The 70,798-nt window shown below is 38.8% G+C and overlaps 4 protein-coding genes and 1 long non-coding RNA gene across 14 annotated transcripts; 4 read left to right on the top strand and 1 right to left on the bottom strand.

Moving 5' to 3' along the window:
* Positions 1 to 10,462: 10,462 nt before the first annotated feature.
* LOC135675189 (endo-1,4-beta-xylanase 2-like) lies at positions 10,463 to 27,123 on the top strand. Of its 4 annotated transcripts, XM_065185475.1 has the most exons (13): positions 10,658 to 10,714; positions 10,793 to 10,858; positions 11,311 to 11,589; positions 12,127 to 12,491; positions 12,584 to 12,725; positions 17,314 to 17,675; positions 17,747 to 17,888; positions 18,676 to 19,025; positions 19,149 to 19,326; positions 23,315 to 23,679; positions 23,770 to 23,929; positions 25,075 to 25,608; positions 25,749 to 27,123. In XM_065185475.1, the coding sequence occupies exons 4-13, from the start codon at positions 12,166 to 12,168 to the stop codon at positions 26,862 to 26,864; spliced, it is 3,675 nt and encodes a 1,224-aa protein (XP_065041547.1). In that variant the 5' UTR covers positions 10,658 to 10,714; positions 10,793 to 10,858; positions 11,311 to 11,589; positions 12,127 to 12,165; the 3' UTR covers positions 26,865 to 27,123. The 4 variants fall into 4 exon arrangements, with proteins under 4 accessions (XP_065041542.1, XP_065041537.1, XP_065041551.1 ...); XM_065185470.1 differs by lacking the exon at positions 11,311 to 11,589 and having other exon boundaries at positions 10,463 to 10,714; positions 10,796 to 10,858; XM_065185465.1 differs by lacking the exon at positions 11,311 to 11,589 and having other exon boundaries at positions 10,463 to 10,714.
* A 1,469-nt stretch (positions 27,124 to 28,592) lies between these two features.
* On the bottom strand, positions 28,593 to 31,544 carry LOC103996715 (uncharacterized). Its single transcript, XM_009417688.3, has 3 exons — positions 31,369 to 31,544; positions 30,951 to 31,291; positions 28,593 to 29,124 (listed from the first exon to the last, which is right to left on the bottom strand). The coding sequence occupies exons 1-3, from the start codon at positions 31,507 to 31,509 to the stop codon at positions 28,953 to 28,955; spliced, it is 654 nt and encodes a 217-aa protein (XP_009415963.2). The 5' UTR covers positions 31,510 to 31,544; the 3' UTR covers positions 28,593 to 28,952.
* A 60-nt stretch (positions 31,545 to 31,604) lies between these two features.
* Positions 31,605 to 36,886, top strand: LOC135675171 (uncharacterized). 5 transcript variants are annotated; one of them, XR_010513829.1, is made up of 5 exons: positions 31,605 to 32,092; positions 32,576 to 32,743; positions 33,826 to 33,999; positions 35,253 to 35,753; positions 35,855 to 36,886. It is a non-coding gene; the product is annotated as an uncharacterized LOC135675171 (long non-coding RNA). The 5 variants fall into 5 exon arrangements; XR_010513828.1 differs by having other exon boundaries at positions 31,612 to 32,092; positions 35,253 to 35,694; positions 35,850 to 36,885; XR_010513826.1 differs by having other exon boundaries at positions 31,617 to 32,092; positions 35,253 to 35,694; positions 35,855 to 36,884.
* Positions 36,887 to 38,699: 1,813 nt separating this feature from the next.
* Positions 38,700 to 43,253, top strand: LOC135585402 (protein WVD2-like 4). 2 transcript variants are annotated; one of them, XM_065185431.1, is made up of 9 exons: positions 38,700 to 38,965; positions 39,302 to 39,560; positions 39,650 to 39,854; positions 39,932 to 39,990; positions 40,098 to 40,150; positions 40,945 to 41,026; positions 41,102 to 41,173; positions 41,280 to 41,390; positions 41,848 to 42,454. In XM_065185431.1, the coding sequence occupies exons 2-9, from the start codon at positions 39,318 to 39,320 to the stop codon at positions 41,872 to 41,874; spliced, it is 852 nt and encodes a 283-aa protein (XP_065041503.1). In that variant the 5' UTR covers positions 38,700 to 38,965; positions 39,302 to 39,317; the 3' UTR covers positions 41,875 to 42,454. The 2 variants fall into 2 exon arrangements, with proteins under 2 accessions (XP_065041503.1, XP_065041496.1); XM_065185424.1 differs by lacking the exon at positions 41,848 to 42,454 and adding an exon at positions 42,472 to 43,253 and having other exon boundaries at positions 38,701 to 38,965.
* A 1,302-nt stretch (positions 43,254 to 44,555) lies between these two features.
* Positions 44,556 to 50,929, top strand: LOC103996742 (protein AIR1). Of its 2 annotated transcripts, none has more exons than XM_009417730.3 (8): positions 44,556 to 45,154; positions 45,249 to 45,356; positions 45,448 to 45,606; positions 47,891 to 48,052; positions 48,331 to 48,447; positions 48,549 to 48,656; positions 48,728 to 49,321; positions 50,680 to 50,929. In XM_009417730.3, the coding sequence occupies exons 1-7, from the start codon at positions 44,771 to 44,773 to the stop codon at positions 49,082 to 49,084; spliced, it is 1,395 nt and encodes a 464-aa protein (XP_009416005.2). In that variant the 5' UTR covers positions 44,556 to 44,770; the 3' UTR covers positions 49,085 to 49,321; positions 50,680 to 50,929. The 2 variants fall into 2 exon arrangements, with proteins under 2 accessions (XP_009416005.2, XP_009416012.2); XM_009417737.3 differs by having other exon boundaries at positions 44,557 to 45,154; positions 45,255 to 45,356.
* The last annotated feature ends 19,869 nt before the right edge of the window (positions 50,930 to 70,798 follow it).

Here is a 70,798-nt window from a genome sequence, read left to right as displayed (position 1 = left end):
ATAACTATTATTATAAGTGAACTCAACAAGTGAAATATCCTTATCTCATTCACCTTTCCAATCCATAACATAGGCTCTAAGCAAATCCTCAAGTGTTTGAATCGTTCTTTCTGACTGACCATCAGTCTGAGGATGATATGCAATACTAAACTTAACTTTAGTGCCCATAGATTCCTGTAATCTTCTCCAGAATCTAGAGAGAAATCTAGAGTCTCTATCAGAGATGATCTCATTTGGAATACCATGAAGTCTTACTATTTCACTGACATATAAATCTGCAAGTCTATCAAGCGAATAAGTCATATTAATCGGTAAGAAGTGTGCAGATTTTGTTAACCTATCAATGATAACCCAAATAGCATCATGCTTCCTCGAGGTTCTGGGTAGTCCTGAAACAAAATTCATAGTAATACATTCCCATTTCCATTCAGGAATAACTAAAGGTTGCAACAACCCTCCAGATCTTTGGTGTTCTACTTTGATTTGCTGACAAGTCAAACATTTTGAAACATATATTACAATTTCCTTCTTCATGCCTTCCCACCAATAATGACTTTGAAGATCTCTATACATCTTAGTGCTCCCAGGGTGTATGGTGTACTTTGAAGTATGACTTTCATTTAGGATTTGATTCTTGATATCTGGTTCATTTGGTACACATACTCTCTCCCCAAATCTCAATAGGCCATCCTTTGAAACTTGAAATTGTGGCTTCAATTCCTTTTCTATTTCACTCCTCAAGTAGATTAAATGTGGATCTCGTAATTGTCCTTCCTTAATTTGTTAAATAAGATCAGATTGCACTTGAATGGAGGCCATCAATATCATCGAGTCTTGCTCTTTCCTCAAAGCTTTCAAATCAAAATTTTCTTCTAATAACTTCCATTGCTTCACAACCAGACTAGCCATAAAACTTGTAGATTTCCTACTAAGTGCATCAGCTACAACATTGGCTTTGCCCGGGTGATAACGGATGGCACAATCATAATCCTTCAGAAGTTCTATCCATCTTCGCTGCCTCATGTTTAACTCTTTCTGAGTGAAAATATATTTTAAACTCTTGTGATCAGTGAAGATTTCAAACTGTCGACCATACAAATAATGTCTCCAAATCTTTAGAGCAAAAATAATTGCTGCTAATTCCAAATCATAAGTTGGATAATTCAATTCATAACCTTTAAGTTGCCTAGAAGCATAAGCAATTACTCTCCCTTCCTGCATCAAAACACATCCTAGGCCTTTTCTTGAAGCATCAGTATAAACTACAAATCCCTCACTACCACTTGGAATAGTGAGAATAGGGGCACTAGTCAATCTTCTTTTTAACTCTTGAAAACTTTGCTCACAATCATCACCCCATACAAATTTCATATTCTTTTTAGTGAGTTTGGTGAGAGGTTGAGCGATTCGAGAAAATCCCTCCACAAATCTCCTGTAATAACCTGCCATGCCCAAAAAGCTTCTAACTTCTGTTACATTTGTTGGTACTTCCCATTCAACTATAGCTTCTATCTTCCTTAGATTAACAGATATACCCTTCCCTGAAATCACATGGCCTAAGAAAACAACTTCATTCAACCAAAATTCACATTTGCTGAACTTTGCATACAACTTCATTTCTCTTAGTATAGACAATACATTTCTCAAGTGTTCCTCATGCTCCTGATTACTCCTTGAATACACCAATATGTCATCAATAAATACAATTACACAGATATCCAAGAGCGGTTGAAATATCCTATTCATTAGTTCCATAAAAGCTGCAGGGGCATTTGTCAAACCAAAAGGCATCACCAAGAATTCATAGTGACCATATCGAGTTCTAAAAGCTGTTTTTGAAATATCCTCCTCCTTGATCTTCAACTGATAGTAACCTGACCTCAGGTCAATCTTAGAGAATACTTGTGCATCCTGCAGTTGATCAAATAAATCATCAATTCTAGGTATGGGATACTTGTTTTTGATGGTCACCTGATTCAACTGTCTATAATCAATACAAAGCCTCAATGTTCCATCCTTCTTCTTCACTAATAGTACCGGAGCACCCCATGGGGATACACTGGGTCGTATGAAACCCTTATCTAATAATTCTTGTATTTGCTTCTTTAATTCCTCTAGCTCGAGTGGTGCCATCCTATAGGGAGGCTTAGATATTGGGGTTGTACTGGAGACCAGATCAATAGCAAATTCACCCTCTCTATCTAGAGGTAAACCAGGCAAGTCATCTGGGAATACATCAGGGAATTCTTTGACCACTACAATTTCATCTAGGTGGGTTTCCTGATTTGAATGCTCCTTTACACACACCATATAACAAAAACAACCTTTCTGCATAAGATGATAAACTTGAAGTGCTGATATCAAGCAAGGAGGCAAATCATGCCTAATACCCTCAAAGAAAAATATAGGCTGATCTGGTATGCAGAAAGTAATTATTTTTTTGTAACAATCAATACTAGCGTGATGAGAAGATAACCAATCCATGCCAAGTATAATATCAAAGCCCTGGATCTCTAGGAGAATCAAATCAGCAAGGAGTTTGTGGTCTCCAATAGAGATCAAACAAGATGGGTAGACCAAGTTTGTTGTCAATGAATCTCCAACAGTAGTTGTTACATATAACATATAATCCAGGGGTTTAGGTAGAATATCCAAGTGACAAGCAAAGTATTGCGAAACAAACGATAAGTTGGAGCTGGGATCAAACAAAACTTTTGCATTTCTTTTAGAAACATGAAGAATACCTTCCACCACTGATTTAGAAGCTTTAGAATCTTGTTCAGTGATAGCGTACACTCTAGCATGGGCTGAGGGTCTAGGAGACAGTGGCTCTTTCTTCCGATTCAGTGGGCAATCTCTTAATTGATGATCTAGCTTTCCACAACCAAAACATGCTCCAGTCACCCGAAAACACTGACTTGTTTCATGATTTAATCCACATTTTGCACATGACTGAGTCCTCCACAATGGTTTCCTTTTCTCAAATCCAGATGTCTTAAACCTCTTGTTACTAGCTTCATATTCATTTTCTCTCCTGTTTTTGCTAGTAAATTTGTCCCTTTTGTCCTTACCAATGATTTCTTGAATTTCCTCTATATCTCTTTCAATTTTCAAAGCTCTTTCTACCGTATCAGCATATGTTTGTAGTTTTAAAGCTGACATTCGGCTTCTTATTGCTAGCCGTAATCCCCTTTCAAACCTTCTTGCTTTTCTAGATTCATCATCAGTCATATGTGTGGCAAACCTGGAGAGCTCAGTGAATTTAGATTCATACTTTGTAACCGTCATACTTTCCTAGATAAGATTCAAGAACTCCAATTCTTTTTGCTCTCTCATACAATCTGGAAAATATTTATCATTAAACTTTTCTTGGAATAACTTCCATGTCATTGGCTCATGTTGGATTTCAGACATCCTCTTAATCATTCTCCACCAGTGTTCAGCTTCTCCTTCCAGCATAAAGGTGGCAAGAAAAACCTTTCGATCATCAGGGTAATTTAAAGCATCAAATATTTTCTCTATCTGCATCATCCATCGTTCTGCCACCATTGGATCAGACTCACCACTAAAACTGGGAGGACTAAGCTTCTTAAATTGTCCAATTCCCAACCCCGTCTGGTTTGATGTCTCTGTTCCATCATTACTTCCTTGTTGGACAGGTTGTTGTTGTTGTTGCATCACTTGTGCTATAGTCTCCAAAGTCCGCATGATACCACTCAATTGATCAGCAGTAGATGCAACAGGAGAACCAGATGATCTCGTCATCCTCGCTTCCTAAAACATCAAAAGAACATTTTCTTTGATCAATCTCTAAATGATAGTCAATAAACCTAAAAAAAAGATAATATTCTTAGTGATTTTCAAATCATGCTCTGATACCACTTCTGTCACGTCCCTCCAAAATATCGACAATATTTAAAATTTTCATCACAACTAACCCAGGATCCAAACACACATTTGAGGTCACTAAGAAAACATTCAGATCAAAAATTTCACCTCTATAGTCAACAAATTCATAACCCTGTGCAGTTCATAAACATCCCACACATCACTTGATAATTCAAACAAACTGAACTTAACTCATCAAAATAATAACCACAACATAAAATTCACAAGTGGGGAAGTCTATGCAGTCACCAAACCAACGATTACCATAAGATCATAGCATTACATAAATTTAACTTAACATTCCAAAATCCTATACATGAGGGATCCTTTATCTTACACAAAATCCACACGTTTAGATTTATCGTCACATTTCATAAGATGCAAAGTATCTTATACAACAAATACACATATGCTAACAAAGATCTGCCCAAAATCTTCTAAACTTTCCACCGCCTCAGTCCAATCTTAACATTTAAGCAAGTGATACGCTATCCTGAAAAATTTATCAACAAACGGGGTGAGCATAAAGAGCTCAGCAAGTGACTAACATATCCATATCAAAATAGTACAATTTCCAAAGAGATACAATTTCAAAATACAAGGCAGAATATACGATTTCGTAGACATAATATCATTAGGAGCATAAACACAATTGTCCTTTCAATCTTACATATTTGGTTCCTGACAGATGGGGCATAGAGTAATTGGAGCATATCAGTAACAAAGGAAACATATCGGAGCTTATCAATGGCATATAAAATGTTCCGAAGCATATCAACGGCATATGGATCATTTCGAAGCAAAATCATCAGTGAATGAAGCATTTCAGAGCATATCAAAAACAAATATCGTACAGAAGCTCAAACGTCGTCCTTGACGTTGCAATCATATCATTCTTATCCAGAGCATGAACAGAAACAACTCACCAAAACTCTAGATGGCATATCAAACATATAGAAGGTGTAGTGGGATCTCAGTCAGAATGTGATTCATCCATTTCTGAATGACCACCTGACAAAAGTCTCCCACGTCTGGGAGCTCCATCCACCCACGTCTAGGTGAAGTCAGAGGGGGCCGGCAGAGCATCGCAGGCTCTAAGCACATACCCTTTACCATTTCTGGCAAAGGTCCAGAATATCCCACATAGCGGGACCCCACATAGCGGGCAATAAGCGCATACCCTTTACCATTTCCGGCAAAGGTCCAGAATATCCCAAATAGCGGGACCCCACATAGCGGGCAATAAGCGCATACCTTTTACCATTTCTAGCAAAGGTCCAGACAATCCCACACACCAGAGTACAAGAGGGCAGTTTTAACAATAAGTAGCATATATCGGAAGCACACGCGGAACAACGAAACGTGCATGTGCCTTTTCGAGACAATACGAAACAAAGAACAAATCTCTCACAAATGTATTCAGATTTGGAATGAAATGAAAACAAGAGTGTACAGGGATTCCAAGCAATCATATTTAGCTCAATTCCAATAAGAAGGTTAGACGAATTCAAATATCCAAAGGAATGGAACAAAATACGCGAAATCGACCAAAGCTCGATTTCGGACAGAATTCCAGTGGCACATCAAACAAATATTTCAGAATATCAATTATGCTCCAATACCCATAAGAAAGCTATGGTCGAACCATATATCAATCTATATTCTTATGGAACAAATTTCATATGAAACAGGGTTCCCAACACGGAGTTACCTTTGATTTGGTAACACAAGGTCAAAAACACAATCACTGTTTTGCAGAATTTATAGGGTCGGATTCAACAGATAATAGGGTAGGCAATTGAATTCCAAAATTTTCAAACTATATTTCAAAAGAAAGATTTTCAAGTCTAGTTTCAAATAAAATCAGTTTGGTATAAATCAGAATTTTCAACAGGGAGTTATAAGCATTTTAGTATCGATAGGTCAGAAATCTTGAACCCTGTTTTACAGCGTCTATAGGCTCATTTGAAACATATGTTTGGGTAAGTATTCGGTGTCCAAAATCTACAAAATCAGTGTCAAAAGGAAGATATACGAGTCTAATTTCAAACAAAATAGTTCCTGCCCGAATTCACATTTTGTACTAAAACTTATAGCTGAAACAGTGTATAGGGGTCAGTTTACCGAAAAAACTTTAGAATCCATGGTTCTATGTCCAAAGAGAGACATATCAGTTTCTAAATAGAAATCCTTCAATTTATTTTGAATCAACATAAAAACAGAGACTAAAAATTCTGTAGGATGGGGTTAGAACACTTGCCGTTGAGAATTTTGACCGGAAGTGAAAAGATTAAAGCAAGAACCCTAAAAACCCCAATTTGTTTCTTCTTCTTCTTCTTCTTCTTCTTCTTCTTTCTTTCTTTCTTTCTTTCTTTCCCTGATCACCCACGAGCTGCATTCTCTGCTTCCTTAAGAACGAAGGCAGAGAGGCTTAAACGGTGGAATTTATCATTTTGTGCGTTTTGCAGTTTAGTCCTTGTTTTTATCATATTCACGATTAGGTCCTTAGGGTTTACATATAGGTCCTCAGATTCTTTTTTTTTTTTTTTTTGAACAGATCTCCCAAATCTTACAAATGAGTTACCTCTGATTCATACTCTATTTCTTTTGTCAATTTAAAATAAATGCTTACATTATCACCAGAAATTTATACGAAAATTCGGAAATGAGGGGTGTTACATAAGATATAAAAAAGATATAACAAGTTTTACAACTGAGGTATTCACCTTTGAAGAGTTGGACTAGGGAACTTGGTGCTCTAGAAAACTAAAGTCAATGACCCAACTGGGTCATAGGGTAAGTTAGCACCAAATTAAAAGGGGCCTACATTAAGTAAAAGCTTTGAGGGGGAGCAATAGATCTACTTTGCAATCTCATAGCATAGGGACCCTCAATAGTATTATTGTGTGGCTTTAGCATTGCTCTATTTTTTCTACCTTTCTTGTATAATCTCTCATCTTGACTACAACGACATATTTGAAGTTGGGTTTGATAGGTCTACTATCTTTAGCATCATGAGGAATGGAGACTTACCCTTACATAGTTTAAGCATTTACCTTTACCTCTCTCATCTTCTTTTTAAGGAGGACCTTGAGCTTCAGGACCCTTTGAAGATGATGGTGCTTTAGGGGTAGGAGGCTCCTCGTTTAGTTTCTCTTCGGGAATTTGCTCCACCTCGAGCTTCTCGATCGATCGAGGTCATGATACCTTCATTATAGTTTTCTTCTTCATTGGGTGACCGACGATAGAAGGGTGATAGGATCAGGTCTGTGCTGACATATCGGGTGATAGCTCACGAACAAGTGAAAGAGAAGAGGCTACTATTGTGCCTAAAGAGGAACCAACTCCCCTTCTCCTAAAAGCTCAAAGATCCATACTTGTAGTAAGACAACATTGTGAGACTATATATATCATTTTCTCAAAAATAAAAAAATGAGATAAGTGGGATGTTTATATCATACCCCAAGGAGTCGGGTTAAGATTCGTGTTGATCATCTTATTCTCGTCATCTTCCTGACAGTCACGGAAGAAGAGAGTATATATCTTAATCAAAGCACTTAATTCATCTCCTCGTGCAACAAGAAGAGAAGTGTATTATCTATAGAGCATGCAGGCTAGGCAAGATTGAACTCTCAATCTCAAACTATATATATGAAGATGAAGCACTCATTCCAACCCTTATAGTTAGAAAGGGCACCACTAACATTAAAACCCTCTAGAGCAACCAAGTAATAACTGCTTTTTGCCTTGCATAATTGAAGGTACGCGATAAATAGTTGACAGGTTAGAGTAATACTAGTATAGAAACACTTTTAGATAGTACTACGAGTCGAGGGTTATCTAGAAGGGCGATATCCTCCACCATTAGAGGTAAGACACAATTATCAAGTTAGAGGAAAGCAAAGTCTCACCTCTAATGCATTATAAGATAAAAAAAAAACTAAACATCAAGTCGTATGGATGATGACTTGGCCAAGAGACTTGTAGGTCGAACTTGGTCGGGATAAAATACCTGGTCCACAAGTGGTCCAGGAGTTATGGGGTCATTACTAAATCCTTATCATATGTGCTTTTAATCGACTCTAAATTTCAAAAGGATCTTTGGGTTCACGTGGACTAACTCTCCCAACGAAGGGGAGGTCAAAACTTTCTCCCCCCTCGAGTTGTCCAAGGATAGAGCACTAACCTCCTTAACCATTTGGCAATCATGAGATCAGAAGGAGCTTATGCGAAAAAAGAAAGATATCCCAACCCATAAGGTAAAAAAAGTGCTTTGGAACCTAGGTATTAAAAAGCTAAGGTATTGGAGAGTTGACACACTTAAGGTCGAGACACCTAAGGATGGACTCGAGGCTAAGAAGAAAAAGTTCTTAAGGAGGATCATAAAGGCTCAAATGAGAGAATGAGCCATACCCCCATGTGTAAGGGAGATTTATAGGGTAAGGATCAATCTCTCACCTCTCATATTAAAGGTAAGTGTCCATTTGGGTCGGATTTGAAGAGAGACTAATTAATAAAGATAATACCCTACTTCTTAAATTAATTATAATATGATAGTACATTAGAAAGCGTAACTCTAACCCTTCAAGGAATATCTTAAAAGGCCTAAAGATGCTCGATGTGTGAAGACCGCCTCAAAAAGTATAAAGAAACTCATCATATTGGGAGGTATAAAGCAAAATATGCATAAGACACGAGTTGAGAAAATCTGATCTATATTAGAAGAAACTCACAACGATATGAGGCATAAGGCAAAATATGCCCGAGATATATGAGTCAAAAAAACCTAACTCATATAAGAAAAAACCTACAATGGTAGGATGCATAAGGAGAAATGTTCTTAAGACATGTGAGTTGAGAAAACCTGACTCACATGAGAAGAAATCCACTGCAACGGAAGGCATAAGGTGAAATATGCCTAAGACACGTAAATAAAAAAAATCCAACCCATATGAGAAAAATCCTACCATAGCAGAAAGACATAAAGGAAGAGGTGTGCAAGGTATACTAATCAAAAAAACTAAATCCACTTGAAGAGAGCCCTTAAAGGCATAAATCGAGTCATCCCAACCCCTTCAAAAATGCACTCAAGGTGTATGGGTCAAGCATTGCTAACCTTGTCAACATTTACCCGACACACAAAGGTCAAGCATCCCCAACCCTCGTCGATATTTGTGACTCCTATTAGTGTTTGCTTGATATGTGGAGGTTAACCGTCCTTGACCCTCATTAGCATTTGCTTGACGTGCGAAGGTCGATCATCCTCGACTCTTGTTGGAACATGGAGGTCGAATGTTCGTGACCTCGTTAGTGCTTGCTCGATGCATGGAAGTCAAGTGTCCTCGAGCCCCATTAGCATCCTCCCGATGCCACCAATCGATGAAGCATAAACTTCAGGTCCCTCCTGTGAAAGCACCTATAGTACATCTTCAAGAGGGATAAATGATAAAGGTAAATATTTGGGTTAATAATCATATATATGTGTCCATATATATGATGATTATATCATTCGCATAGATAGAACCTACCTCATCTTTGTCTATGTACGTGGACATAAGTCTATGACAATAATTATAATTTTTTTCTTTTATACCTCGTGCACAAGAGAATAAGGTGATAGTTTTATACTATACTCGTCAAAACATTCTAAGGAATATTATTTTCTCTCCTACCTAGTGCAAAAATTATACACATGTTAGAAAGAGACATTTGGCTAATGAATTATTTTTTTATTATTTTTATCGTCAGCTAACTTTGATCATTAGAGTGTTGAGTCAAAAAAAAAAAAAAAATCCAGACTTCGATCTTTATTATTTTTGTCGTCAGCTAACATGATATTTCATCCAACATGCACACACAGATCTTTCCCCTATCAACGATCTTTCCCCTTTTTCGACGTACCAACATCCCTTTTGTTTTATATTTTCATACATCTCTTAAACGATGTCAAAATCGTGTCTAGTGATTCGCTCATTAGTGTGTCTCTGTATGTTATTAGACATAAACCATGCGACTGCTAAGCAGCTTCCATCTATTAAGTGTGGGACATGGTACTTTTAAATAGTACCATCACAAGAAATAGAAGTTTCATCTGCCTCTCTCTTTCTCTCTCTCTCTCTCTCTATATATATATATATATATATATATATATATATATATATACATTTTCAAATTTTCAAATATCATATTTGGCCCACCAACATCATATGTCCCTCCGTGTATTTAGATCATTCATATATTCCACTCCAATATATTCTAATTAATTGATATGAATAATAACTACCTAAAATATTCTTATTATTCTCATCTTCGTTGCATTAGGCGCAACGATTAACGTCAGTTAAAATTTCCAATTTACAAACATTGATACAAATATTAACGATATTTTAGAAGTTTTATATGTTTAATACGCTCTTTTGATCTAAGTTAGGCAACGTTGAGGCAAACTTCGGTTATATGCTGTATCAAAATTTGCAAGGGTAAATATGCGATTATCAAATTTTAATAAGGACATGTAAATAGATAAATGAATATATAAATAAATATAATTGATCGAGAAAACCCCCGCCTCAAGGAAAGGCTTCGCTCGTGGTGGATCGCTCCCCTTCTTGTAGTCGAAGCAATTCCCGGAAAGCGAAAGCGAAAGCGAAACCGAGTGTTCTTCCTATCGCATGTTGAGAATGAAACCAGGTTGGGGAGCTCACATATATGTCATATTTGACATCTTAGTGTGATTACTACGATGTGCCTCTCCGCCTTCTGTCTGCGACCGCCGAGACGATCCCCCTCGAAGCCCTTGCCCCAGTCTCCACCAAACCACCCCACGGTACAATTCCCCTTCTTCCGTGGCTTTTGTTTTTCGCCCCTTTTCTTTGTTCATGCCGATCAATATTTCCTTCTGTAGAAGACGGAAGTACCGGCAGTAGATCTACCACGCAGTGGCAGCGATCGAGACGCCGACGGCACTCAGGTGTTGTGTAGTTAGTCGATTTAAAAAAAAAAACGAATTTTGGATTATTTTAATCGTTGTTTTTCTCTAGTTATGATCTGAGTTTTTTTGCCTCTCTTAAAGTTCATTTCTTTCCTTGTAGTTTATAATGCTGTTTGAGCGTACAATTTTGATTGATAAATAATCAAGAATTTGATGTCACACAACATTTTGTTTTCTTTTACGAGGAAAAGTATCTGAATTCAAAATTGTATTAAGAGTAGGTTTGGTAATTTGGAATGTCAATAAGGTTTACATCATTCTGGTTCTTTTATCAAACCCAGGATGACCTTAGCATGACAATGTCAGCTATAAGTTTCTTGACCAGTAAGTTTTAGTTCTGCATCCTTTGCCCTACTTCCCTACATAGTTATAGCGCTAACCTTGGTTCCTTTGAGCGCCTAGCACCTTTGACAAAACTCTTTTTTGTATAGTGGATGTCGATCGTATGGAGAGACAACAGCTGGTATAAACATCATGCCAGAGGTACTTCGGGCAGTATGATTATGTTAAGAATCAGCTCTCATTTCCACTATGGGATCCAGCTTTTGTTGACAACATGGTGGATGTCTCAGGAATGAATCTATCTTTATTGCTAGTGTCGGTCAGTGCAATGTGACATGACGTGGTTGTTTGGCCAGAGTGGGATCTATTCTTACACCCACATTAACAACAATGAGGATTTCCTGCTATTGGAAACTAAGAGTTAGCAGGTGGTCCACAATGCACCCATTGGCAACTGCAGCATGAATGGCTCTCAGATATGATATTGTTGTGTGTTATCATTTTTTAATTTCTTTTTTGTAATTATTGTCTTTCTTTATATCTCCATTTTTAAGAACTAGAGATCACTTCTCTGACAGCTTTGCAAGGTTGATCTGATTTTTTTTCCTCACTTAGAATTTCTTCATTTCTTTTATTGTTTATACTTTAGATAGTGCTTCTGTCACAATATCTTGATTTCATATAACAGAAACAAACACATATTTGCATTTAAAATTATATTTGATAATTAGGAAAAAATTGCAGCATTTTAGACACTTGTAAAATATCCAAGGTAGAGATCCTAGTGAGTACAAACTGTAGCAAGAATCAAAGGAAGCAGTGTAATTGATGAATGCCCTTTCTGGGCCTCTGGGTTTCATCTATGGGGTTTAGTGCATTTCCATCTTGTTCAAGAATGTTTACACTTACTGGCTCTTTAATCTATGTGTGGATTAATTTTTTTGATTAGCAAGTTTTTCTGGCAGGGGGCCAGAGTGGTTGTTAGTACACAGGCTGGTTACCCAATGAACATTATCTCAAACCATGACTTCTCCAATGGGCTTGAGTCTTGGCATCCCAATTGTTGCCATGCTTATGTGGCCTCAGCAATTTCTGGTTTCCTGAATGGAGTGAGGCCGAGCTCGGGTGGAAATTATGCTGTGGTTACACATAGGAATGAAAGTTGGCAAGGCCTGGAGCAAGACATCACTGAGAAGGTCACTGTCAGTGTAAAATATACTGTTACAGCATGTGTTGGTGTTTATGGGGATCTTCATGGACCGGCTGGAGTTCAAGCAACGTTGAAGTTGGAGAATTCAGATTCTTCGATTAGCTATATGTTCATTGAGAGGTAATGTGATTCAAACGATATTAAGAACATAGCACTTTGTTTATCAGTTTCTCTTTTCCAAGGATTCTATAGACCACATTTGTCTGTTTCAGGATCTTGGTCTCTAAAGATTGCTGGGAGATGTTGGAAGGTTCCTTCTCACTGGCAAGCATGCCAAGACGAGTAGTGTTTTATTTGGAAGGACCTCCTCCTGGTGTGGACCTGCTCATAGATTCTGTGGTCGTCTCCTCTGAGGTATGCACAATCTTTCCCTACATGAAAAGATGTATTTACTGGAACTGGCCTGTCCTGATTCTCATCTCGGGGCTTATTCATCTTGCTTTTTTCTTTATCTAATTATGACCTACTAGATCCAGTAACTTTCTGCTTCAAATGGTTTAGCATCATATCTGCAATTTCATACATGGGTAAACATTATGGGAGGTATGATGACTTTGTCATTTGCAGTACATACTTTTAGCTGTAAAAGGATTATTTGTGAGGCATCTCTTAGACTGAGTAGAAATGCTTGAGGGCAACATGTACTCGGATGCATATTGTATTCTGAATGCTAATTGATATTGGGCAACAGGCAAAATTTACAAAGTTATGATGCTACATATTGTCTGCTGTTACATGAAAATGATGTAGGATTTTGATTTTGTCAACCTTCATAATCCTCTCTTTTTTATTTTATTTGCAAAGCAAAATTAACTGTGTCTTCAATCAGTGAATAGAACTAAATTGTGATTTGTTAGACACTTATTGAGATGTAAAAAGATAATTGTTAGGGATACGAATCAAGCTGCTAATTGATAGCCAACCATACTAAACAAGGGGTCAGGCTGTTCTCTGGAAATAGTGTTTTTCCTACTGACTTGATTTCTATTTTGTGCTCTGATGAGCAGGCAGTTATTTTTAATGTTTTGCCATGATTACAAAATTTGTTTCTTTGCAGAAGAATACACTGAATAGAAGTTTTGATATCGTTATCTGATGCAGATCACTAATGAAGCATACTATCTCCAGTCCATCCTTGTAGGATTAGCTTTGTAGAATAATTCTTATTTCTTACTAATAATGCCAATAGAGTTACACATCTAGTGAAAGCAAGACCTAAGAATTTAATTCAAATTTCTTGATAGGTTTCTGATATACATTTCCCTAAAATGTGTGGAAGATATTGCTTCCAGTCTTGGTTTTGCTCCTTTGATTGAGGTGACCAAGATCAAAGTTGTGGAAATAGTATCTCTGTTCCTAGAGTTAAGGCGGCATACATTGACCCTCCTTGGATCCTACATTTTTGGGAGCAATGTGCACTTGTCACTTTCTTCTACATTGCATCTGGTCCTGCTACACCATTTAAATTATTCTGCATCATAATCGCCTCGGTGAAAGTCCTTAATATCTTCTACCTAAACCATGTTCTGGTCTTTGTTTTTATTGGCTCACAGTAGGAGGCCTTATCTCATTATAGATGCTCCATTTCAGTCAAAATTTTAGGACCATCCAACATGTCTTCAAGTGTTTGGATCATGTAGCCAATAAATGACCTATAGTACTACAATAGTCTCAGTTATTTTGCAATTATTGTTGACTGGTGGCCTGTAAATACAAGAAACTTATTTCTTGTCCATATTAATTTTTTTCTATTTCTAAATCTACTCGATTCTTTGGTTTCCTTTCCGTTCTTCCATACCATTTAGTTCCTGTTTCTGCCTCAACTATAATAAGTGAAAGCAACCTTAAATTTTGTAGTGGTAACTGGTAAAAGTGGTTATTGGAGGTGGTCTTGGTGGGATTCAACATGGCCTAGACTAGAGATGGAGATGGTGATAATGGCCTTGTTTCCAGTGGCATGATGATTCACAAATTTTGACAAGTTAAGATGACTCTTTCCCCTTTTTCACTTCTTTTTCATCCTCTGAGCACAGTGGCTGATGGGGTTGGATACAGGAGATTGCAGATACAGTAATAGGGTGTGTTATGTTGCAGTGTCTTAAAATGGAGTCAGGATAGAAACCTTCAGTTTTATGGTGTGTTTGAAATGAAATTTACTGCTCAAGAGAGAATGGCTGAAGGTGAGTATAGAACTCTACCCTGATTGTTCTAACAGGACTATGGAAGAAATGGTTGAATATACATCACTTTCTTAACACTTAAATACTTGTTTTACTGGTTCCATCCCTGCTTAAACTGTGGTAAGACAATGACTTAAACAAGTACCATTAAAAACCTCTTTTGCATGTATAAATATTAATGTTTTGAAGGATGGCCATGATCTCTAAGTGGTAAAGCTATCCTACAGCACATATGTGGTGCAGTACATATTAAAATATGTTCAAAAGATTTAATCAATGTGTAAATAAAAATTTCTAAACATAAATAGACAATATATGTTACAGTCAAGAACTTAGGGAATAATAATTGTAAAGTTTTTGAAGTAATGAGTTGTAAGATGCATGTAAAGGTGCATATAATTAGTTATAGAACATTATATTTGGCCATGTTTCTACTATTAAAATGGTATTGTATGACATTTAAAACATAATTTCCCAACTATCTAGGGTTGGCTATTTTCATATACATGGTGGTTAACATAAATTAACAATGTTTCGAATGCCTACAATTAGGATGACACGATGGATTCCAGTAATGGTAAGAGTCAAGGTTTTCAATTTCAACTTTCAAGTATTGAACCCATGCCAACCCTTGACCAGACTGATGTTGGTTTGGTCCATTCCAGTGTATGGACACATAGTATGCTGGCGTGTACTGGTTTACCATTTCACTGTGGGAGGAAGGAAGAAAAAGAAAACAGAAGGAAGAAAGGAGGAACAAGGAGGAGGGGAAGTACCAGTTCAGCGTTGTTGTGATTCTCAGTGTGACTCTCAGTGTTGTTGTGATTCCTGAGTGACTGCAAAACGTGTGGACCTAGGTCTTATTAAAAGAAAAAAAAATCAAACAGCATCTCCTGAAAAGGAGCAGTTCATGTTCTGGTTCATGCCCAAACAGGTAATATTGGTCAGTATCGACTGATTTGGGCTCTCAAATAGTTGGGACTTATGAGTTTGTTGTTGATGTTGTTGTTGTATCGACTGATCCGGGCAAAATAGTAAACCTTGGTAGGAGTTTTCTTTCTTTTTGGGGAGCATATAAATGCACTTGAAAAAACGATCAAATGCCCTTAATGTAATGCATATCTAATGAGAACAATTTTGTGCTAAATAGAATATATTTTGTATTGTCATGCAATGTAGTGCAATTCAGAAGCTTTTGCTGAAGTTTTTCAGTCTCTAATTCAAGGGATAGCTGCCAATCCTTGCATCAATACAGACCTACCATTACTAATCTGACTAGAAGAGTTACTGGTTTAGGTGTTTGGGTTTTTCTCTTTATTTGATTAGGAAATTAAGTGTAGGCTTCCTAAATCTTTTGCCATATTGTCAGTTTGGTCCTGTAACAAGCCTGTCAAATCTGATGCCGATAGAGATTAGTCTGACTGAATAAGTTTATAAGTCTGCACTGTACATGACAACCAAAATAAGCTGATACATTAATGTGAGTACTAAAAGTCTTTTGATTAAACTAAGCAAGTGGATTGTCATTTCATCCGGACCGGTATGAAATGAGTGGTATGCACCTGTCCAAGTGTGAACCAATACGCTGACTGTCCCTGTTTTTATTGGTCCGATTTGGCCAACAAAAAAAGAAAAAAAAATTTCCCTAGTTCAGGGCTCATGTTTGCAAGTCTCTTCCCCATGCTTGCACCCACAAGCCACTATTGTTGACTGTTGTCTGCCATCGATTTCGGAGATTTCAGGAGAACACTGCTGCTATATCACCCGTTGCCCGTCACAGCATCATCAGATGTTGATTTAGATATGCTTCCTCCTCTTCTTCCTCCTTTTCCTCCATTGCCACGTCCTTCCTTTTTCATCCTACTTCTTCCTCCTCCCCTTTCTCCACTATCTCCTCTTCTTCCTCCTTCCTCCTTCCTCCTTTTCTTCCTCCACCGCCATTTGTTCGTTCATCTTCTCCTTCTTCCTCTTTAAGCCTTCAAAATATACCGGCATACCATGTATTAGTACATAGGTACCAACCCAGTCCGGCCATGGACCGATATGCAGTACCAGATGGCACACCTAATAAAATCTCATGTTTGATTATGTTACAAGAAAGCACTTTTTTGCAAAACCATAAATATATACAAAAATAGATTGTCATAGCTCTTCTGGTTAAATGTTATTCTCGGAATTACTATCCGATGAATCCTTATAGTTTAAGTAATTATTCTCCCTTACTAAGAAATGTATTTGTTATTGGACATCCTATATATTCTCATTGATAGAAATCAAGCTCATTCCATAAGCTATTAAATGTAGAATATCATATTTTTCATGGAACACTCATCTAATGATCAAAATAAGCATAGCTAATCCTAGTACAGTTTAGAAGACATGCAAAGAATGTCACATTGATATTGTGGTATACCTGATTGTTAAGCAACACCATTTTATAGTCATCATAAACAACTAACAGTTGTATTGGATCTAGTATCTTGACTGTGACAAAATGCAAGAAAAATAAAACTAGGATCTCAGTTCTTCCTTGATGACACAAAATTATTTTTTACTCTCAAAGGAAACATGATCTGATAGCAGCAACATTTGCAACAAGAGTAGATTAGCTGCTGGGGAACATCTATAATATGGTAATGATATTTCTTTAACTCTTAATACAAAGTATGGAACGACACCCACACATGCAAGTAGATGTAATTGTTGATAATATTAAGATGCAATCAATTGTGAGTTCTTCTGAATCGTGATTTTTCTAGCAGAGGATGGAAATGATGGTCAATACACAGAATCATGTAATAAACATCATCTCAAACCATGACTTCTCTTGTGGGCTGGAACCTTGGGTTCCCAATTGTTGCCATGCTTATGTTGCCTCAAAAGAGTCTGGTTTTCTGAATGGAGTAAAGCCAAACTCAGGGGAAAACTATGCTGTAGTCACACAAAGGAGCGAATGCTGGCAAGGTTTGGAGCAGGACATCACTGCAAAAGTCACTTTTGGTGCAAAACATGATGTCTCAGCATATATTGGAGTATATGGGGTTCTTCATGAACCGGCTGAAGTCAAAGCAACACTGAAGTTCGAGAATTCAGATTCTTCTACTGGCTACCTGTCTATTGGGAGGTATTAAGAACCTTGATCTTTGTTATTGATCTTCGTTTAAAAGTTCTTTTTTGTGACCTTCAGCTTTTCAGTGCCTTCGTTTCTAAAGGATGCTGGCAGAAGTTGGAAGGTTCCTTTTCACTGACTAGCATGCCAAGACGAGTAGTATTTTATTTGGAAGGGCCTAATCCTGGCATGGATCTGCTTATAGATTCTGTCACTATATCTTGTGATGTATGTGCATTTGATCTAGTCAATGGAATTATCTAATTGCTTACTGCAAATTCTTTAATATCATGCTACAAACAAATTCATAACCATACAATTATGTTTTTGATAGTTCTGACACTTTACTTGCATTAACCATAAAACATATGTTTTTGGAAGCATAATGATTTAACCAGGCACTTTTATGCAATGTGAAATTAGATAGCACCATCTGTTGCATAGTAGGATGCTTTATATTGTCATGTTCATTTGTGCAACTTAAATGTGGTAAGGATGCACAAGCTTCGGATGATTGATGGTTAAAACATACTTAAACCTACATGATTGTTGGACTTGATGCTTTGCTTTTCTTCCTTCATCTAATTTTCTTGTTTAATATTTTATTTTTCATATTTTGAATGTTAAGTTTAAGAACATTAGGAGAATACAATACTAATTTAAGAGCATGAATAGAACACTTTCTATTTGTTCAACACATACCATATAAATTCACAGTAATAAAAGAAACAACCTTTATGGAACCAATGAAGCCAAAAACACGAGTGTGGATATTTAAGATTCTTTTCTTTTTATTTTTGGCAAGTAGGACATGTTAGGATTCGATAATTATCCTCACACCATGTCTTCTCCCTTTTTCTTTATATGTATCCATAACAAGTAGAAATGTATGCTAATACATACATCAGTTACATACTATCAACTTTTTCATTATGGTATGCCATGACCACAATCTCATCTTTTCCTAATCCTCTCTTTTTTTAACGGTGACCTGTTTTGCATCTTCTATTGATAGGATACGGAGGTTTGTCGTGCTACCAGTGTGGATGAGAATATAGTACGAAATCCTCAGTTTGAAGATGGATTAAGTGATTGGTCTGGAAGAGGATGCAAGATTTTCTTGCACAATTCTCTTGTGAATGGGAAAATACTTCCAGTCAAGGGAAGGTATTTTGTTTCAGCAACTGAAAGGAATCAAACCTGGAATGGGATTGAACAAGAAATAACAGGCAGGGTAAGCAGGAAGCTTGCATATGAAGTTACTGCTGTAGTTCGGACATTCGGAAATGCCAATAATGCTGATGTTCGAGCAACGTTGTGGGCTCAATCACCAAATGGTCGGGAACAATATATCGGCATCGCCAAGTAAGATATCACTTTGTTATAACTCATCATTGACATACTTATTGTTGCCATAAGATTAAATTTGACTAATTTACATTCAAGGAAATTACATTAGTGGCCTAAGCGCTATTCTTACTTGAAAAGAATTCAGGCATCAGACAAGGAATGGGTGAAGTTGCAGGGAAAATTCCTCCTAAATGGTGTTGCTTCAAGAGCCATTATATTTATAGAAGGGCCACCACCGGGTACTGATATCCTTGTTGATAGTTTCTTAGTAAGACGGGCAATGAAAGCTGCAGCTTCAGTTCCACCAAGTGATGAGGTCAGTATAGCTAAAATCTTCCCATAAATATTGATCTATGAGATGTCTATTAATGATACTGTTTAGTTTAATGAACAGAGAAGCTGCAAGCATAGGTTACAAAATTGGTAATATTAGGATTGTTTAGGGATGATATGGCCAAGATCTATTTGATCAATCGGATTGGATCGGTGAAATAAAAGAAAACTATTTTATGCTACAAGAATCTTTCTTTTTTGAAAGAAGAAACTTTTTTGCATTGATGGAATGAGTAAAGAAAATTATATTAACAAATTCTTTTGCCTTCATAATAGTTAAAATAATAAACTTTCAAAAAAGATGAGTACATAACTGTCTGCAATACAAAAGAGTTAAAGCTGCTCCACATATAGTTCTGATTATTTTGAATATAGCGATGGTTCCCATTATAATCCCAGGGCTTCTGTAATCACCATATCGGAGAAGTATTAAATAATACAAAGACAATTAAAAAGTCTTTAATTAAGTGAGTGCTCATGGAATCTGAGACATGGCAAATGCCACATCTTCTCTCTCTAATATGGTATCTCCTTAAGGTTAAGGCTTATTCTTTGTCTCTTCTTTGTTCTACTAATGTTGGACAACAAATATTGCAACAGTGGTGGAAGATGACAAATATGATGTTTGTAGTGAATAGTAAAAACAATAGCAGCAATATCTCCTTTAATTCACACCTACAGTAGCAATGTCTTCTTCTGTTGCTCCACTCATCTTTTTTTTTCCCCTTCTTTTGAAGTTGTCAAATGGCGTATAGGTGGCCAACTTTGGCTGAGTTTAGTCAACTCAAGTGATTTTTGATCAATTTTCAATATCATATCAGAATTGGTGGACACCATGAGCTATGGTTGCAAGAATATATGGTGAATGATTTAAGTTCCATTTGATGTAATATTGCCAATACTTGCAAGATGAGCTCTTGGGCTTCTGAAAATAATTCATGACAAATTATTGCATGGAACTCTCCATATTTTGGTTCAATGACCTTTTACAGTCTTTAAAACCTTAAGAACACATGAAACCTAGAGATGCTTTTCTGTATTTTCATTTAAGTAATAACCAATGGTTGGAATTTTCATTTGTCTCTTTGTGCAACACTGAAGAAAGGAAATTTGATGTTGACCAGACAGAATGTGGAAGTCTGATTTATGCAGGCTAATATAAATCAAATTCTGGATGAAGCTACTTGCTTAAAAATATATGTAGCACTTTTTTGTTATAAAATGATTAAGACTTTGATCCTTCCAGTCTTTTATTGTGCTAAAGCCACAGCCAAGTACATACCGTAGTTACGATTGCATATTTATTTGACAAAAATGTTTTGATGTACGTGTGATTAGCTTCAGCTGACTGAAAAATAGGTTGTATTGTAAATTTAAGTGTCACTAACCTTTGTTTTCGAACATACCTTAAGCCTATATTCATTTTACTGAAAGACAAAATACTGCAACTATGCCTATGGGTGTCTTAGCCATTCACCACTGGTTTATAGGGAATAAGAAAGGAGCTAATACAGTAATATAAATTGTTCCAGTCTGTTAAAGATGACTCTAGAGCTGTTTGATACTCAAGTTCACTGCAAACAAGTGCAACAACAGGATCAACAGCAAAAATCAGCATTGATGTCCTGACTATTTTGTCTTTTCGCCCTGTGACACTGTGCTTCAATCTTCCTCATACTAAACAGTTTCATCCTGTGACCCCTGTCAGTTTCCTTCCTCGAGTGCTTCTGAAATAAAACTAGATGGAATGGTCTAATGTCATCTAGAGTCGCACATACATAATCTATCATGAGGCCCAAGTCATCATTATAAAACTCCATATCAAATGGGTCTATCTTGGGTTCTATCAAAGTGGTTAGTGACAGGCCACTCATTGCTATTTTCTTTTTTTATAGTATGAACCCTCCAAATTATAGCCAACACTCAACTGCAAAAGGACAATTAATCAGTTATATTAAGGTAAACCCATTTGATTGAGGTGAAGAAATGACAAATTTTAGTTCTGAATTATGTTACTAGGAGTCATGTTATATTGTGAAATGGTGGTTTCTCACTAGACTAGTCAACATGACATACATAAATAAGTTGACATATATGAATAAGTAATTAATCACAAATTAATAGGAACTATCCTGTAATCAACTAATCATTTTAAAATGACATTGGTTGCGCTTTGAGTAGTTTGTATCTAGTCTTATTATTACATTGTAAACATATTTCAACGGCTCATCATGGGTCGTAAAGTTGTAAATATATTGGTATATAGAATTGAGATACTATCCATAGTGACAATGATATCAACTGTTGCATCACAGAATTTGGAGGATAATATGTGTTTTCCTATGGTCTTCCAATTTAATGAGCTAGTATAAGGGAGCTAGCCCGTTCAGTGAACATGGCTTTCAGTCTTATCATTTTTTACTAGATAGACTTAAAGAAGATAAAGTGGGTGACAGTTCAAGTGAGACTGGTTATTGGAATTCTCCCTATGTAAAACTATGCATGCATCCAGTGATGATAATAATATCCATAGGAACATGGCTTCCAGTAAATGAGAGATGCTCTATTTTTCCTCATAATTGGGTATGGCCGGTCACCTTCATCATGAGGTCTATACAGTGGATTGTACATAAAAGCCAAAAAATGTAGGCTCTATTCTCCATCAATTTTTCATCAATCTTTTTATAGTTTGTTACATTGTTGCTGACCATTTGTACTACAAAGGAACTGGGTTCAATCTCATCTATCCAAGTTTATTAGATTCTAGAAGTACCATGTAAGGAATAAAATTTTGGATATCAGATCCATACTAGTTGATGGCTGGACTGGTATTGGTTCAGTCGATGTCGATGTATCGGTAGACACATGGCACACTGTATATGCAGACACACAGCACACCGACATGTACCAAGGTACTATGCTGCTAAGGGAGGGGGAGGAAGAGGAAGGAGGAAGTAGAAGGGGAAGAAGAAAGAAGGGAGGAGGAGAGGAGGTGGAGGAAGAGGAGGAGAAGAAGATGAGGAATACCTGAAATCGTGGCCCTGGGATTGTGGCGGTGATCGAGTGATACCACAGAAAGGGAAAATAGGCTGCGTTGGGGGAGCCACGGTGGTGGAGCAAAAGTAGAGAGGGAGAATAGGCTCGCAACCTCTCACGATACCTAAGAAGCATGAGTTCAGGTCTTTTAAGGCGAAAAAGGGGTTCAAACTCTTTTAGACAAAAAAGAAAAAAACTGGTCCAGACTCCCCGAAATGAGCTGATCAGTGTCTCAATTGTCAGCTGCTTTTTCTCTCTCCTCGCCTCTCCCGCCCTCTCTCTATCTCTCTCTCACACTTTCTTTCTCTCTTTGACATGTCTCTCTTCCTCATCTTCCACCTCTTGTTCCTCCTGCTCTTCCATTTGGCCGCTGCTTCATCCACCCTATTGTGTCACTGTTGCCGCTTCCTCAATATTGTCACCACTTCCTTTCCCTCTGATACACTTCACTGTCTCCTTCCACCTCGCCAGTTCTCCTTTTCCTCCACTTGTCCCTCCCCTCCTCCCTATTCTCAACCTCTTCCTGGTCTAGACAGTACTGACCCAGACTCACTGGATCAAAATTTTAAACCTTGCTGAGGAAGGTCAGTATTCTCAGCATTATCCCTGATACAATATTGCTTATTCCATGAAGTTTCCTTTTGCTACCGATGATAATTTGAGAATGCTGATATAGCTTGACATGGTATTGACAAAACTAGGGTAGACTATACTACATTTTGTCATGTTATTAAAATTTCATTTATTGTGTTCCTTAATCATGTTTAAAGATATGATGGATGTTAATTTTAGGTTCAACACATGCATCGAGATAAGAGTTTAACATTTACATGGCTGTGATGGTTGACTGTCTAATCATGAGGTTTTGCTTTATCTCAGATGTTACACTATCGATATGAATAAAATACCTGCTGAATATTGTCTTCTATTTTCAGGGTTTCAGAGACAATATTGATTCAAGGAAGGTTGTCAGTACCAATATTATATCAAATCATGATTTTTCCAGAGGACTGCAGTCTTGGTCCCTTAATCTTTGTGATGGGTTTGTTGTATCAGGGGAATTTGGTCCTTTAAAGGGTGTCACTGCAAAAACTGGATCAAATTATGCAGTCCTAACAAATCGATCTGAGAGCTGGCATGCTTTGGAACAGGACATAACGAATAAAGTTTCAACTGGTTTAACCTACAGTGTCTCTGTCATTGTTCGAATTTCGGGAGCTCATCAGGAACCTTCTGCAGTCAAAGCAACACTTAAGCTGGAGCACCTGGACTCCCAACTGAGTTATATATCTGTTGGAAGGTTGCAGCTCTTGTAATTAGAGAATAACTGCTTTCATGTCGATATCAGTTTTTCTTGGTTTTAGAAAGTTGAAAATGGCTATTTCTGCAGGGCTATGGTGTCGAAAGAAAGATGGGAAATGTTAGAAGGCTCATTTTCATTGACTAGCATGCCAAAATGTGTGATTTTTTATCTGGAAGGACCTTCTGCAGGTGTTGACTTGCTGATTGATTCTGTTGTAGTTTCTTGCTCTGATGTGGAACATTGTGAGGTATGAAATTATTGTCTTAGAAGTTAAATCTAACTTCAATCTTTCAAAATGCACTAAACTTTTTGAGATCCATCAACATACTGGTATGTTAGTTTGGTGACTTCATGTGCCTGAGATACTCTTTGAGTATAATCTGTATATTTCATGTCAACTATTCTACAATGAACTTACCTAGTCACTTGTTTTGGAGTATCATGGTTCATCTGTATATTATTGCATCTTGGCTAGGGCCTTTTTTGTTGCTTGTAGTTGGGGATTCCACTGCAATGATTGGTTTGATGTAATTAAAGATGTGACTGCCTGAAGTTATCATCACCCCAAAAGGAGTTAGAAAGGGTTTGAGATACAAATATGCAATCAGTAAATAATTCAATTTTAAGTTGTTATAGCCTCTAAACTTCCACAGTTGAATATAACATCTGTTTCTGCGCTGTTAGTTTGAGGAAAGTTTTCTTCTTTTTTTCCCTGTCAATCTGAACAACTGCAATACCAATCTGCAGCAGTTCAGGACTTCAGGTTACGTATGCCTATTCCTTGACAAGCTTTTTAAGTGACCATTGATCAATGCTTGCACCTAACCACATTTTAGCCTATTCTTAAGACCCTGTGTTTTTTGGTTACAATGTATATGGCCATCTTTGTTCCTCTGTTACCATCAGTATCTTATTCCTCACAGTTCAGCCATTTTTGTTTGTGTTGGTTTCTGTTCTCATCCAACTTGCTTTGATAGGTTAAGCTATCTATCTATTTATCCTTCACTCTGTGGATTCTACTTTTCAGTTTTCATGATTAACTTATGTGAAAAAAGAGAGGATAAATCGTGTGAAAGACAATCACCTCGCCTACTGGTTTAGATGTGATACTTGACATTGCTGTTGTGCATAATGGCAATGCTTAGTTGAAGTTTGTAGGGAATTAGGATTTTAGTTACAGTTCTACGTTAAGGTCCCTTCTCCTGATCTTTACTCTTTATCATTGTATGACTTTGCTTTTCTGGCTTTTGTTTATTCATGATGAAAATTACTTTTGACATTTCTTTTCCATTTGATTTCTAAACAAATCCATTCCTGAAGAAACAGAATTTGCAATAGTTGGGATGATGCAGTATTTAAACAAGATCATATGTTACACACTTGATTTTGCAGGATGTTTCACATGGAGCTAATATAATCAGAAATAGCTCTTTCACTGATGGCCTTAATTGGTGGAATCCTCTTGGCTCGTGTAAGCTGAGCATAGGCACAGTTCCAGAGGAGTTCCTTCCCTTAGCAAAGGATTCTGTCAATCACAATCAACCAATAAGCAGCCATTTTATCCTCACTACAAATCGCACAGAAACCTGGATGGGCCCCTCACAGATAATAACAGACAGGATTAAGTTACACGTAACCTACCAAGTTGCTACTTGGGTACGTTTAGGTTCAGGAGCAACTAGTCCTCATCATGTCAACGTAGCACTTGGTGTAGACAACCAGTGGATCAATGGGGGGCAAGTTGAAGCTAACTCTGACAGATGGAACAAAATTAGAGGATCATTCAGAATTGAAAAAAGACCATCTAAAGTTATAGTTTATGTGCAAGGTCCTCCACCAGGTGTCGATTTGATGCTGTCAGAACTGCAGATATTTCCTGTAAATAGGAAGGCACGATATAAAGTTCTCAAGGAAAAAGCTGATAAGGTATTTTCAGTCATAAGATTTTTTTCCATGATTGCAATTATAAGATAGAAATATTTATATTTCTTTGAAAAGCATAATAATATTATTGTTTCCTAAACCCGTGCTTGTCAAATAATGTTATTTTGCACCTTTTCCTGCAGATACGAAAGCGTGATGTCATCCTTAAATTTTCAGGTTCTGAGAATGAAGGTCTTGTCGGTGCATCTCTGAAGATTAAACAAATTGACAACTGCTTTGCTTTTGGGGGTTGTATCAACAGATCAAACATTGAAAATGAGGACTTTGTTGATTTCTTTTTGAAAAATTTCAATTGGGCTGTGTTTGGGAATGAGCTGAAGTGGTACCATACAGAGTCACAACAAGGAAAATTCAATTACAAAGATGCAGATGAGTTATTAGATTTCTGTCACAAACATGGTAAGCAGACAAGAGGCCACTGCATCTTCTGGGAAGTAGAAGATGCCATCCAGCCATGGGTGCGATCGTTGGACTCTAATGATCTAATGATAGCTGTTCAGAACCGTATCAGAGGGTTACTATCTAGGTACCGAGGCAAGTTTAGGCACTATGATGTGAACAATGAGATGCTCCATGGATCTTTCTATCAAGATAGGCTGGGAAAAGATATCTGGGCATACATGTTTCAAGAAGCCCATCAATTGGATCCTTCTGCCATTCTGTTTGTCAATGATTATAATGTAGAAGATGGATGTGATTCTAAGTCCACTCCCGAAAAGTACATTCAGCAAATCCTTGATTTACAGGAACGAGGTGCACCTATAGGAGGGATTGGTATACAAGGTCATATCAGCCATCCGGTTGGAGAAATTATATGTGATGCACTGGACAAGTTAGCGATACTTGGTCTCCCTATTTGGTTCACCGAATTGGATGTCTCTGCAGAAAACGAATATATTCGAGCTGACGACTTGGAGGTTATTCTTCGAGAAGCCTTCGCGCATCCTGCTGTCAAAGGCATCTTGCTCTGGGGATTCTGGGAATTGTTCACATGCAGGGATCATTCCCATTTGGTGGATGCTGAAGGCAACATAAATGAAGCTGGTAAAAGGTACCTTGCTCTGAGGCAAGAGTGGTTATCTCATGCTGATGGCAACATTGATACGCAGGGTGAATTTAGATTCAGTGGATATCATGGTGCATACACTGTGGACATTGCTACTGCTTCCAAAAGGATATCAAGGTCATTTATCGTTGATAAGGGAGATTCTCCTCTTGTTTTGACCATAGATAAGTAAGTTGTACATCATCACTTTTGATGCTCAAAGATGCATTATTTCAGGAACTTGTAAAAGAAAACACTGCAGAAAGGATTCATAGATGTGTCAGTGGGATTTGTTTGTACGTAGGTGAGCAAATGAAGGCTTGTTGGTTTGTTGAAAAATAAAACGAGACCTGCAGAAAAATGATGCAAGATTCTGTCTTGCCTTGACATTTACATTCATGATACATGTATATATATATTCTTCACCATCATTATAACTTTGGTTTGTTTCATTTAAGGCCTCAAAGTTATGGATGATTAGAGTTCTTGTTTCTGCTCTACTGGACAATGAGAAAGTAATTTGTCCGGAGTTAAATCTGGAACACTTTGTCGTCAATGAGTTATTGCAAGCAAAATTTGTGTGGTGTGTCAATCCCTTGGAGACGATTGAATAGGTCTTAATCTTTCCAAATCTATGATAGGGTATAGTCCAATTCATTCCTTTGATCTCATAGCATTGTCAACCTATTAGTTCTGACTGTAGTGGTTATACTCCATCTAATTATAGATTATTTTTTGTAATTAGTTATCTTTTTAATATTTTGATTCTTATATTTTAAAAAATTATATTGACATCCTTATGATTATGAATATATTGTACGTGTTTTCATATATAAAAATAATAATAAAATAAAAAATAAAAAGATAATTTTACTATCTTCATCATTCAAAGAATATTAATTTCACAAAAGGATAATTTTTCTTGCCTTCGACGCCCTTCGACGTCGTCCCCAGCTTCGTTATTTTCTTGAATGGCCTAAAGACAAGGACAAATGTGACAAATACAAGGACGAGGATGAGAATAACAAAATTGGAGGGGAGGACAAAGTTAAAAGCTTTCACAAAATTATTCTTTTATGAAATTAATATCCTTTGGATATCTTTTTATCCCTTTTAAAACAAAATTTCTGTATTCCATCAATAGAGTTGATGACGTGAGAAAAAACAAAGTTAAATATTTCACTTTTGTAACTACAATCATATTAATATAACCTTTTAAAATATCGAAATCGAGATACTAAATATAATTAACTACATATGATAATATATAATTAGCTCGGAAAAAAAATCTAAATTGGTTTTACACTGTAGACCCGTCTTAGGTTTTTTCTGTGTAATACGATTGGTAATTTGATTTCTTGGGAAGTTGATGAATCATATGGAGGTTAAAATTAAAACAAAACTGGTCTAATGAAAGACAAATTGGCAATGCTTGTGAATCAAATTAAGAAAGTATTAGTCGTGCTTCTAAATGATGTATGGTATGTTTAGCTTGCAGATAACATCAAGGACAAAGACAAAGAGCATGCTATCGTTAATCATTTAACATTTTGTTTTGCCTATCAATAATAGCTTTTTTTGAGCGGAGGGTAGCATTGTGGTTGAAGAGAACATTTACTAATGATTTGGATGTGAAAAGCATTAGTCCTCTATTTAAAGAGGACTTGGACTTTCTTTGGGAGATGAAATCCTCAAATGTTGATCAAAATCCTGCCAAAAAAACTCAACAATAATACTCCTATTCCAATGAACTAACCCTTTTTCTTCTGCTTTTGTGTGCACAGAAAAGAAATCACAATCAATCACATATTGGGGCTGCATTCTCTGGAGAATTAGCCTTAAAGACTGTTCTTTTTTCATTTATCCATTGATATGATTAATTACAATCATAAACAACATCATCAGGAGGCTCATTACTAAGTGAACAAAAATTATGCTTGCATCATTTAGAAATGTCTCATTCTGCAGGTGATAAACTTGGGAAGTTTGTCCATGGTGTGTGCTAGAGCACTCTTAAAACAAACAATTCATCCCACTTTCAATCCACAATTTTCTCAATTACTCCTAATGTGGGGTAAGAGAATCTAATTAAATAAAAGATAGTAAAAGAGAAGAAGACGAACAGAAACCTAAATGAGTGCGAACGCTTTCCACAGAGAAACCTTTCCCAACTGTATAGAATCATGCATTAGAATTCAAACATCATGTCCTGCTCAACGAAAGCTACTTGTAAATGTGGCTTTCAAACAGGTCACTCTCCAAAACTCATGGAGAACAAAGTTCATGTTGGTTTAATGTCGTTGATGAAATCACTGACCTTCCTAAACCAATTCATGATGTTGTGATGATCCTTCAGATATAGCCAAGATTGGAGAAAAGGGAAAAGCCTTTTACTAACTCCACGTTCTTCTAAATATATACAAAAAGCATCCCTCAATTGCTGGTCCAACGCCCTGCAAATTCAGCCAGAGCAGTCATTTGAGGAGAAAAAGGTAAAATCTGTTCATGTTTTCAGTTGAACTAAAACACCAGATAAAGAAAACCTGATAACTCATAACAGGTGTATTTCAGAATAAGCAAAAATCGTCCAAGACCATGAGAATCAATTGGCTTTATATCTCCAACAATTTGGGGTGCTCACTTCAACAGACTGTTCACAGAAACTACTTCTATATTTCTATTTAAATTATTAATTGTCTTTCAGCTTTGGAAATATATACGAGAAACATCCTAGAAAAATGCAAGAGATAATCAAGTTTAGCCTAACTTGTTGAAAAAAATTGCAAATTGGCTCGTATGCAAGTGTTTGATACTGCAGAAATTATCAGTGGAATCATCATGCCTGTGTGCGGCAAAGCCTGAAAAAATGCGAGTTTTGATAGACTCAAACATATATATCAAACTATGTGCAATGTCTTCTTTCATTTAATGCTTAGGAGACATATGAATGCAATAGTCAGAAGAGGTGAAATGATTACTATTAGTGATACAAAGAAAAATCAAGGAAGACCTAAAAAGACTTTAACAGAAACTGCAAATAAAGATTTAAATCCTCTTAGCTTAACTAAACACATAACTTTTGATAGATCTCAATGATGGCAAAAGATCCATGTAGCCGACACTATATAGTTGAGACTTACGACCTTGTTGCTGTTGGTGTATCAACACAGAGTGCAAACTCAATCTAACCAACGTAAAAGTTTAGTTAGATTGACAGTACTAGCATAAGCAACTTCAACAAAAACCGAAACAAGCAAAAGGAACAAAGCCTAATCATGTATTCTATTTGTCTGCTAAAGAAATCCTACAATAGCTGCATGTTAAACATTTGCCAATACAAAACATCAAACCAGCAGGACAGCATGAAATGATAAATTCAAACATCTCAACAATCATAAATCATTTCAAATCTCATCCACATAAAAAGAAAAATGAATCTTGTAAGGCATATAAAATGCACAGCACCAATTCAAGTTAGGCTGACAGCCAAAGACAATGTAGGAATAACTTAAGCCATTAAAAAGGAAAAACTTAAGCCATTTTCAGCAATTCATCTTGATCAATTTTAAGTACAGGCAAGTGTGCTATCTTTAAAATATGGTGGCTAAGCAAAGGCAGCCAATAATGGTCATATGATGAAAATACTTACAGAGATCATATCATTGAAGGATTACCTTGAGATAAGTCAAGTCAACAACTTGATGATAACAAAATGCATGCACATTAAAGTTCTCAATCATCAGTCAAAAATATCTTGGTTCATGTCCATCTTAATCAATTTAAGTGAAGGCCAATATACTAACTTTCTGGTCTATGGTCAAAGCGAAAGCAGCCAACTACTGACATTTTCGGGCAATCCAGAATTACCTTCTAATAAAATCGAACCAACAACTTCAAATGTTTAAAGACAGAAAGGCGATAACAGATGAGAAAACAAGTGTCAGAGCTGCAATCATGCACTCAAGTTAGCAAATTAACGATCTACCTCAGACACTTCTGGACTATGTTTTGCACTTCAACATTATTGGTATCAACAATTTCATTCGATTCACTTTCAAAATCGGAGACCACAGATTGTAGTGAATCAGCCAGAATATATGTTAGTCCGAAAACTACAATATTAATCATCTCATCAATTAGGGCAGTCGAATTACACCAAGATCGCAGCTTTTCACAAGCATTTTACCACTGATACTGAAAGCAAACGGAAATCTCAAGCACACTTTCATCAGATCAGGGAAACAGAGAAAGACTAAAAAAAGTACAGTAATCAACTTACAGGAAGACGCGGCCCTGAGACAAATCAGGGGTTTGCTTAGAGATGAGGCACACAGAATGGATTCCGACGGCATCCGGATAAAGCCCACAGAGAAAAAGGAGTGAGTTGCTCCGCCCGGGCCTCGACACATTCACATAAAGGAAGAGCTCGCTGATGAAGTCATGGCCTCGATCGACCTCATCCTCATTACCTCCACCACGAGACGGGATGGCAAAGGCGCGGCGTCGGACCGATATGCTGATCTCTTCCTCCCCGTACGCCCTCCGGAGCACCGGCCCCTCGCTCCGGTCCAGCGCCCCCTCCACAACAGAGTACGGCGGGGGCGGTATCAACTTCTTCTTCTAAAGTTCATGCAAGAACGAGAGGTTAGGGACGAAACGGGGCCTTTATGAGGACAGAGGAGCGGGCATGACGTTACCGAGGGCGGGGTGATATTGGAGACTTCTCGGAAGTGCTCTTCAACGGAGCGGCGGAGCTCAGAACCCACAGCGGTGGAGACGGAGAATCGCCAACTCGAAGAAGCCAGCCGGGCGGTGGCAGCGAAGGCTTGCTTCCACATTGCTCCACTGAACCCGCGTTCGAAGACGAAGGGGTTTTTACTCCACTAGATTATATAATTACGCTTTATGGAAACGGAACGGGAAATAGGTCTCTCTCTTTTCCGGATCGGTGTTTCTGTCGGGTTCAGAATAAACCCGTATGCCAGGAAACAGGAAATTGGCCTTTCTCTTTCGGATCGAGTTCTTGTCGGATTCAAACCAAACCCGCACCGTTAAATATCGTGTTCAAGGTGTACTCGATCTTTCGAGCAGCGCCGGCGAAGCAGCAAGCCAAGAAACGAGGGCCTCCCCAAGGTGTGATAAAGAAGATATCTCTCGCTCACGTTTTGTCCTTTGTTTGGAGGTGCTATCGATCTAGGATTAGGGGTTCAACTCGAGGGATCTCACTTGGGTTCCTGCCCCGATTCGCCGTCCCATTAGGGTTCGACTTCGACCCCCACCTCGTGTTGGGCGGAACTTAGGTTCCTTCGGCTCGATCGTGGCTTGCTTCTCACGCTAAGAACGCTTAGGATTGGGCCGAAGAGCAATTAAGGTCAATGTGCATGGGTGTCCACATTCTATTTCGAGGCTACATTGGAGGAGGTAACTTCTAATAAAGCTTAATGAAGCATTGCGGTGGTTATGTGATTTATATATCGTGCAATCTGCGTCGAGAAGATTTTATATGAAGCAGCTTAAGCTCTTCTTGTTCATGCCATTTCCTGTTGTGCCAAGTGCAGATTTTGTTGAAAGAATTTTGGTCATGCCATTCATATTCAGTAATCATTCTTACATACTTAGGTTTCCTTAAAACTGGTAATCTTTGTTTTTATCCGTGCTTCTGATTCAAAAGATGCAGTTTATATCTAATGTGCTGATTATTCTATCATCAACTTGCATTAATTTCCTTCTTTCAGCTGTTCAGTGTCATTCGTGATATTGCGTCCCTTTGTGACGTCTCATTAAATAGATTCTGCGTCCACTTATTATTCCAGATATCTTATTTATCTTTCTTTTTTTTCTTTGCAATGATCCAACATTGTTTGGAGTTACTATGTCTTTCATATAACATATGGGTTGATCCAGCACAGAGCCTACAACACAACTCTGGTATGAGTCATTTTCCAGGAGGATTAGATTCTTTCCAGCCTGGTGAAGAACATCAATATATGCCTTCTAAAGAAGAGGGACAATGGCAGTGGAATAGAAATGACCCAAAGGGATCAAATCATCTATCTCAACTGTATAAAGAAGGCAGGTGCTGCTTAGCTTGACATTGAAAATCCTGTGCAATTATGTTACAATAGAGATTGCCATTTTTCTTGTCCTTTTGCAATATTGTTGCTACTTTTTTAGTTGGAGTATTTTTAACTTTCAAAACTTTGTATGTGGCCTGTGAATTTGTTTCACTGCACTCCATTTCAAATTCATCTCTCCTACGGCACTTGACCAAAATTTTAGTTGATCCAGTTTCCCAATCAAGTCCATTTCCTAGTTTATCACTTAGGTTAGGTTTTCATGGTCAAAACCATGAAATGTCTTGCACACTAATAATAACAAATATTTGATGAAACGATCTTGCAGTTATTTGTATGAACCTGTATGAATGAACAATACATAACCCATATTTAAAGCTGAAAGTCTGAAACCATCTCATAATAGACTTATTCCAGCTGATAAGGTGAATCATGTCATGGAACATATCGAGCATGATTGCTATCATGCTAGAAATTGGTCTCATAACACCTGTAATATATGCATCCATTTTTTCTGGCAAACAGGAGCAAAATAGTTGTTTTGGGATTTGCTATCTCTTGCTTCCTCGTATTTTTTTCACTGATATTAACTCTACCTTGATAATTGTCAAGGCGAGATGACAATATTTTGCAGTGTATATGGAATGAACAAGCAAGGGTCTCATTTTGCAAAACAAACCATATTCTTTATATCGGGTAATGTTTGGGAAACCTTCTCTTGTGCTAGCGGCTCACAAAGTTTTTTATGGAATCTGTTCAGATTAAGTTAGACCTAGGAAAACCTGAATTAAGTCGGAGGCTTTTAGCAAAGTTTGCATTTACAACTGTAGCTTCTACTGGAAGAAACTAGCAAACCGGCGCCTTTTCTTTTCTAGTCATGAAATAATTTCACATTTGAATTCTCTTTGCTTCAAATATAGTTCTGTTCACTCTTTCCCATGGTTGTTTAAAATTGTTTTGTCTGCTTACCATCTTTGAACTAAATGGGTGATGCATTTGGCTGTAGGCCAAGGAAGTGATGTTTCATGCTCTTTGTATGAAGGACAAGTGTCTGATACAAAATTAGGTATGGATATGCAGGCCAATAAAGACCCAAGAGCACTAGCTTATGAGGATTAGCTGGAGGCCAGATTTGAGGATAGCACTCTTCCTCAAACTTTTGAAGGTCTTGAACAAAAATTTCTTTATGATATTATGAACTTGACCAAGGAGCAGCAGGAAGCAGAGGACAGAGAGAATGCTAGACATCGAGAGGTAACTTCAATTAAATAGTTTTGATTTGAATACTTTTGATTTCTTCTTTATTCCCCCTTGGAAAACATGAAATAGTCAATCAAACACTAAGGATGAGCTCTAGCTCACCATTTGAGTTTCTTGAAGTATAATAGACCTGCAGACGCAAAAAGTTCATGTTTAGTTTTTATATTGGCAAACAGCAGATGAAATTTTAATTAGGTATTTTTGAAGATCTTTGACATAAAGATGGGGATATGATATTTGTAGGAAGTAGCAACCCTCATCGAGTGTTTGATAGTCAATGGGTTGAATATACTACTAAAAGACTCTTCAATGTGACACATGGCACTTTACAGACAGGTTGCTAAAACAGTTGATGAAAAGAAATTAATTCATCAAATAAACAATAAGTAGAAGAATGGCAATATTGGTTTTAGTTCTATATATCTTCAAGATATAATCAGTTTGTTTTGAAAAACTTGAAACTAGTTCAACACTACGAGATGTATTTTGCCATTTTATAGGTGAAATTTTAGAGTTTGGTAATTGGTGGTTAGTGACTTATTGCAAAAAATCATGATTCTTTGTATTTAAGTGGTCATTGTTTCAGGAGACTACGCAATTTCCTGCAGTCGCTTGGATAGAATTACTAGATGATGGTGATTTGAGGAACGTTGGCACAGGTGCACATAAAGTTAAAAGCAGATAACCTGCTAATAAATTATATTTTTATTCTTTTAGGCTTCAGTAATATCTTTGGTCTACCATCACTAATTTCTACCAGCAATTATAGTTTTCTGTGGGACTGTTACCTGGGTTAATCTGTACTGCTCGGGACAATTTATTGTCTGCTGGGAGTGTCTCCAAGATTTAGGGGAGTTCTTTGATGAATATTTTGCTCCATTTCTCGGTGTGCCACCAAGGAATTGATGGATAATTTGTGTGTTGGTGGAATTGATGGAATAATTTGTGTACAATTTATTGTCTGCTGGGAGTGTCTCCAAGATTTAGGGGACTTCTTTGATGAACATTCTGCTCCATTTCTGGGTGTGCCACCGAGGAATTGATGGAATAATTTGTGTGTGTTGGTGGAATTGATGGAATAATTTGTGTGTGTGTGTGTGTGTGTGTGTGTTGCTATGTTACACGTATAGGTGTCTTCTTGCTTTTAATGATAACTTATTCTGTCATATTTTAGGTCCAGCCTCCCATATCCTTAAGTTTCTGCATTGAATCGATTCTAAATGCTTGCACAAAATTTTTTTGAGCAGTATCCTGGTGGTCGTGGCTTTGGTTCTCATGATCATTATCCTGGTGGTCGAGCTTATAACTCCAGAGGCCGACATTTTTGAGCAAAGTTGCAAAAATGTTTCTCCTCATCCTTTGGCCTGTCATCACTGCTTGACAACATTATTCTGAAGACTCGTATGTCAGTAGTATTGATGAAGCACAAATAGCGTTTCTCTAAGCGGCAACTGTTCTGCTGAATGCCGATCATGTCTGGATATGGGTGTGTAGCAGTGTAGTGGATAATCTTCAAAATTTTCTTAGTGTATTTCACTGTGAATTACTTCAATATCATCACCTCGATCAATATATTTGTTCTGAACATGGTGGCAACAGAGCTCTAGACCTCCTCATCATAATTCTGGGCAGGCTTAGCTTCAGTTTGAGATTTTCTCGAATGATCATCAGGCAGTGTTTCTTTCACAGGTGTTAAATGCAACAGACCTTATGATTTTTTTTTGGGTTTATATTATTAATTTGAATATGTGAGCTTCCAGTTCATCTGCTTGGGTTATTATCTATTTATCTTTATTTATCCTGTTACTTTTTGCCTTTTGACAATCATATTTTTTTTGACTCAGGACAGTCGTGAGCATGCTGGTTGATCTTAATATATCAGCACTCAACCTTCGTCAAGGCAAAATTTCATATACGCCAGTGAAAGACCAGTCTTCTATTTGCGCTTTCAAGAGTGTAATTATCAAATTTGTCCCTCATGGAGCTATAAATTCTTTTGTCACTGGTATATTCATGGTGGATGCCTTTGAACTCAGTGTGCTACCATCAACCATATCTACCCCTAAAATAAGGTACATGTGATATTTTATATATGTTGGAATATTATATTTACTCTTTCTGGTATGCTGCATGATGACTCATAATTTCATCGAAGCCCTTGCCAAGTATTTTTTATCATATGTGCCCTTTGTAACATAATAAAATGTTCATAAATGACATTTTCCATGGGTACTGATGATATTTATAGAATTTAAGAATGTCCTCATCAAGTGTCACAGCTGTTACATTTTTGAAAATTTTACATGTGGACATTTTCATATTTTGAAGAGGATATGATATTTACTCTTTCTGTATATGCTGCATGATGCTTATAATTTCACCAAAGCCCCTGCCAAGTAATTTGTTTCATATATGCCCCTTGGAACATCAGAAAATGCTCATAAATTACATTTTTCAGGGATAGAATGTCTGCTTCAAGTGTTACATATTTGAAAATTCTACATGTGATATTTTTCATATTTTGATGGGAATATGATATTTACTCTATGCATACGCTGCATGATGAACCCCACCCTGCCAAGTAATATTTTATCTTCATATATGCCCCTTGATACATCATAGATTTTTGGAATGATTGTTGAGTTTTAGAACGTCCTCTTCAAGTGTAACAAAATTTATGTACTGGTTTTTCTTTTCCATTTAAGTAGCTAAGATTTCTCCAATAGATTAAAGATCTGGGAACCAAGTTTTCCACATTGATCACAGTATCAAGTTGGTCATTCAGTGGTGGTTATGCTCACTGCACTAGTTAGGTAATCCTTGATTCGATTGAAGAGGTCTGCATGTTTGCTTGATTTTTGTTGTCATATTCTGTATATGTGGGTTGTATATAATGTAGTCAGTCGATTTCAATTTGTTGACTGTTGGTCTAATTATTAGTGTAATGATGCTAGAGTTGCAATTGACACCCATCAGATTATTGTGTCTAACCCTCTAATATTGGACATTCGGATTGAAGCCTGTGTGACGATAGGTGTGGGGAGAAATTTTAGGTATTTAACTTTGAAGGATTAGATACATAAAGACTTGTATTTGATCTTCAAAAGAAGGAACAGTTGGTGTACAAGAATTAAAAATTTTAAAAAGAAAAAGAATGTGAGCTCTAATAGATGTTCATCAAACTAGAAAAAGGTGTCCCATTCCATCCTCATCAATAATGCATGGCCACGATACCAAGGAATCCAATGTTATGATAACATTTGTTTTGTAGCTACTGCACAAGGAGAGGAGCACAAGGCACTGTTTGATGGGCCTATGTCTCCTCTTGCATTCCCATTAGATCCAACCATCGTACGGTCACCACCAATCAATAGCTAGATCTTTCGACGGCCATGGCTACTAGAAATGTGATCCTAAGAATGTAAAAGATAGGTGTGTATCTTACATCGGGTTGGATCCAATTGGATGCAGATCGAAAAACCGATAAGAGATTGTAGGATCCTTAATCTAATTCCATCGGTACTCGAACGTCATGAATGAAGGATTAGGATCCGACCCATTAAATAGGTTACCGATACTCGAATCAGATTCGGATCCAAAAAAGTGGATTGTCTTCGTAGAATGAATGGATCAACCCTGACCCCATCATAATCTACCATGAACATATCATTTGTGTGGCAAGTGGGATCGTATTGTGCTGGTCACTAATTTCCGTCGTCTCATTATCTTCCAAAAGCTCTGGTCGGCTGCATTATTATTATAGCTAGAATTTAGCAGGTAAATACTCGTGAGCATTACTCTCCGTACTAGCTCGATTGTTTACCCGCTTCGTGATTGGACGCTGAGCTCGGAACCCTCACACGGCAGGAAACATGAGTCGGATAACTCGTATGCGACGAGATGCACAGGTAAATAAGCCCTGTTCTTATGATGGGACAATGGGCGGAGTGCCACCTATCACACGGCAGGTTTCCGACTCGCTCAATTTTCCACAGGGTTTATCTGCCTTATGATGGGAGACAAAAGGGGACCCACCAGGATTGGAGAGGGTAAAAGTTGTGGTTTAGTCCTTGTCCTGTGCGACCCGCATGCGTGGATGGAGATCCAATCCGCAGCGTACGATGCTACTCGTTGATCATCAAGTGGATGGAGATCCGGCTGTTTGAACGATGACAGCGGATCTCCGCCTGTTCTCGCCAGCCGAGCTGTCTTGTAACGACGGCTAAATCATTGGGAGCAGCATCCAACGGCTGTGATCTTTCCGATGCTCTTCCCGGCAGTCCGATCTTCCATCCCAACCACATCCCACGTTCTGGCCAGCTCACGTCGTGCGCCGGGCGCGGAAGACCAGATAATTCCGTCATCGCGAATCAAAAACGGCGATACCCGATGTCATACCTGACATCTCTGACCCATATGGCCCACAAGGTTCCGGAGTAACGGAGCCGGTACTCGGGTGGGGAATTGTTTGAAGAGTAAATTAAAAAATGGCATAGAATTCCTCCGCTCCAAGGGGGCGCCATGTAGGCGATGAGGACGCTGACGTGTCAAATATAACCCCAGTGTCGGATCTCGTTAGCATCAATCTTCTACGTAATATAGAACTAAGATGAGAGTTATATTGGTAACAACGAAGTGGCATTTTTGTAATATTTTTCTTCTTTACTCTAGTTTAAAATAGGTGGCCGGTCCGCTCGTCGTCTCGTCGCAGAGGAGCAGACGATGGGAGGGGTCGGCGACATGAGGCGAAGAAACTAGCGTTGCGGAGGGGCTGACACCGAATTCTAGATTCTGAACCGGCTGATCTCTTTTTCACCGGAGGGGTTTCCGGTGGAGTTCGATCTGAATCTGCGTGGTTCGATCTCTGCGGAGGCTCCGGATCATGGTCATTCTCCCTCGTCCTGGGGATGCTTGTGGCGATTCGGGGCCGTAATTCGACTTGAGGGATTGAGCTCGTGAGGTACCTTTCTTGTTCTTGGTCTACGCTATTCATCTGTTCCCAATTCGGGGAACAGTGAGAAGTCTGTAGATCTTTGAGTGTGAGTATGTTTCTTGTGATTTCATCGACAATTTTGGTTTAGCACAATAGGATTAGCTACTGGATCACATAGATCTTTTCGCGTCACTGTGTAGTTGTACGAGGAGGGACACTCCAGTTGCTCGAGTAGGTATAGCTGAAGTGGAATTGAAGCGAGTAGTTTGTTTCATTTTATATTACACGGTGCTTCCGATTATAACCTAATGCAGTTGTCATGGAGCGATTGAAAGATGAACTTTTTGAAATGAAATGTTGCAGAGTGGTCTTCCAAGAGATGGAATCTGGTGATGGAATTGAACTGGAGCCCGAAAAAGGAACTCTTGAGACAGATCCAAAGGCCAATGGATTTATGTCGAATATCAACACGGATGATGAAGTTAGCGACAGCGGTGATGCTGTCAAAGCCGATGGTGACAGCTCTGTAGATGAACCTAAAGTTACAGAAGTTGATTATCCTGGAGAGGGTAATGAAGGATCTGAATCTGCTACAGCGATCAAAGATTTCAGTCTCCCGGAGGTATTCACTTTCATTTGTCTTTTTCAGCTTCTTACTCTGTAAAAGAAAGTTAAGTGGATTATGATTTAAGGTGACACTTCTATGTCCAGAAATCAGGATCTGATAGAGGTGATCAATTAAAGAAAGCACAGAAGGAACAAGGTGGTCAGAATGGTCATTCAAAAGAATTCCAGAAGAAAAAACATGTTCTTTCACAGAGTGTTTCGTTTCCTTCGAAAGGTCATCTTGGCAGTAGTTTGAGGAAGGGCGCCACAGTTATGAGGCAGCCTAAAGATTCATCATCAATTACAAACGGTTTGCTTTCTTCTATTTCTATTTGGTTCTATGATATTCCAACCTCTCCTTGGTCAAATCCTGTGGTCTCAGTACAGGTGTTCTTCCTGGTAAGAAAACTTCCTCGGCTGCTGCACATGGCTCTCGGAGATCACTTGTGAGTCTTCTCTTTCTAATTAGCACCATAGACTGTTATATCTGTGGTGCATTAACTAATAATATGGTTATGTTTACTAAAACTTTCAACTACATTTTTGATACTAGCCCAAGAAGACTGGCTCGTTGGATGCAACTGTCAATGGTACCGAAACTGGAGAGTAAGTTTTGTGTATCAAAAGTCAAAACATCTGTTTTTTATTCACATTCTTTTATTTCTATGATTTTTATGATTTTTTCATACTCCTTATAAGACACAGACAATGATGGTCATACCAAGGTTTTGAATACTGGTGCGATACAAGTCTCATTAACATTTTAGATGGGTACCATATGATATCCAATACATCAGATGGTACACTGACCTATCTTGTCTGGTATCAGTAAATGAACATAAAAATAAAAATGAACAATATATGCCTTGGTATGAGCCATATGTTTTTATACAAATACTTTTCAATACTCAATTACAAGTAAAAATAAAAATGAACAATATGTGCCCCGGTATGAGCCATAATTTTAATGTAATTACTTTTCAATACTAAATTACAAGACTGCAATAGAACGTATTATTATGAAGTATTAACAAATGCAATGGCTCTCCTCATCCAAACCATGGTACTCAGGCCGATACAAAAAGAATAAAGATGTGATATTTTCATTATTTGTGTATCCTCTACCATTTTGGCATCCTACTGCTTGATTATTTATCACATAATTAAACTGGTTTCCTTTAGATCATTTTTGTTTGAGCTGCAAGGATTAACATGTCATTACAGGTCAATTGATGAGTATACAAAGCCCTTTAGGCACTTGTTTTCAGTGAAAAATAATGATGATGTTCACTCCACTACCTTCTATCTTTTTATGCTTGTTTATTAAATATGGCATGATTGTGAAAGTGTTACTTGTTCTCTATTTTCTAAATATTTGGGTTGATGTTTGTCTTTTCTAGTGGTTCCACTCCTTGTGGAAGAAAGGGTGCTATTTCTTGTTTCAGTTTCAGGTTGGATGAGCGTGCTGAGAAACGAAAGGAGGTCAGTCAGTGGATTGACTTTTCATCTTTTAATAAATTTTTCATCAGTAATTATTCTATTTCATTTTTTTCTCAGTTTTTCACGAAACTTGAAGAGAAAAATCATGCAAAGGAAATGGAAAAGACTAACCTGCAGGCAAGATCAAAGGTAACATCTTCTAGGGAATTTAAGATGATCTTTTTCTTTCTTTAGTCAATATCTCTGGGAAGCTTTCTCAGTTGAGCCAAGTTATCTACTAAGTTGTATAATATAGGAGAATCAAGAGGCTGAGATCAGACGGCTAAGGAAGAGCTTGACATTTAAGGCAACACCAATGCCAAATTTTTATCAGGAACCTGGTCCTCCGAAAGTTGAACTAAAGAAGGTGGGTATCTGATTCTGATTCTGTCTGTATCTGATTCTCTATTATGAATGGCTAAATATTGTAAACATAGCTTTAATGTATTAGTGATCTGTCAACATCCTTTACCAGGATTCTGCTCGGAACCAATCTTAGCCACACTTTTTGTTTATTTTTGTTTTTGTTTTTAGTTTTTCTGTATGCGCGTGTGTGTGTATTTGCATTTGCATGTGTGCATGTGCATCTGCGAGTGTGTCCATTGAGGAAGGTGTTATGGTTTTCTGTTTCTTTGTCCTCTTTTTAGATTATGTTACAGCTTTTTGTTGTACATACTTGTATCTTCAGTATGAAGACCATATTGATCACATAGAACCCTTAAGCAGCATGAACTTTCATTCTTGAAATGGAAATTTTTTTGCGATTGTGCACTTAGTACTGAGTGACTATAGGGTCTAACCTTAATCCTTGTGTAATCCTACAGAAGGTGGTGACCTTATCGTGGCTCTGAGAAATACGCAATGGTTTATGGAGGAAATTTGAAAGACTTTTGTAAAAGCCTCTCATGTTTTCATCTGCAAGACAAATGCTTTATTCCCATAGCAGAATGAGACAGGCTAGAAGAAGAAAGATGCACAAAACAGACTGAAGAAAGAAAGAAATAGAGGATAAGGACCTGCTTCCATAAGAAAATGATTTTATTTAAAATTGCATACCATGACTCGACTTTCAAAATAGCTGCCCACACCATATAAGACCGCCATATTTAACTATTGATCTAATTAGAGCTAAAAAATGATATGATTAATAAGAAATCTTTCTCACATCAACTTAGCTGTCCTTTGGATAAATTTTAGTCTTGTTAAGATCTTTTTCTTTAGATTTGAAGTGCGCCAAATTTTATTATAATATTTGACCTTCTAAATAGTCTCTTACATGGCAAACACGAAGAATGTTGAAAACCCTTCTCATCCATAATATTTATGCTAATTCTTTTTTATTCCTATAGTATTCTGTGATTTGACATCAATATTATGATATCCATGTTTTCCTTAAGTTTGTATTTGTTAAAAACATGTCTTGCAATTTATCTCTGGTCTTGTGTCAGATCCCACCAACGCGAGCTAGGTCGCCAAAGCTTGGTCGTCACAAGGCATCTGTTGCTGCATCAGACATTCCTTCAGAAGCTAGCATGTCATGTGGGAGCCCATGCTTGACTCCCTCCTCAACCAAGCTGAATGAAGCTGCTGCAACCAATAGAGGGAACTCGACTTCAAATATTCCCACTCAAAAATCACTTCCAAAACTTCCATCTCAGAAACCAAAAGTTGTGGCAACTGAATTGAAATCAGTTGCCACAAAGACAAAATTTTCAAATTCAAAGATCAAAGTCAAGAAAGCTGAAGTAGAAGGTAGTTCTAACAATCCAATCAAATCCTCTCCTGAAACTAGTGCAGTAATGGAACTAGTTCTTGAGAACAGAGTTGAGGAAGATGACCCCATTCTTAATTCTTCGGGTACTGGAATTTCTTCTCTGGAAGTGTCAGTGCAAGGTTGAGGGCTGGGCCTCCTATCCTATGTATTATTAGCTTTGTGCCCATTAGCAAGTAGCGGCACATCTGCAGCTTGAACCATATGATGTCTTTTCATGTTGTGCATTGCCTGTTCTCCAAGCGGATATTGGTTTAGTGGACTTTGTTTGGTTATGTATATCATTCATTGTTTTTCCTGTTTGATTCATGTATATACTTGGAGCACTTCTTCAGAACGAATTGGGAAGACTAGATAATTCTTGTAAGGTCTATATGCCATGACTTTGGACTTCTCATGTGAATGATCTAGTTGTTAACTTATGAAACAGAGTACTTATTGACCTGTTTCCCTTTTTCTTTTGTGTGTCCATATGTCATCCAGCGGCATCTCTTTCTCATTCAGCTGTTCTCTCCATCAACTTGGCATTAGCAGGTGAACTTACAGGCTAAGAATATTGTGTTGAGCACAATGTGTCTTCGATTGTTCATAAGCCACAGGTTGAATTTATTTTGTTACTTGACCACCAGGAAATTTCAGAGAAGTATGATGTGTTACCAGTCACCTAGCAGTATGCAATATGACATCCTCATTTATGTTTAGTCATGTTGCCTTTTAAAGTTAATATGACTTAACATAAATGAAAATCCATATAAAAAACAATTGAATTCATTTATGTTAAGTCAGATTACGATTGTTCAATATATAAAGAGGGCATGAGACCAATCCAATCTACTTCCATATTTATCATTGACTATGGTGTTGGAAAGATGAGAATTTGACAAAAGCCCCTCCTAAGTTAATGATAAGTTCGAAGATTTACTAAATGCAGTGAGAAAATATGAGTTTCTTTTGGATGACACATATAAGGGTTTTTATAAACGATCGTCAAACTTAGCTCATGATTAATACCGAGAATGATCACACAAGTAGTCCAACCATTATTAAGCTATAGGATCATGTATCGAATTGCAATTGTGGATAATAACTTATCTTGACATCGAGATCGATTATTATTTTAACCGAATGAATTTCTCTATTGATATAAGGTCAAGCATCTTTATCAATGATATATCTCCAACTTGGTATAATAAGAATGTGTCTATTAAGTCGAAATGTTGATCATAAAAACATGATATGTCACATATATATCATATCTCATATCAATTTATTATGAATGTTAGGATGTTATTATAATATCAAACATGGTGAATTATAAAAATTATCAATGTGATCTTGTGAATTTTATAGGTATGTAAGTATTAATTTAAAGGACAAATACAAAATTTATTGACTTAACAATTTACTTGGATATACAATTTTCTCATGAGAAAGATGACTAATCGGAAAAATATTTTCTAACAATCTTTTTTAAGAACATAAATAGGTTATTAAAAGAAAAAACGAAGTGTCCACGTGTGAGGTTGACGTGGACCGGAAGACTTTGGATGAAGTCTTTTATGCGAATCAATCAAAGGAGTAAAATACGAATTCTATTTGAGCTCAAATAAAAAAAGCTTATAATTGCGTTAACCTTACAGGTCCAATCAACACGGAAGCTTTCACGGGTGGCGTGGGATGTCATTGGTGCGAGTCACCCTTAAAAATTGAACGGCTGACTCGACTTCGGACGTATCTCGTCATTTGCGTCCCACGAGTCGGAGGTATACGGCAACCCCGAAAGCTTTGGCAGGTGATTCTGCTCAACCCCAAAGCGCCTCTTTATGCTGCTGCTACTTAGGGTTTCTGCCTGCTGCTGCTGCCGCCGCCGCTCTTCGCTGTTTGCGTCGCTCGTGCTCGTATTAGAAGGATTCGAACCTTTGACCAGGTTTAGGGTTTGGGTTTCCCGGACTTGAGAGGTTCCCTTCACCAATGATATGGGCCAGAGGTGGAGATCCAAGGGGAAGACGGCTCCTGCCGACGAGGACGAGGAGGCGCAGTCCGTGATTTCCCTTGGAAGCAGCGACGACGAGGAGGCGAACGAGGACCTCAGCCTCGCCATCGTCGAAAAGGCGCGGCAGCGCGAGGCGAAAAGGAAGAGGTCCGAAGACGCCCTTGGTCCCGTTCCCGCCGCCGAGACGCCGGCTCCTGCCGTAAGGCTTTCTTCTGTCTTCCCATCGTCTGGCGTTGCGGAGCTTGTCTCTGACCGGAACCCCGAATCTTCTGTCGGTGGTCTGACCTCCCTGACTCATGGGGAGAGGAAGAAGAAGCCGAAGAAGTCAAAGAAGAAGCAGCAGCACGAGGTTGAAGAGAAAAAAGTGGTGAGTTTTATGATTAGAGAGGCTTGCTTTAGGTTTACCGAGAGTAGAAAATTTTGGTTGAAAGAACGCTTTCAGATTAGGAACTCTTGGTCAGCTGCAGATTGGTGCTATAATCGATGAAGAGCAGCCACCAAGAAAGGGAGAGTCAGTGATCGCTGAGGCGAATGGAGTATCTGACAATCTGGTTTTTCGAAAGCTTCTTGTAAGTCCAAATAAGTTGCTTTTGTTTAACTTAGTTTCTGATGCAAAGGAGGACGGGGTTGACTTGATTTGTCTTTGGGTTTTCTGATAAGCGTGGGGTAAGGTACTTCGATCCTGGAGGGAATAATTGGGAGACTTGCTTCAATTGTGGTGAAGAGGGCCATATAGCTGCAAATTGCACAATGGAGAAGCGGCAGAAACCTTGTTTCTATTGTGGATTGTTTGGACATAATTCGAAGCAGTGTTTACAGGTGAGCTACCACACAGTTTTATATTCTTCTGAAGTAAATGTTAATTTGCATTGTCTTCTGCCCTTTTTTAGTTTGGATTGCCAAATAATCTCAGTGGAAATTGATTGACGGTGATGGTTACTGGTTACCTGCTCATTGATGGTCTATTATAATAACAGCAGGTAGAACTTTTGTGAGTAGTGACATGCTTGAGAAAGTTCCTTCAAGGAGTTAGTTTTTTTTTTTTTTTATAATTATGAGACAATAATTGGCAATCAAAGTCTTCACATGCATTCCTTTTTTGGTCTCAGCCTTATTAAATGTTTGAGTGATGGTAGATACGTTGTCAAGAAAAGTGTACTATTTTTGTAGTTCTTGCTAGTCATCCTTTTTATCCAAGTTGATCTTTTATTTTAAAGATTATAAGAAAATGAAATTAAGAGCTCTTTCACTTATGGTGGCATGAGCATTGTGCTACAGCATACTGTGTTATAAACGTGATATTGCCTTTTTAAGTTTTGAGGTTAAAAAGTTACTCATAGTTACATGCCCTGTTTGGTACAATGAGCTTGAATAATCCATTTGTATATGTGTGGAAGCCAAACTCTTTTTTCATTTTTTTTAGCTTAAGTTTTCTAAATTTATGAATGTACTTTGTAGTTTATTATGTGAAATTAAAACATTTCCTATGCATGTGTTGCATGATATGGATTAACAGATGGAACATATAATCATTGTTTTATTTTATATGCCATTTCAATGATCAATATCCTATGCGGTTCATGACATTTATATTATATGCATGCAAGTTTCAAATTACAGAAATTTTGGGAATACACAGTCCTTTGAATGCAGGGTGGTGGGACCTTATGTCTTGTTATTCTTGTAGTTCTATTGTTGTTCTATAGTCCTTTGGATGCAGCTTTTGAACTTTTTAAAAATTTCTGAATCTGTATGTGATCTATTTTTGAATCTTGCCAAAGTTGCAATTAGAGTTTCTGGAGAAGGAAGAACAATTAGGGGAAAGAGAAACCTTTAGCAGCTTTACTTTATATGCAAGAAAAGATGTCATATGGGATGTTCTAATGTCCTTAGGATCTTTCTGATCTATATATATTATTTCACGCAAGATCAAAGCAGCATTCTTGATCTTGGACTTCAAGACAACTGTTGGATTGTATGATTCATTTTGTAGAACATGTGATCATGTTAAGAGTATAATGTTTTGACCTAGAACACTATTTTCACAATGAGTTTGCTATTGAAAAATCTTATTCGTGTTTCCAATCAATTCTTTGAATTTTATAATGATTATTTTAACATGAGCTGACGATATAGCATCACCATTTTATTAAGATTTGATTTTGTTCCTTAAAGCAAAACTTCAGAAATAAGGGTACCTTTATTGAAATTTTTTTTCATTCATGTTCCTTTAGAACATCAACTTTGAAGTATGGTGTTTTTTGTGTTCATCATGTCTAGTTCTTGTGCAATGGCTTGTTTGCCTTATTGTTTCTCATGTTTCTTATTTATATCCAGTAGCCGTTTACTGTCCTACATCTGCAATATAATCCTTGATCTGATTCATTTCATCTGATCTAAGTTCCTTAAGTGTTAATCATAAAGTGTTGTACTCTGTTCATATTGATCTATACATTTGTCTCTACCTGGTAGATGAACTGGTATGGGGAAAATTTTTCCCCATCATGTGGGAGGCGCTGAATTCCACTCTGAAACTGCAAATTGCTGAGTTTCTGCCCTAGTGACTGTCCATGAGAAAATTTGCCTGCATTTGATGATGCAGATTTCCATCGACCTTTGTCTATGAATAAGATGCTATATCATTTTTTAGCCTGATTCACTTCCTGTTTTTTAGTCACTTGGTTGTCCAATTCTGGTCGTTTTTTTTTATTTTTGGGATCACCTCTGAGCTATATATTTCTTTTAACGTACCTATTTTTCTTGGAGGAAAGTCCTTTAGACTGCTTGATGAGTTGCATGTGTATAGTTTTTATGCCAGTTTGGATTAGGTATCATCTCTTACTGTTTTTGGTACTTCTGCTATTCCTATATGTTTCTTGCCTTGTATAGAATCTTTAAATAGTTTGTGCTATTATATGCTTTAGTTCTGCATCTTAAACCTATGTAATGTCTCTCAAGCTTTGCATTTGAAATTTAAGAGTCTTTTTTTGTTTAAGAGCCTTGTGACACCATTGACTCTTGAATTGAATTGAAAATGCAATGCCTCCCTCAAGGACCTTGTCCTTTGTTCTATGCCATTATGTTGATATTGACATATCTACAGGGACAAGATTGTTTTGTTTGCAAAAGAAAAGGCCATCTTGCAAAAGACTGCCCAGACAAAAATAAAAAGATCGTTCAGGAGTCTGAAATTTGCCTAAGATGTGGAGAGATGGGACATATTATGTCATCATGCCCAAATAATTATTCACCTGATGATTTGAAGGTTGGCAGTTCTTCAGTACCTCCTCCCTGTGTTGCTTTTTTAAAATTCCAGCTTTGGTCATCATAACATGCTAAACTTGGTTTGACCATTTTTTTTCATATAGCTTACCACTTATATATATTTCCTTTATGATTATGCTGTGTTTATTTTTTTGAGATTGCTAGATAGGACTGAGGTGATCATATAATGAAAATTATGTTTGATATTGTTCTCCATGTGCTATATTTGATATTGTTCTCCATGTGCTATATTTGATATTGTTCTCATTTCTTTGACAGGAAACACAATGTTATGTTTGCACTAAGTATGGTCATCTATGTTGTGTAGACTTCAAAGATTCCTGTCCAATAGAAATATTTTGTTACAATTGTGCCCAACCCGGACACACTGGCTTGGTAAGTTGGAAACATTGTAACTGTAATATAATGTTATTGGTATTTTATTTGTTGCAATGAACCAACCTGAGACAGCGCTGGCTATAACTCTATTCACTCAGGGGTGTGCAAAACCACGTGGCGAGAATATTTCTCTTGCATCACCAACTTTATGCTATATTTGTCATGAGGAAGGACATTTTGCACGGGGTTGTACAAAGAGGACTAAGGTCTATCAAATTTCTGCCCTATTTGATTTTTTTTAGACTTTTTTAGAATTCTAAATTTGTTTGTTCTGCAGTCTGCCAGAAAGATGGGCGAATCATCGACACCTCGAACTTTTGACAACAAGAATAGAAGTTCTAGGGGGACTAAATCTGTGCCTCGTGATTTTGGTAAAGGGCAAAGGAAAAAGAACTTGTTATATGAAGAAAGATGGAACATGACAACTGGTAAGTCAAAGATAAAAGGCGGTTGGATTGTTGATGATCCAGGTGATCTTCCTAGAAAGAAGTTTAGAGCGCATGATTATGCATCTCCCATGACATCAAGAAAAAAGAGTCATAGGAATTATTCAATAGGTTTTAGTGGGCATTCTTCAAATTCCAATACTCGTAAGAAATGGAAGTGTCACACGGGAACTTCTGGTTCTCAATGATCGGGCAAGAACCTACTACTGAGAATTTTCAGCATAAAGATCTGACAACTCACTATGATATCTTGGGAGAGCTGAACCTTGAAATCATGTCACCAGTTCTTCCATTTAGACACACCTGGAAAAGTGTTATACTTATTTTGCACCCAGCTACTCCTTGAAGAACTCTTCAATGCCTTTTCAAAGATCCTTGTCATTATGCTTTCAGCAGATCGAGAGTGCTTGAGAATCTCGATTACGGTAAGCATCAATTTTATGTGTGCATTTTTTTCCTTTGAAATTGAATTGGTATTTGAAGTCAAGTTATCAAAAATTTTGTTGTGATCAATACAAACTCATATTTGGTGCACAAAAAGCACATACATATCACATACAAATCGTACCTTCTACCTTGAGATTGTTCGTCTTACAGTTACCTGAATCTTTTGGTTTTGATGGCCATTATTCATTTGGAGGCAATATATATATATATATATATATATATATATATATATATATATATATATATATATATATATATATGGTTGCATGTAGAAGCAGGATTGGGCTACTGTTGTTTATACATAAACGAGCAAAATAGTTGAAGCCATGGTTGTGGAAGTGGTTTAAAATCTTGGGAACAGTCATTTGTTTCTAAAATATGTGTTGGCTCTGGTTGTTCAGTTTTCTAAATTTTTTCTTGTGAATTTGATTGCAGTTACCCTATGTTGTAGGATGCAGTGTTCTTAAAAAGTGTCAAACAATGCACTCAATCTTACAAAATATTATAGGATAAAAAATAATTAAAAATAAGAATTTCAATCAAAAGATAAATTTATATTATTATATCAAAATAAAAGCTTCTTTAGTTTTGTTTGATGTATTTCATTTTCAGTAGTTTTGTCGCCATTGGTGTGGCTTGTTAATTGTTCGTTTTGGGCGATGGATGTACTCACATGATTTTGTCCTTTAGAAATATATGAACTCCAAAAAGCATCTTTAAGGGTAAGGAAGATTTGACGGACTTATGAGTCATTGGTTCTCATACTCTTCAATCAATGTGGGACAAATGGCCTTATCACCTTTAAATAATTATATTTCTACAATCCCTCTTAGTGTTTTTTAATAATAACTTCTATCTACCTACAATTGTTACTGTATATGAAATGAAATTTAAATTGTTATTTCTTAAGTTACGGAGAGAGGAGAGAGAAGAATAGGAAGGGAAGAGGGAAGAGAGAGAGATGGAACAGCAGAGGGAGGAGGGAAGAAAAAGGACGGAAGAAGGGATGGGAGGTAAGCTGGAGGGAGGGAGGGGAGGACAGTAGTGATGATTGCTGTAAAGGATATAGGAAGAGAAGAATGGAGGTGATGGCGGACATCCATGGATACAGGGGAGGAAAAAAAAGAGAGAGGTGAGAAGATGAGAATGGGATGCCCAATGCTTCAGCTTGAGGTACCTCTTCATCTCACTCACCTGAGCGCATGAGCATCTCTTGACATCTTTTGTTTGCAACTTACAGTTATCTTTATTGGTCATTGCAACTTTAGTTGTGTTTCTTTTGTCTAACATATATATTACAGTTGAATTGTTCATCATATGCATATTATTTCTTCAGGATATGTCTGCACCGAACCTGGAGCAAGTGGGATATTGCATATAAAAACCCGTTGCTGCTTTTGCTTATATTAGGGATGTACATTGTTACATGTTATTCCTGCATGTAATCGCAGACTAAACAAAATCAAATCTCTGTTCAATTTATTTATTTCATCATCTTCTAAGACCGTCAGAATGTCAATGTAAAATGTTTCAGAGTGAGGATCATAAGATAAGTAATTCTAAAGAATATGGGTGATCGTTGTTGATGTTGAGGATGCTAATTTGCTTAGTTTTTTGCATCATATCTATCTCCAATATGCCCAGGTGTATTATCTTTTAATTTTCTCAGAAAACAAAGGTTTTTAGAAAGATCTTATGCACAAGTTAGGGTCTTTAAAGGTGCATGGAGAAGATTGTGTGTGTGTGTATTATCCAGTAATTTATTTAGTCAGTCCAACCGGAGCCGTAGCGGACTCTTATTTAGTGGGAACAATACTTCCTTTTTGTTTTCATATGCGAGCTTTATCTCATTCGAGGCTTGCCAATTCTTTTGCTTGCTGTATTCTCTTTGGGTTTTCAATCATGAGCAATGAAAATTATGATAAGTTGAATTGTAACGATAAAAAGTACATCTAAATGGTTGAATATAATGTTTTATTTATACATGAGAGAAGAGAGGATTTTTCTTAACTATCTAGCGAGATTTCCTTGTGTAGTTGAGGAATTTTTGTTATCATGTCCTCGTAAAATTGAGCTCATGTCAAGGATGCAAATCTTAGACCAATGTAATAAAAATAGTCTACGGGTGAGAGGTTAGTGAGTAAGTTTGTTAGTTGATCAATTGTATGTACGTGAGAAACACGTAGTTTATGTCTAATAATTTGATCTCGCGCGAAGTGGAAGTCGATAGTAATGTATTTTATGCATGAGTGAAACACTGGATTGACACATAGATAAGTAGCTCCAATATTATCATAATATTAGAAAGGTAGAGTTGACGTTGAGTTCTTTGAGTAGATTTGTGATCTAATTGAGTTCAACAGCAACAGTGGCGATGGCATGATATTCAGCTTCAGTCGTAGATCGTGCGATTATCTTTTACTTTCTAGAACTCCAACCGATTGGATTAGCTCCAAGAAAAATAATATACCTCGACGTGGATGTTCTATCATCAAAGTTCTCTATCCAATTAGTATCAACAAACACATAGAGATGAAGTAGGGCGTGTTTACAGAGAAAGAGGCATTGAGGGTCCCCTTAAGATACCATAAAATTTGTTTGACCATAGACCAATGTGTAGTAGATGACTAATGCATGAATTGTGATAATTTATTGACTGCAAATGAGATATTTGGATGGGTGAGAGTCAAGTGTTATAAGGAGCCAAATACTTATTGGTATTGAGTAGAGTTTGTAGCAGGATTTCTATCACATAATTTAAGTGATTCACTAGTAGAGAGGAGAGTTATAACCTCTTTTGTATCTTACATGTTTGTTTTTAATAATAAGTCTTGAATATATTTTCTCTGTGATAGGATGAGATCTGAAGATGTGAATATTGCTTCTACTCCTAGAAAGTAACTTAAAGTTCTTAGATTTTTGAAGGAGAGTCAATCGGTTAGTTGCTTTAGGAATGCCTAAATCTCCAAAGGATCATTGCCTATGACAATAATATCATCCACATACATTAGAAGATATATTGTATTTCCATTTTGTTATCATTAGGAATAATGAAGTATCAGACTTGGGAGTTGATAAAGCTCGTTGATGTCAAAAATGAGTCAAGTTCAGTATACTAAGTTCTTGGAGCTTGACGAAGTCCATAAATAGCTTTTTGTTATTTACAAACATGCCTCGGATACTAGGGATGAACGAAGCCAAGAGGTTACTGCATGCATACATCTTCAGTTAGAGTCTCATGTAAAAAGGCATTGTTAACATCCAGTTGTCGTAGGTGCCAACCTTTTGAGATGACCAAACTCGGATTGTTGTGGGTTTAACAATGAGACTAAATATCTTTGTGAAGTCAACACAAAGTCGTTGATGAAACACTAAACCATTTGACTACTAAACGTGCTTTATATCTAGTAATTGACCTATCTGGGTTCCGCTTAATTCGAAAGACCCATTTACAACCGATGATGATTTGTGTGTGATGAAAGGGTACTAAGGTCCATGTAAAGTTATGGAGGAGGGCATCATATTCTTCACACATGACTTTATGCTAGTGAGGAGATTTTTAAGCTGGAGTAATTATGGTGGGTTCACTAGTCTCAGGAGAAGAGTTCGTTATAACATGTAGGTCAAGGACTTGACGTGGTTTAGAAATATCACTTTTGGAGCGTGTTGTCATTAGATGTCTAGGGGTTATGAAAGTGGTAGGTTGTGTTGTTGGTATAGTCGGTGGTGAGTCACTAACACTGGCCAAGCCAGTTTACAGCACGTCAATATAACGATGTCTAAGGGAAGATGAAGCCAGAGGCGATATTGATAAGGGTATTACTTCATCAATATGGAAAACCTATGAAGTAGGGAGTGGAGGAATAATGGAGAGAGTGAGGAGTTGTTGAACTAGAAGAGTGTGTTGATCCTGAGGGTAAGGATTGGATGGTATTGTGGGAGATTTGTGGGATGAGATATGAGAGATACTCCATTGATGTATGTTTGTTGGAGTAGCTTGCATAATAGGATACTCATGATTTTAAAAAGGAAAAGAAACTCTATAAAAATAACATGACGTGGTATAAAGAATTTTTTAATTTGGGGTTCGTAGCATTGGAAAGCGTTATGTTCAAGAGAGTATCCTATAGAAATGCAAGGCTTAGATTGTGGTGTTAGCTTATGTGAGGCATAATGACGTAGCCATGGATAACATAGACAACCAAAGATTGAGTTTCTGGAGGTTTGGAAGCTTGTGGAATAGTTTTTCAAATGGTGATCGGTATTAGAGGACCGTAGTAAGCATACGATTAAAGAGATAGATTGCAATTTGAAAGACTACTGACCAAAAAGTTGATGACATAGATGTTTAATGTAGAAGTGTGAGACTAGTTTCTACTATATGTTGGTGCTTACATTCGACAGAACCAACTAATTGAGGAGTATGGGGGGGGTGGACTTGAGGTGTTATATACCATAAGTTGTGAGGTAGGATGTGAAGGTTTGATATTCTCCTTCGCCATCAAAGTAAACTATTATAATAGAAGAATGAAAAAATTCTCGACCAACTTTCTAAGGTTGGTAAAGATTGTTGAAACTTCATATTTATGGTGGAGTGGATATAACCATATGTACTTAGTGAAATAGTCTACAAAAATATATAAAATCTGAATTTGTCAAAAGAAGATATTGAGACAGGGCCCCAAACATCGATATAAATAATTTCAAATGGTTTAGAGTAAGATATGGAGGATGTTCCAAAAGATAGTATATGACTTTTATTGCTACGATAAGCATCACAATGTATTATAATGCTATTGGTATTAAAGGTAGGAATAGAATAATGAAAAAGTAATTTTTGTTGGATAAAGGATGAAGGGTAACTAAGACGTCAATGCCACAAATCAACTAGAGCTACAACTGAAGAGTGAACAGTGGGCTGGATTATTTACGAAGCTGACGATCACTCATAAATGTTCTCTTTGTTTTGGCCTTGGACTAAGGATGCCCCCGTGCTCAAATCCTTAACAAGAAAAGAGTCAGGAAAGAATTTAATCGATGAATTATTTTGTTTACAGAATTGAGAAACAAAAATGAGGTTTTGTTTAATGTGAGGGACACACAAAACATCGAGTGCAAAGGTTGTGGTGAGTGAATTAAGCATCGTGGAACCAGTATGAGTAATGAGAATTCCTTTACCATCACTGATGATGATATCTTCATTTCTGCCATAATTATTGTGCATAGACAAGTTTTGAAGATCGAAGGTGATGTGATGAGAGGTGCCAGAATCCACAATCCAATTTGGTTGGCTAGTAGTTGGAGTAGTCATAAGATTCGCCTAAGGTCATCGGGATGAAGTAGGAAGTCGGGGTTGAGACCGACAGACTTTCGCAGTGTCCAACTTTATCGCTTAGCTGGCAAACGACTCTTTGTTGGCTTGTGAGGTCAGGATGCCAGGTTTGATGAAAGTTGAAGTTGTCACCTTGATAGTTGAAATTTGCCAAGATGGTTTGCAACTTATATCAAGCTTCTGCAATAGTTATACGCGAAGATATCAGTGGGGCGATGAACCTGGCAACAGAGGCTTGAATAACTTGGAGGATGAGATGATCTTGGTGTAGCCATAGTTTGTGGGCTAGATTTGGTGTCTCCTGACTGGGGTCTCTTGAGATATTGATCATTGCTAATGGACAACTGAGAGAGTCATCGATGTAGCCTAGTAAATCATAGCCAAATAGGAGATTAGAAAATTATGCACGCCAATATGCATAGTTGTCGTCTTTGGATAATTTGAAGGGGATGAGTGCTGTAGCATTGATGGTGATAAGGCCTGTATGTTGATAAGTGTTGTGATTTCCTATGGGAATAATAATTAGAGTGTTAGAGGTAGACGATGAAGACATTTTGAGGATATATATCTACAGGAGCACGAGAGTCGTCAGCTGTAAAAAGAGAGTCGAAGATGGCTACGACGAGGTGCAGTGGACCGTGCTTATTCTTGGGCATGGTTGCTGTAGTGATCAGGGAGGAAGAAGGCGTCAACGCAAATCGTCACATGAGTTCGAAGTGGGTCTCTCCTGGAGCTGCAACACCTTGATGTGCTTTGGTGTGGGTGGTCACTGCGTGCGATGAGGTGGCTGCAGTAGGTGCCATCGCTGATGGACGAGGTATCATCGTCTTTGCCCCTTTATGAGGTCTCAGATCCTTAAAGCTGATATCTTTATCGAAAGAGCAAGTCTTGAAGGGGAGGTGTAGAGAAGTAGTCGCCGAGCATCGTTTGGATCTGATCAAAAGATCATTGCTAAGAGTGATTGTTGTTTGCCAAGTAGAAAAGACGATCTTCGTTTTCGGTGCAAACGCAAGCACAGGATCAGATCGAGAGCAAATCAGTTGTCAAAAGCGTCCACAGCAATGTGAGGAGGTGGTGATGTTGCTTCAGCGATGGTTGTTGCAAATCAACAAGGAAGTTGTATTGTCGTTGCTGCAGTAACAGTAATAGCAGTAGGTGAGATGAGGAAGTTGTGGGTCGTCGATCAGCTTAGCTCTCGAGTGTATGAGAGTTGTTGACGGGCATCTCGCTGACCAGTTTAGCACAGGTGACGAAGATAGAAGGTCGTAGAGCAGCGGCGGATGTGACCAGAGAGGTACAGGAGTAGCCCGACGAGATGTGGCTGAGGTAGTTCTGTTGAGGAAGAACAGAGAGCATGATGGAGATGTCACGTAGGTTCTTCCTCGGAAGGTGACAGAGCTCAGCAAGGAGCGATTGCTCTCGTCGACCAACGAGAATGGAGCTTGCTCGAGGAAAGAGATTTTGATATCATGATAAGTGAAATTGTAATGATAAAAAGTATATCTAAATGATTGAATACAATGTCTTATTTATACATGTGGGAAGAGAGGATTTTCCTCAACTATCCAATGAAATTTTCTCAGTGAAGGAAATCTTATTTGTTATTAAAATAATTATACGTGTATATGTTTAACGGTGCAATTGGAAATGCTCTCTCACCCGTCAATGAATTTTATTTCACAAAATTGTTTCCATATCGTTTTGTGTATCGATGATGTTGTTGTTGTAAGTGAAACATGACGTCCTTTGATTTGCATGGAAAATCTAGAAAAATCAATTGGCCTAACATTCTTCATCTCATACAGACGGTCATATATTAAACTTTGGTTGGACATAATACTTAAAAGCATTGCATAACTTGGTCTTTACTGATGAAAATAATAGAAGATAAGAACAATTATTTAAAAAGTTTTATTGAAAAAGTAAAGAAGCTTTATTGAAGAAATGAAAAATACTTTAATACATTAACATGTTCCCTCTCCTATTTATACAGATTAGGAGGAAGGATTTATTGAAAAAGTAAAAAACTTTATTGAAGAAATGAAAAATGCTTCAGTACATTAACATGTTCCCTCTCCTATTTATACAGATTAGGAGGAAGGATTTCCCTCAACAGAAGGAAGGATTTCCCTCTAGAGAAATTTCCTCATATAGTTAAGATTTCCTCATATAGTTAAGGAAATCTTATCTTCTATCATGCCCCACAAGATTGCTCTTGATAAGGATACCAATATTGGATCGATGCAAAGAATCGTTTACAAGCGAGAGACTTTATGAGCAGGGCAAGAGCATATCGTTGTTGGAGCCTATTAGGAAAGGTCGCTAGCCGAAGACAAGGGTGAAGTTTCACTTTTCTCAGCGACGTTGATCGATGGCCAAAGGCAAGAGCATATAGTTAAGATTTCCACATATAGTTAAGGAAATCTTATCTTCTATCATGCCCCCACAAGATTGCTCTTGATAAGGATACCAATATTGGATCGATGCAAAGAATAGTTTACAAGCGAGAGACTTTGTGAACAGGGCAAGAGCATATCGTTGTTGGAGCCTATTAGGAATGTGGCTGCAGCGGCGTTGGTCGCTAACCGAAGACAAGGGTGAAGTCTCACTTTTCTCAGCGACGTTGATCGATGGCCAAAGGCAAGAGCATATAGTTAAGATTTCCACATATAGTTAAGGAAATCTTATCTTCTATCATGCCCCCACAAGATTGCTCTTGATAAGGATACCAATATTGGATCGATGCAAAGAATAGTTTACAAGCGAGAGACTTTGTGAACAGGGCAAGAGCATATCGTTGTTGGAGCCTATTAGGAATGTGGCTGCAGCGGCGTTGATCGCTGGCCAAAGGCAAGAGGAATACATTAACATGTTCCCTCTCCTATTTATATAGATTAGGAGGAAGGATTTCCCTCAACAGAATAGAGTGATTTTCTCATATAGTTAAAAAAATCTTATCACACACATTTATGATGACAGAAGAGCTGGGAGAGATTGCATATACGAGGGATGATGCAAGACTTTCGTTGGGATAACGTTGCTTGAAGAAGTCCTTGGTGTAGCAAAGTATCAGTGGTGATGCCTGTTCCTTAGAAGGCCATGGAACCTTATGCACTGGTAGGTAGCATAGGGTTCCATCAACAACAAGCATTCCAAGGAACATGCAATCACCACTGGTACTCGGCCACAATAAGGACTTCTTCGTAGTGCTGAGCAGCGTTATCCAAGTCTTGCATCATCCCTCGTTCCTATAGTCCCTCCCAACTCTTCTTGTAGTTTCTGTATGCGTCACCTATTGTGATTCGATGAGCCATATTCATAGAAAACCCAATCCATGTCCTGGTCTTGTCGCGATGTGTGCTTTTGAATCCCCAAGTCATATCTTTAAGGTCTCGTCTTCCTGTGCCCAGCATGACTATTTGTAGATCCTGATCGACAAGTCATGGCTTGATCTCGTAGACTCTCGATAAAGACAATGATAGAAACATCACCCCGGACTATCTTCGTATCATAAGAGGAGAGGAATCAACATTTAGAAGAAGATTAAATATCTTCTAAAGAATTGTCTTCATATCATAAATGGAGATGAACCAATCTTTAGAAGGAGATTAAATATCCTCTTAAGAATTATTTTGATATCACAAGAGGAGATGAACCAACCTTTAGAAAGAGATTAAATATCCTCTTAAGATTATTTTCATATCACTTGAGGAGATGAACCAACCTTTAGAAGGAGACTAAATATCCTCTCAAAAAATGTTTTCATATTATATAAGGAGAGGAAACAATGTTTGGAATGATCACAGATCAAGGACCGAGAATACTAAAAGATCAAGGCCTTAACCATAAGTACTTTATTCTAGGAGTTCTTAAATTTTATTTTTTTAATTAAGCATGTAGATTTTATAATCTTTTTTATATCTTATTGATTTTATATCATATTATCTTATTTAAAGAATTACAAGGGAATTCTCTAAATCAATTATATTTTTGATGAAATATTTAGATATAATATATTCATGAAATCGATCACTATCGGAGATGACACCAGGACCTCATCTAGAACGCCACCAACCTCTTGTGCCACCGCTGGCCTGTCGCCCGCAATGCAACCAGAGGGGTGGAAAGCAACAAGAAGTTTCTATGAAAGCCTCCACTATACGAGTGAAAAGTTTATATGAAATTAATAATTTAAAATATAGTAAAATTATTTTTTTATCATTTTTCATTCGTGCCCTTTTTGCATATGATTTTTTCTGTTGACGAAGTTAATAACGCGAGAAGAATTGAGGTTAAATATTTTACTTTCATAAATATAAAAATTTTAATATTATTTTTAAAGTATAAATATCGGATATTAATCTTAGCTAACTACATATTATCCCGGTACCCGGTATTTGTGTGTGTGGAAGTGAGCTTACGATTCAGATACAATCCCACCCCCACTGAAACCACAGCAGCCACAGCCAAAGCTTGCAGTTCCTGGTGTCGCGCAGTTCACGTTCCAGTCTGCCCATCTCAAGCTTCATCTGCCTCAGCCTTAATCCAACACCACCCCGACCTGCTGCTTTCTTCTCGCCATCCCTTGGTTTATCCTCCTTGACCTGATCCTTTTCTTGTTTCCCAACCTTCTCCTTCTCCTCCTCTCTTCCTTGTTTCCTGATGCTGCCGTCGTCTTGCGGAGAAGGTTTGGTGATGGACTTGGGGAAGACAAGATGAAGAAGTCCGTTCTCGAACTTGGCACTGATCTTGTCGAGGACGCAGTTTTCCGGCACTCGGAATTCCTTGCGGAAGCGGCTTCACCGGCCGTCCATCGTCGGACGTTGTCCGCTGACAACTACTCTCCCGTCGCTGTCGAGTTGTACATTGAGTTCCTCCTTCACGAAGCCTATGCTTGAAAAATGGAAGCACATCAAACGTATCGGATGTATATGTAATAGAACGAAGAATTGTGTTACTTTGCATGATTTGGATCTCTACATACATTCCCCATGGAGTCATACCGTTGTTTTCGTTACCACTAATCAAATCTAAAGAATTGATCAAATTGAAACACAGAAAGCATGCCTTCGAGAGAAACGACGATCGTATCCGCCTCTTCCTCTTGAATCAACCTGTGGGGAGGCACGAAATCATGGTAAGCACGCTGCCCAACACTGGGTTGCCGCCTCGTTACAATGTGATGAGCACCAACGCATGAGCTTGACATAACATATAGACACTCGTGCGAGATGAAGATGAAGATGATGGTCCCTTGGGCATTCACTTGGGTCACCTCATAGCTTGGGAAAGGGAAGGGTTCCTCGTGTGTCCTCCACTCTTCTATTCCACTCTTGCTGAGGTTGGATAGATTGCGATGATTCTTGCATCATCGTAAGCTTACAAAATATGCCAATTGAAGGCTCTCAAGAAATGCAAGCTTCGCTGCGTTGGAGATTCATGCTATACCTTGCATGGATCAATGCAGAAAGAGTAGTTTTTTGTTAATCCAGAGGTCAGAATCTTATAAATGAAAAGCAACCACAATATCTTTTAGAAGGGAAAACAATTGATGGATATGGAAGAAGTTTACTCAGAAACTTACTGTCTAAAGACATCACAGCAGCAGGCTAGAGATAATTGAGCTCCAACATCTATTTCACACAGGAAACTGTAAAACCAATACATAACATATTTCACACAGTACAGATAAACTTGCGACTGAACGGTTGATCGGTTATGAACTCGTGCACCGAGAGATGACAAACTAGTGAGGTATGTAGAAGATTCACCAGAAAATCTTGTGCATTGCTTGGTAACATAGGGTTCCATCAACAACAGGCCTTTCAAGGAAGAGGGAATCACCATTGGTACTTGGCCGCAATAAGGACTTCTTCGTAGCGCTGAGCAGCATTATCCCAACTAAGGTCTTGCATCATCCCTCTTACCTGCAGTCTCTCCCAAATCTTCTGGTGGTTTCTGTATGTGTCTAAACAATGCTGCAGTGCGTGTCTCATCCTACTTGCCTCTGCCCTCTCAAAGGTCCAACCCAAGCCAATGTCATTGAGTGGATCAAACTGTTGCACAGTGTCTCTTAGACCACCGACAGAATGCACCACAGGAACAGTTCCGTACATCATGGCATAAAGTTGGTTCAGTCCACAAGGCTCGAATCTTGATGGCATCAGTAGGACGTCGGCACCCGCTGTAATTCGATGAGCCATCTTCGCAGAAAACCCAGCATGACTCGGCCTTGTCGCGATGTGCGCTTTCGATTCCCCGAATCATATATTCGAGGTCTCGCCTTCCTGTGCCCAGCATGACTCTCTGTCGATCGTGACCGACAAGCCATGGCCTAGACTCTGCTATGAGATCTACGCCGTTCTGATAGTCCAATCTCCCGATAAAGGCAATGATAGGAACATCACCCCGGACTGGCAGAGACCAAGCTCACGTTGCAAAGCAGCCTTGGCCAATTGAAGAGTTTCCAAAGAGTAGTTTGTGTAGCCATCGGAATTAGGGTTCCAACTTTCTGTACTAATCCCATTAACAATACCTCGAAATTTCCAGTCATTATCACTAATGATCTCATGCAGTCCCCAGCCACCTTCGGGTGTTTTTAGTTCCCAAGCATAACCATGGCTAACAGTAACCACACGGTCGGCAGTTCTCAAACCAGCTGCAAATACATTGAAATGTTCACCTCCAACAGGATCATAGAATATGAAAAGGTCTAATTAGTGATCTGGCAAATCCACGAGGGAGAAGTCCTCTACTGGACCACGGCCCTGGAAGACAAACCAACCTGAATTAATATACCTGATGACGATGACAGATGTAGCTGCAACTCTCCATGGGAAATGCCAAAATTGTATTTCTGAATAAAAAGATGATTCTACATTGTGCTGGAACAAGATAATGCTATACATCGACTATGTTAAGAGAAGTATATAGCCAAATCCAAAAGGTCCATCAAGTGGCTAGTCATGCGAGAACACTTACATTTCATTTTGGGCACCCTTTGCTGAATCTTCTGGAGGATACTGTCATATTCAAATACCCTTTGCAGCTACATCTGTCATCGTCATCAGGTATATTAATTCAGGTTGGTTTGTCTTCCAGGGCCGTGGTCCAGTAGACGGCTTCTCCCTCGTGGATTTGCCAGATACTAAGACCTTTTCAAATTCTATGATCCTGTTGGAGGTGACCCAAGTGAAAGCCCAAGGGACCACCATCATCTTCATCTTCATCTAGCACCGGTGTCTATATGTTATGTCAAGCTCATGCGTTGATTGTTGGGCTGACAGCCCACAGATTCAGCCCATAGTGAACTTTAGCAGCCCACAGTCTACCCCCCTTCTCACCAAACCCTAAATTCAAATTAGGGAGTGTGTGGTGGCTGTGAAAAGTGACAGAAAAAAGGCAACAGCAAGAGCGAAAATTGCTGCAGCAACTTTGATTTAGAAAGGAGGAGAACAAGGCAGAAAAACAAGAGAAAGAAAGGGAAGAAGACAAGGACAACGCAGAGAAACTGTTCTCAATCATATAAGCAATGTTCTCATCTCAGGTTAGATCAGATCTACAATAGGTTCTTGCTGTGATTACTTAGGGAGAATTTAGATATTGTGCACAGTGTCATGATTCTTGTATCCCAGTTATTCTCTTGTGATTGTTGCTAGGGTTTTAGACAAGAGATTAAGATTTATATATTTATTATTCTTATAGTGGATTATCTCTAGTTTGCCCCGTGGTTTTTTTCCTTCACATTGGAGGGATTTTCCATGTAAATCTTGGTGTTCTATTTGATTGTGATTCCATTTGATTCCGCTACGTGTTATGGCCTGCTAGTATTTGTTCATATACAAAAGTTTATTTCTCTTTAGTTTTTGAGAACAATGGTTGTTCGATATTATTAGATGATGAGTTCATCACGAAAGGAACATTGTATAATGGTTTGTTTATGCAAGACACTACTCCACATATCATGAATGTAAGTGTGTCTAAGAGGAAATGAGATGAGGTGAAGAGTGGATACCTATGGCATTGTAGGCTAGGTCACATTCAGGAGGGCAGGATTCAAAAGTTACTAAATGATGGATATCTAGATCCATTTGTCTATGAGTCATATGCAACTTACGAGCCTTGCCTTCGTGCAAAACTAACCAACTCTTCATTTAGTGGAACTGGAGAGACTCATTGAGCTGTTCGAACTCATACATAGTGATGTATGTGGACCCATGTCAACTCATGTCATTGGTGGTTACTCCTACTTCATTACCTTTACTAGTGATTTCTCAAGGTATGGACATGTGTATTTAATGAAGTACAAATCCGAGGCCTCCAAGAAATTTAGAGAGTATAAGAATGAAGTGGAGAACCAGGCTGGAAAGAGTATTAAGACTCTTCGATCAGATCGAGGAGGTGAGTACTTAAGTACAGAGTTTACTCAGTTCCTTGACCATAAGATATTATCCTAATGGACACCTCCTTATACACCTCAGCTCAATGGTGTGTTTGAAAGGAGGAATTGTACGCTGTTAGACATGGTATGGTCTATGATGAGTTTCACTGACCTACCCATCTCATTCTGGGGATATGCCCTAGAGATCGCAGCTTACCTTCTGAACTGAGTTTCAACTAAGTCGGTAGTGTCTACACCATAAGAGATATGTAAAGGAAAGAGCCCGATCTTAAGGTTGTTAAGATTTGGGGCAGCCCTACCTACGTTAAAAGACACAACCCCGATAAGTTGGAATCAAGGACGAAGTGGTGCAAGTTCGTGGGATACCTCAAGGAAACTTGTGAGTATTATTTCTATCATCTCGAGGACCAAAAGGTCATTGTATCCAAGAGAGCGATGTTCCTTGAGAAGGAACACATTCTTGGCGGAGACAGTGGGAGCATGATAGAGTTGAGCGAGGTTGGAGAACCTAACTCAAGCACCACTCTACAGTCCGAGTCTGTTCAAGTACCTAATACATAAGTTCCAACTTTACGTAGGTCCGGCAGAGTATCCCATCCTCCTGAGAGATATTGATCCTCAAACCTACGAGGAGGCTATTATGAGTATAGACTCCGGGAAGTGGCAAGAAGCTATGAATTCTGAGATGGATTCTATGTACTCCAACAAGGTTTGGAACCTATTTGATGCACCAGAAGGTATTGTACCCATCGGTTGTAAGTGGATCTTTAAGAAAAAGATCGAAGTAGATGGAAAGGTAGAGACGTATAAAGCAAGGCTAGTGGCTAAGGGGTATCGTCAAAGGCAAGGTGTTGACTATGACGAAACCTTCTCACCCGTAGTAATGCTAAAATTCATCCGAATTCTATTGGCTATTGCTGCACACTATAATTATGAGATCTGGCATATGGATGTGAAAACCACATTCCTCAATGGGAACCTCGAGGAGGAGGTGTATATGATACAACCCGAGGAATTCATGTCCAAGGACTGCCCAGATAAGGTGTGCAGGTTGCTTAGATCCATTTATGGACTAAATCAAGCTTCTCGAAGTTGTAACATAAGATTTGATGAGGCAATCAGATCTTATTGCTTTGTTAAGAATGAAGATGAGCCTTGTGTGTACAGGAAGGTAAGTGGGAGCGCTGTCACCATTTTGGTGTTATATGTGGATGACATCCTGATCATTAGGAATGATGTAGGAATGCTATCCACAGTAAAGGCTTGGTTATCTAGACATTTCTCTATGAAGGACTTAGGGGAAACATCCTATATCTTGGGGAATTGGATCTATAGAGATAGATCCAAAAGGATGCTTGGCTTGTCCCAGTCCAGGTACATAGAAACCATTGTCAAAAGGTTTGTGTTAGGAACCTTTTTCTGAGCTTTTGAATAATGTTTATTGAGTCTGTTTAGTCCAGTTGTTTATTGAGTCGGTTTGGTTCAGTTAGAGTCAAGTAGAGGTTTATTTAATATTTATTTATTATTAAAGTTCAAGTCCTGATGGACTTTGTGTTAGGATCAAGAGCACTAAGAGGGGGGGGGGGGGGGGGGGGTGAATTAGTGCAGCGGAAAACCTTCTACGATAAAAATTGCGTTCGTTCATTAAAAGTGATTTCGGTAAGAAAGCCGATTCGTAAATCACTTTAACTTTTGTTTAAGCGAGATGCAGCAAAGATATAAATGCAGTTTGCAGTTATGATCCAAATCAGATAGTAGGCGCAAACTGAAATATGATATTCGTACGAAAAAACTGATTTACGTCTAAATGCTGATTCGTAAATCACTTGATTAAGCGAACTGCAGTTTAAGCAAGGATATAAAGGAAGTTTGCAGTTATGATAGAAATCAAAGCATAAACGCAAACTGAAATATGATGATCGTACGCTAAAACTGATTTACGTCTAAACACCGATTCGGAAAGTGCAAAGCCTGAAACCCGATCGTATATGCGCAGAAAGCAGTAAGCTTTTGAGGAGGTTTGCAGTAAAGATAATATGTTCAAAGTAAATGCAAACCGAGATTTAGAGTGGTTCGGTCAATCTTGACCTACTCCACTTTTGGCTTCCTCCACCGACGAGGTCACCGACGTCAACTAGAGGCCTTCCTTCAATAGGCGAAGGCCAACCACCCTTTTACAGTTTCACTTATTTTGACGGGCCTAGGAGACAACCCTTACAGAATTTTCTCTCCTCTCTTTACAGCTCAGAACTTGGAATAAAAGAGGGAGAAGAACTTTTGGCCTTTACAACAATTTTGAGCTCTAAAAATCACAGAACAAGATCAGGATTTCGGTGTAAGTTGAGTGCCCTTTCAATGCTGAAAGGGTGGGATATTTATAGGCCCCAACTCAGTTTGAAATTGGAGCTCAAAACTGTCAATTCCCGGAATTCCGGGATCAGGCGGTTGCACCTCCTGACTAAGGCGGTTGCACCACCTGGCAGAGCTCGAAGACTGAGCCTCTAGGTGGTGCCACCTCTGTCAGGGGCGGTTGCACCTCCTGCCAGAGCTCGAAGACCGAGCTCAGGCGGTGCCACCGCCTGACTGAGGCAGTTGCACCTCTTGCCAGAGCTCGAAGACCGAGCTCAGGCGGTGCTACCTCCTGTCAGGGGAGGTTGCACCGCCCAGTCTCACTCGGAGACTGAGCCCAGGCGGTGCCACCTCCTGGCTGTGGCGGTTGCACTGCCCAGTCTCGCTCGGAGACTTAGCCCAGGCAGTGCCACCTCCTTGCTTGGGCGATTGCACCTCCCAGCAGAAATCAGGGTCCGAATGGGTTGATCCATTCGGCCCAATTTGGGTTTTTCAGGGGCCCAATTGCCCCAAGATTAAGTTAATGGGATCACCTTCCATTTCCAACTTAATCATTATGCTAACTACGATATTTCCTAAGACAATTACTGCAACTTGCTCCGGTGCATCAATCGCTTCTTCCGGCGAGCTTTCGGCGAACTTCCATCGATCATCCGATGAACCCTCGGTGATGCTCCTGCGGACTTCCGGCAAACTCCTGGACTTGCGATGATCCACTTGGCGAGTTCCAACGAGCTTCTTTGGCAAGCTCATGGACTTCTCGGATTTGTTCCCGTAGAACCTCCGACGATTGTCCGAACTTCCGTCGAACTCTCGAACTCCCAACGTGATCATTGTCTTGACTCCGGTGCAACTCCTGCTGCATGTCTTACTTCCATCGTAGTTAATCCTGCACACTTAAAACAAACTTTGATCTAGACAATTAATACTAAGCATTAATCAAGTTGTCCGGCATGTCATTGGTCTCTCGACGCTTCGTTCGATTCTTCGGCGCATCGTCCTCTCTTGCGGCCTATTGCCCAATCGGCCAGTTGACTCCGCAACTCTGATGTCCTTAGTGCAATATCTGCTCTTCTTGGCCCGATGCCCGAGTCCACGGCCTGAAGCCTTCTGTCGATACGTCGACCGATCCACCGGCCCGACGTCCAATCTTCTGACATGTTCCTTCGGCACAATATGATTTTCCTGCTTTAATTGTCTTATCCTGATCGAAGCATCTTGCGTCACTCAAAACGCAGATTAAATCATAAACATATATCAAGTAGTTTCATCATCAAAATACGAGATTCAACACTTTGGGTGGAACTCTATAAATAGGGATGCAACTGCTTCTTTTCAATTATCTATGAAAAATACTATTCTGTCTTTTGACAAACCCTAGGAGGCCGATCCCCTCGAAGCGATCATTATCATTCCCTTTTTATCCCCTTTCTTCCATAATAAGACTTTAGAGTCTTATCATTTGGTATCAGAGTGGCGATAAGACTTTAGGGTCTTATCATTTGGTATCAGAGCGACGATAAGACTTTAGGGTCTTATCATTTGGTATCAGAGTCTTACCATTTGGTCTCAGAACAACGATCCTTGGCGCAGCCTGCCTCAGCCTTGCTTCCCTTCTTCCCCACCACCACTACAAGGCAACTCTTTCTTCACCGTTGTCGCTGTTTCCCCGGCCAGTGACCTTCGACCACTGCTCGACCTCCTCGCTGCCCTATCTCGTTCAAAAAAAAAAAAAGAAACACGAGAGGAAGAAGAAGCCGCAGCCACCCCTGCGTCCCCTGCTTCCGGCCAGCCCACCCACCGCTGCTGCTCTCCGGCCAGCACCCACCATCGCCTCGCTTCCCGGCGGGCGACCATCGCCGCAGTTGTTCCCCGGCCAGGAGACGACGCTACCAGCGTCCATCCCAGCCCTACTGCCGCCGGCCGCCTCCCCTTGGGTCGCAGCCGCAGCCGCTCGACCTCCCCTCGTCGGCGATCGTTGGTGACGCTGCTTCCAACCGCGCCACCACTGCTACCTCCTTGACCGCCGCACCGCCGTTGCCAGCATCGCCAGCGGCTCCGGCTATGGTGCAATAGAAACACAGCACCTTGTTTCCCATCTCCAGCATCGTAACTTCCCGGCCAGCGACGACGCTCGCTGCCTTTTTCTCCACCGCCGCCGCTGCTTCCCGATCGCTCGATCACCGCCGCCCGCCCCCCAGCCGCAACCCTCGCCGTGCCCCCCCCCGTTGGGTCGCAGCCGCAGCCGCCAGTTGCCGCAGCCCTCGTTGCAACGGTTGCAGAAACATAGCTTCCTCTGTTGCTGCAGCCGCCGTCGATCCCGGCCGCGACCCTCGCTGCCTCCTTCTCCACCGCCAACGCTGCGCTCCGGCTAGCGACCACCGTTGCTGCCAGCCACCGTAGTCTTCTCCTCAACCGCTCGTGATCCTTCCGGCCAACTCCTTCGGTGGTGCTACAAAAACAGAGTACGCAGCAACCACCACGCAGCAACAAAAACAATGGCACCCTCTGCTGCCGCAGCCGCCGATTGTAACCACCGTCGTCGCTCCCGGCCAACGACCAACCCCTCGTTCTGCAGCAGCCACCCTCCAACAGCGAACGCAGCAGTTGCAGCAAGTACACTGCCTTGCCTCAACCCCAGCAGTGCATGAAACACCGATTCCTCTTCTCAACATCGACCGCATCAACGCCGCCTCCCCCTTGCTTAGCATATTCTGCCACAACCACAGGTTGCCATCACCACAGGTTGCCATCACTGCAGCCTCAACCCCATTGCTCGACGATCGCCCCTTGGGTCGCAGCAACTACAGCTACATCAACGCAGTCGCCTTTCAACCCCGGCGCTCTCACCTCACGCAGCGATAGAAACAGGGCAGCTACTCTTCCTCCAACGCAGCGACCGCTACACTGCCCTTGGCGTCCACCTCCTCCGCAACTTCGCATCGACAGTGTTGATGCCCTTGACCGACACCAAAAACAGGAGTTGAGATTACAGATTTGTAGTCTTACGCAATAGCCACTAATAACTTGGTGAAAGCACAAATGGAAACATTGGAAATCAGAATTGAGAACCGACTGCAAGAAACACTTAATGATTTCAAAAAGAACCTACTGGAGAGCCTCAGCAAATTTCAACAAAATGGGGGCTCAAGTTCTACATTGCACAGATCTGAAAATACAAGAAAATGGCTCCAAGATTGTGACACAAATTACTCACACATGAAGATGGAATTTTCGAGATGGAAAGATGGAGATCCGACCAATTGGATCTCTAAGGCAGAAATTTTTTTTCATTTTCACAGAACCCCAAAAGAATCCAAGGTAGAAGTGGCCTCAATCTAGCTCGAGGGAGATGCACTCTAGTGGTACGATTGGTATGAAACTTTCCACGGAGTTCCTTCATGGGAGCAGTTCAAAAGAGGGCTTCTTGTTTGCTTTGGCCCATCTGAATATGAGAATGTTGATTGCCAGCTCGCCAAAATTCGTCAGACTTCTACAGTGTTAGGATATCAGTGTAGGTTTGAATGATTGTCAAATCAAGCTAGAGATTGGTCGGACCGACAACTTCTGGATACATTTATTGAATGGCTTATTCCAGAGATCCGGTGTGAAGTTAAGGCTCGTCAACCCCGCACTATGATAGCTGCGATCTCATTTGCAAATCTACATGAGAAAAAAAATTAGCAAGGAAAGATCAGCAAGGGGTTTGTACTATGATGAAAAATGGAGTATAGAGCATCGATGTAAACAAGGGCAACTTATGATGATTGAACCAATTGGAGAGGAGCCGAAAGCTAAGAATGTGGACTCCGATCTTGAAGGTATAAATTCTAATGAAGACGTTGAACCTACCGTACATACAATGCATACATTAGCCGACTACTCTAACCCGCAAACTATGAAAGTTGGCGGAACTCTGGAGCATCAGCCTATTATAGTTTTGATTGATACTGGTAGCACTAACAATTTTATAGATAGTGAGATTGTTGACCGATTGGCCCACCACATTAAAGACTATGACATATTCAAAGTAAAGATCGTTGATGGACAAATTTTCACTTGTGATAACAAAGGTTCAAAGATAAAATTGATTATACAAGGCCAGAAGTTTCTTGCAATGATTACTACACTGAAAGACCGACTTGTTGCTTACACTATCAAAAAGTGGATACCATACTTACTTGATCAACGAGTTATGATGCACTGCAGATAGTCTATGACTAAAGTGCTAAAAGAGAAGCTCCCCGAGATTTATGCTACTCAGCCTTTAGGACAAGGCCGATTTGAAGAGGGAGGAACTGTTAGGAACCTTTTTATGAGCTTTTGAATAATGTTTATTGAGTCTGTTTAGTCCAGTTGTTTATTGAGTCGGTTTGGTTCAGTTAAAGTCAAGTAGAGGTTTATTTAATATTTATTTATTATTAGAGTTCAAGTCCTGATGGACTTTGGGTGAAACTCTATAAATAGGGATGTAACTCCTTCTTTTCAATTATCTATGAAAAATATTATTCTGTATTTTGACAAACCCTAAGAGGCCGATCCCCTCGAAGCGATCAAGGAGGGTCGATTCCCTCGAAGTGATCAAGGAGGGCCGATCCCCTCGAAGCGATCAAGGAGGCCGATCCCCTCGAAGCGATCATTATCATTCCCTTTTTCTCCCATTTCTTCCACGATAAGACTTTAGAGTCTTATCATTTGGTATTAGAGTGACGATAAGACTTTAGGGTCTTATCATTTGGTATCAAAGCGACGATAAGACTTTAGGGTCTTATCAGTTTGGCATGGAAAATTCTAAGAGAGGTCTCATACCGATGAGACATGGGATATCGCTTTCTAGGAGTATGTCTCCAAAGACTCCTGAAGAAAGGGCGAACATGGATATGATACCTTATGCTTCAGCAATAGGGTCTATCATGTATGTCATGCTATGTACTAGGCCTGATATAGTACATGCTCTAGGTGTCATGAGCAGGTATTAAGCAGATCTAGGCTTGGAGCACTAGAAAGAAGTGCTAGTCATAGGTGCCCAGCAAGCCAATCACGTGAGTGATGGCACGTGTGACTTGATACAGAATCTTTTTGCTTATTATATTTTGGCGTATATCACTTTATAACTATTGCATAAATGCATATATATATTGTGATGTCCTTGGATTTGTGCAATGGGAATCGGATCATGATGAGATCACGATAATGAGATCGATTCACCTTTAAGCACATATCCTAAATGATCCCGGTCATAGGTTACTCGAGAGGGACATCGTGATAACCGGATAGACTGGTGTGCTGTATACCCGTCCATATGATGGATGCAGCTGGTCTCATAGCTGCTCGTGTAGGGACACTAGGGATACAGTACATGTGCTCATTGGA

This window comes from Musa acuminata, chromosome BXJ1-1 (genome assembly GCF_036884655.1).
Source record: "Musa acuminata AAA Group cultivar baxijiao chromosome BXJ1-1, Cavendish_Baxijiao_AAA, whole genome shotgun sequence".
NCBI lineage: Eukaryota > Viridiplantae > Streptophyta > Magnoliopsida > Zingiberales > Musaceae > Musa > Musa acuminata.
This window is presented reverse-complemented; position numbering and strand designations above follow the sequence as displayed.

What these genes read in the sequence shown, in the direction of transcription:
- LOC135585402 (XM_065185424.1), top strand. Translation starts at nt 39,318, where the DNA reads ATGGAATCTGGTGATGGAATTGAACTGGAGCCCGAAAAAGGAACTCTT. An exon ending in TTCATCATCAATTACAAACG is followed by an intron (nt 39,855 to 39,931) that starts GTTTGCTTTCTT and finishes GTCTCAGTACAG; the next exon opens with GTGTTCTTCCTGGTAAGAAA. An exon ending in GTGCTGAGAAACGAAAGGAG is followed by an intron (nt 41,027 to 41,101) that starts GTCAGTCAGTGG and finishes TTTTTTTCTCAG; the next exon opens with TTTTTCACGAAACTTGAAGA.
- LOC103996742 (XM_009417730.3), top strand. Translation starts at nt 44,771, where the DNA reads ATGGGCCAGAGGTGGAGATCCAAGGGGAAGACGGCTCCTGCCGACGAG. An exon ending in AGGTTGAAGAGAAAAAAGTG is followed by an intron (nt 45,155 to 45,248) that starts GTGAGTTTTATG and finishes ACTCTTGGTCAG; the next exon opens with CTGCAGATTGGTGCTATAAT. An exon ending in AACCCGGACACACTGGCTTG is followed by an intron (nt 48,448 to 48,548) that starts GTAAGTTGGAAA and finishes CTATTCACTCAG; the next exon opens with GGGTGTGCAAAACCACGTGG.
- LOC103996715 (XM_009417688.3), bottom strand. Translation starts at nt 31,509, where the DNA reads ATGTGGAAGCAAGCCTTCGCTGCCACCGCCCGGCTGGCTTCTTCGAGT. An exon ending in CCAATATCACCCCGCCCTCG is followed by an intron (nt 31,292 to 31,368) that starts GTAACGTCATGC and finishes CATGAACTTTAG; the next exon opens with AAGAAGAAGTTGATACCGCC. An exon ending in TCTCAGGGCCGCGTCTTCCT is followed by an intron (nt 29,125 to 30,950) that starts GTAAGTTGATTA and finishes CTGAATTTGCAG; the next exon opens with GGCGTTGGACCAGCAATTGA.
- LOC135675189 (XM_065185465.1), top strand. Translation starts at nt 10,631, where the DNA reads ATGTGCCTCTCCGCCTTCTGTCTGCGACCGCCGAGACGATCCCCCTCG. An exon ending in CTGTGGTCGTCTCCTCTGAG is followed by an intron (nt 12,726 to 17,313) that starts GTATGCACAATC and finishes TTTTTCTAGCAG; the next exon opens with AGGATGGAAATGATGGTCAA. An exon ending in CTGTCACTATATCTTGTGAT is followed by an intron (nt 17,889 to 18,675) that starts GTATGTGCATTT and finishes TTCTATTGATAG; the next exon opens with GATACGGAGGTTTGTCGTGC.